The 72,089-nt window shown below is 44.7% G+C and overlaps 1 pseudogene across 1 annotated transcript; it reads right to left on the reverse strand.

Moving 5' to 3' along the window:
- Positions 1-283: 283 nt before the first annotated feature.
- LOC145805928 (putative U3 small nucleolar RNA-associated protein 7) lies at positions 284-42,286 on the reverse strand (annotated as a pseudogene). Its single transcript, XR_014348237.1, has 7 exons — positions 42,128-42,286; positions 41,957-42,046; positions 41,485-41,617; positions 40,912-41,030; positions 30,547-30,614; positions 6,826-6,874; positions 284-1,461 (listed from the first exon to the last, which is right to left on the reverse strand). The product of XR_014348237.1 is annotated as a putative U3 small nucleolar RNA-associated protein 7 (transcript).
- Between the last annotated feature and the right edge of the window lie 29,803 nt (positions 42,287-72,089).

The following is a 72,089-nucleotide window of genomic DNA, read 5'->3' on the forward strand; positions in this document are numbered from 1 at the left end:
AAAGAAAAAGGATAATAAATCCAGTCCAAATGACAGCCTGATCTATAGGTCACAAGACTATATAATAATTCCTACTCCTTTTAGAGGTTCATTTTGAGGGCAAGGAGATGAACTTTCCCTGCCTATAGCTGTTAAAAAATTTCTTGTATGAAGTTCTTAACCGTACTTAAACCGGAAAAGAAAAAAAAAAAATGTTGTTAAAAGAAAGTGAAAAAACAAAATTGACAACACCCTTTCGCAATGGCCGCCATCTTTGCTTTGTTTTCTTTTCTTTGTTTTTCTTCAGATCTCCGTGACGTGCAACGGGTTGCGGGGGAGGACTAGCAAAGAAGAAAAAGGCAGTTAAAAAAATCCTTCAACGGATTGAAGCATCTCAGACTAAGTTAGATAAGTCTCCTCTCCAAGACTTCTGTTCCATGATCTAACACAATCATGAAGTAGCTTTCTTGCGAGCAAACCGCTGCAAAGATTTTGGTAGTTCATTTTCCTCACCGATCTTCTGCTTTTTCTTTTTAGATGATTCTTCTTCCTCCATTTGTTGTTCCAAGAAAGGCTTCTTGGCTCTCTTGATTCCTTCCTGCCTCTTCTTTGCTTTCTTACTCGGTTTGTTCCTGCCTTTGGTTTTATTCTTCTGGGTAACGCTCTTGGCAGCTTCAATGGCCGCTTCCATCTCTGCTTCTCTCTCCTACTTGCTTGGTTTCTCTCTCTTCCTTGTTGGTTTCACTGTACCAATCTTTGTGGGGTCTAGCAAAATTGTCTCTGCCGGGAGCTTGTCAAGAAGAGAGCGCACTTCTTTCTCTCTCCGCTGTTTAGATGTTTCAAACGGATTCGCCACCCAAGAATCGAAGTTGGGCTCTCCAGATCCAGGAATAAGAATCGATGGCCAACCCATAGAGTGCCCTATGCCCAAAACATCTTCGTATGGTCTGAACAACACTTTATTTACTTGGTAACCTTTTGCCATGGAATGACCCATATAACGGCTATAATTTTGAGATCCAGAGAAATCTCCCAAAATCTGTACAAAAGAGCCGGTGGCAGTAGCAAGCAAACCTTTCTGACTGAAATCCAATGTCTTGGCATGGCCAGGTAAAGTTTGAAGAACCTCAAACTTCCTCAAATCCCAAAGCTTTATTTTCCTATCCATACCAGTCGTTGCCATGAGATGGCCGTTAGAGTGAAAGGCTAAAGCTGAAACAGGCCCGTGATTAGCCAGCATCTTGACAAGGGGAGTGGGACTTGTAGGCTTCCACATGGTTACTGTACCATTCAAATGGCCCAAAGCAACAACACTGTTGAAGGGATTCACCTGCATCACATCACAACGGCCTGACGAGTCCGGTAATTACCTACCATCTCACCAATAGTAACATCTTGATAGTGGAGCTGCCCAAATTTGTTTATGGAAGCCAAGAGGAAATGGTTCTTCAGAAATTCGAGTTTTAATACTGCACCATGCTCCTAAAGGACACAATGGTAAAGAAGAAAAAAAGTTGAGGTCCACTATGCATTTTCAAAAATCTCAATTAGGTACAAAGCATTCAGGAAAAAAAAGTAATCAGAGGCAGCCCAATTGCCCCAATCAGATTGACGCGTACATGAAACCAAATGCTTCCAATTAAATTTCTGTTAACTATACCATATTAACACAGGCATTCCACCTAGATTACGAGTATGGTTTGTCGTTGAGGTACTTGCGGCCTGTATATGCACTAACATGGACAGGTAATACAAAGGAGCACTATATGAGCCCATCAACTTAAAATGTTTTATTACCAGCGCAAAGATTGCAAAGTGGTCTGTGATAACCAATTTATTGTATGGTAAGATTAGACCTCAACTTCCCACTAAAGCTTATAGACCAAATGAACTATGTTAATTAAAGGTGTCAAAGCAGATTCAAATTGCTTCTGATTTGGATAGCCTTCAAGTTCAATAAAGAAAAGCAAACTGCTCTGAAGTATTACCAGCTTCTACCAAATACCTTACTCTGAACCATAACATAACTTTGACAGGTTATAGCAGTATCCTTACTATTTCATAGTGGAAAATGAGGGAAAACAAAACCACTTTAGCGGTGTAGACGTCCCCGAACGCCCCAGGAGGAACGAGTCCCGTTCTGTTCATTTGGGGTTCACTACAGTTTGGACTCTCAAATTGTCATGGTTCTAAATCTGAACCAAAGAGTCCAAATCCGGCAAATCGTTTTGAGAAAACAGATTTTGAAAGAAGTGCCAAACATGGACTGCTTTGCCAGATACAGAGTCGCCACCTAAATATTTTATTTTGGGGAAATTTAGGAAACCCTGACTCGTTTGCCTAAAGTCACGTGTCCGTCATCACCAAAGTTGCCTCGGCTCGGGAACTTGGGTAAGATTGGGGAATGTCACTTCGTGAGCACCCCCGCTCGCCCGATCAAAGATCGGCCTCTACTAACCATGATATCTATTTTTGAAAACATTATGCGTTCTTATTCCGGTTATTAGCCTAGATTTACTATGTGATGCGCACAACATACAAGTATAGACTGGATCGCCTGAATTGGAACAAAACATTTCATGTTTGTTTGTTTGAAAATGGTTTGATGGTGCTACCCGTAAGTAGGCTAAGACATGGATTTGCCACCCTCAGGTGGGCTTAGAAAACATGATTTTGCCACTATCTAGTGGGCTTAAAACACACATTTGATGAATTGTTCCAATTCAAATAACCCAACCTTCACCCACAGGCATTCAGACAGTTATATCACATAAGCAATTAGCCTCATGGTAAGCATGCTATCATGGCATTCACTCACACGCATGCAAGGATGCTAAAGCGTAAAACTTACCGAGTACTCCAAGCCAAAATAGAAGCTAGGTTAGAAATCCATGCATGATCCTAACTATACAGAAATGTCTAATGCAACACATGCAAAATGCAACTAAGATAGGCTCGGCTATTCTAAACATGGCATATGAAATGCTACAACTAACATGTATTCAACTTGAAATTGAAAATACAATGCAATTAGTATGATGCGTCGAGCCCGGTGCATGCAAAACAGATGAATGGATGCAAACATGCTATCATACTGTATGCTAATTGAAACATGCCCTAATCTAACCATCATAAGCGGGTAAATAAAAGGGAGAAAGACGTGGGGTTGGAAGATATACATCACAGGCACACACACTTATTACAACATTGCCCTCGCTCGGAGGGTCCGAATAAATAATATACAGTCCCGAATGAATATTACAGTCCAAATAATTACAAAACCTTAATTAATTAACAAATTAAATTAGGAAAGCAATAAATTGGCATGCAAGCCAGGGACTGCCTCAAATCTGCTCCGGATGATGAATGATGCATGCTCGGGTTGCCTTGTGCGGAGAATCCCTCGCGATGTCCCGGTTTGCCTCTGTTTGCAATTGTTCTTGGAATGCGTGCCAAGCTCTGGAAGGCTGTCGATTTCTGATTTGCTACAACAGAGAGCAACAAAGGGACATGGCAAAGTATTTTCACATATGTATGCATGACTACTCTTCAGGGAGTGTAGTTCTCGGTCCTCGTGCCACCAATCACGCATATCGATGCATGATGGCCGAGGAGTCGAATTGCACGACTCAATATGAAATGAATGCACATATAAACACAACAAAACCTAAACTCCATCATGGATAATCCGGAGTGTCGGTGACTGGGAATTGAGACACGTTCCGTCACTCGAAGTACTAAACGTCCCTCGTTTCCCGTGTTCGGGCTAACTCCTATCCCAAGCACAATGCAATATGCATGACATGCATGAATGCAACTAATATACAACCTAGCATACACAATGCTATGAGATGGCATACACAATGCACGATGTAACAAGGCATACACAATGCTCTAACATACAACCTAGCATACGCAATGCTATAAAATGAAATGGCATACTCAATGCACAATGGACTTACACCAACATGAGTGGACCTCAGCCACACTCACATTAGTAGCCATGAGATGAAAAATGAGACACTCGAAATGCGTGCACACATGCACGCAAACCGAGGACCGATCCTAAGGCACAAATGCCACTCTAACAAAGCATGGCAAGGTATGAAACATGATATGCAAACATGCAAATTTTAGTACCAAAATATGATGCAAAACAGCCCCGAAACATGGAAATATGGCACCCGATGCATGAAATGAGACCCGAAACTCGAAATTAGGCGCATGGAATGACTTATAGCTATACAAAGCATGCATTATTTGAATATGAAGCATAAAGACAGAATCAAGGCAGTCCCAAAACATGCATATTTCCAGTTTTAAGCAAGGCCAAAAAGTGAACACAAATAGGGCTAAGTTAACATGAAAAAATGGCCCCAAAAGAGAGATAAAGAAGCAAGTAGCAGCTTCTGGCCCCAAAAAATGAATAGCCCTTCAACAAAGTTGAAGAGGGGCTCAATTTACAGTTTATGGCCGAGCCCAAAACAGTGCACAAGTAAGCTTAAAATACTATGCAAGAAATAGGCCTAAAAGAAGGTTTAAACACAAAGTGTAAAAAGGGAGCCTCAAATAGTAAAAGACCCTTGATCAAACATGAAGAGGGGGTCAAAATATGACTATTTTCAGTTCGGGCCGGAGCCCAAAAATACAAGCACAAGGGGCTAACAAAACATGCAAAAATAAGGCCAAAAGAGGGATAAAGAGGCAAGTGACAAAAGGAAGTCTCAAACAGTGAAGAGCCTTTCAACAATGTTGAAGAAGGGCTCAAAATAAGCCACTTTTCAGTTTATAACCAAGCTCAAAACAATTTACAAATGAGCCTAAAATACTATGCAAAAAGAGGCATACAAGAGAGGTAAAGAAGCAAGTGTAAAAAGGAAGCCTCAAACAGGGAGAGGCCCTTAAAAAAACATGAAAATGAGCTCAAAAAAATGCTATTCTCAGTTAGGGTCAGAGCCCAAATATGCAAGCAAGAGGAGCTAATATATTGAGCAAAAATAGGGCCAAAGAGAGGAATAGAAGACTTACCCTTGAAGACCAATGCTTCAACAACTCTTGGACCAAGTTTGGGAGCCCTTGACCTCTGGAAATGGCCTTGAAGCTACTGGAATGGAGTGTGGATTGGTTGGCTTGGAGATGGTGTAGAAATGGTGTAGGACTTGAGGGGTTTTGATGGTTGGAATATAGAGAGAGAAAGATTGAATGCAAGAGGCTTAAACCAAACCTTCTAACCCCCCAAAACATAGCTAGGGGGCCTGGATATATAGGCAAAAGAGGGGAAAAAAAGGGGGGGAATGGATTTCAAATTTTCCCCCAAACGTGCACCCCCCGGGATTCACAATCTGGGGGGAAACAAAATACATATTTGTAATGTACCAGAGGAGGGGATCATGGCCGACCGGGTATTGAAGTTGTAGGTGGCCGGCCGGCCCTCCCCATGGTCGGTCGGCCAAGGGTCAAAAGGGTCAAGCAGTATTAGTGGTCGGCCACACCATATTGGTGGCCTCCCATGTGTGCACAACACAACCATGTGGTCAAAAACTGGAGAAAGTAAACCAGAAGAGAGAAAAGTCCACTTTTAGGAGGGGTTCAAAAGGGTCACACATAATTACTGGCCGGCCATATGATATTGGTGGCCTCCTACGTGTGTACAACACAAATATGTGGTTTGGGGCAAGAAAAAGTGGCCTTAGGGTGGTCAACATTGGTTTTCAAGTGAGAAAAATGGGCGACGGAGGGCGATGGAGGAATAAAACTGGTTGTCAGAACAATTGCTGGCCTCCCACCCTTCGACGACCTTCCTAACAATGAAACAGAGGTCCCTGCCAAAAATGAGCCCAAACCGATGCAAAATGAAGGTTCGGGGGCCGAAACGCGCGGCCCGAGGCCCCGAAAACTGACTGTTAGGCACCGGAAGTGGTGTTCGACCACGAAGTTGGTTTTTCGAGCCACAGTGTCCCTCAAAAGGGAGCAAATAAGATGCATGCCAAAAATCAGAGCAACCGGAGGTGGTTAAGCGGTCCCGAACTGAGGCACACGGCCAACGGCTTCGAAAAATCAGAAACCAGACTCCAAACGGGCAAAATGGCCTGCGACCACGAAACGTATCCTATGGCCACTGAGAGATGATCTACGAGACCTCTCCCTCCCTTTGGGAAGAGAAAATTTTGAAAACAGAGCCTGGTTCGCAAACCGAGGCAAAGCACGCAAGAGCCCCGAAGTCCGGAGGCAAGGCTCGCTGCCTAAACTTTGAAACCTCAGAACGAGCACAATATGCAACATCACCAAGCGCTCAATCGGTGACGTCTGAGTCTTAAGGTAGGTCAAAAATGGGGTGTCTACAAGCGGCTTGACATCTACTTCAAGGGTATAAATCCTATCTTTGCATTAACTTTGCTTGCTCTAAACGGGAAATTAACAAAAGCTCTAGAAACTTACAAAAATATTTAGAACCACGTCAGACACTAGAACAATATCACCATCTCCAGAAAGTGGGAAGCAACCAATGAAACCAGTTCATTCATGCTTGTGGAACCACATAGACTTCTTCTGAGTACGAAGTCCACAGCAAGTATGAGATATCTAACCATAGATTGATATTAAGATAAAACTTTTTTTAAGGACCTGCAATTGTATTTTAAAATGAAGGTTTTCCTAATTATCATCTAGACAGACTATACTATATGTTCCTCGCGAAGGCATAGTTCAGACTGCCATGAAATATGGAAAGAGAAACACAAGGTGAAAAATGCACTGCAGCTAGTTTCCAGCATGCCACAAGAATCATAAAAGCCATAGCATAGTCAACAATGGTACATACAAGTAACTTCAGCCCAGAATACTGACCTTCAGACAATGAAGTTCTGTGCCTTGCCGGTTATAAATGTACAGGTACCTGTCACAGGAAACAACATTCTTTATGGCAAAGCACTGTTGACCATGCAACATACATTGCTTTTAGAGCAAAATAATCCTTGCAAAAACTTGAGTAGATGTTTGCTTATTAACATAGCTGGATTTGGCTTCTAAAATGAAAAAAGAAAAGAAAAGAGAGAAACAGATAACCCTGGATGGCTTCCTTTAGAATGTGTTTAAAGGATGAAAAGTAAAGGGGAAAGGCAATGGATATTACTTTATTTTACCATCATACAAATACATATCAACACAACAATGTTATATAAGGGGTTGGCTGATAAAAAAAGTGTTACAAGGGGTTAGAAGGTCCCTTCTTCACTTCCTTCTATTCCATCCACCTTAGGGCAAAAAGAAAACCATAGGCCCTGAGTATACTTCTCCTGTAGTTTTTTTTCCCTTGCCATTTTCCTCATATGAATTACAAATGAAAGAGTTGAAAATTACATCAAATGCAACCACAAAGATGGATCAAGAAAAATAAATAAAAAAACTACGCCTAATTAGTACACATTAATATGTGTTTGGGAGGGGAAAGATTGGATACACACCTAACATTTGGCATAGTGCACAAAGTGGTTGCCCCTTGACTTGAACCTATAACCTCAAGGTCATTAGGCCAAGGTTTTACCATTGAACCAATGGTCATCCCTATCAAGAAAAATAAATAAGCATTTTAAATTCCAACTACTCTACATGGGAGTCCAAGATTGACATATTCATTAGTTCTTCGAATGGAAAATTATAAGCAATTTTGTTGAAGAAAAAGAGGTAGAAAGAAGATGTGTGGGTTGGGAAAGCATTAGATTGGAAGGGTTTTTGTTTTTTAATCCAAGAGTAACCTGTTTGAGGTTTCACTGCCAACATTAAGAAGGATTAGCAATATAATCAGCAGTTTCATAATCCTTGGAAATGTAACAATGATAACCTTTTTCTTTTGGATGATAGAACAATGATGACTTCTAGGTGTAAATACTTTGTTTACATACAAAGTGACATCCAGCAAATTAGCAGCACAAATAATGAGAAATTCATGCATCTATAGCTTGTCATACAAACACCTGTAAATTTTCAAAGAGTCATTTCTACAAATAACATTTTTATAATCACATAATGTTTTTTGTCAAAGAGATTGGGGCCTGTAGACACTCCATTTTTGACTGACCTTAAGACTCAGACGTCACCGATTGAGTGCTTGGTAATGTTGCATATTGTGCTCGTTCTGAGGTTTCAGAGTCTCGGCTGCGAGCCTTGCCTCCGGACTTCCGGACTCTTTCATGCTTTGCCTCGGTTTGCGAACCAGGCTCTGTTTTCTTTGTTTTCTCTTCCCGAAGGGAGGGAGAGGTCTCGTAGATCATCTCTCAGTGGCCGTAGGCTATGTTTCGTGGTCGTAGGCCATTTTGCCCGTTTGGAGTCCGGTTTCCGATTTTTTGGAGCCGTTGGCCGTGTGCCTCGGTTCGGGACCGCTTAACCACCTCCGTTTGCTCCAGTTTTTGGCATGCATCTTATTTGTTCCCTTTTGAGGGACACTGTGGATTGAGAGACCAACTTCGTGGTCGAACACCACTCCTGGTGCCAAACAGTCAGTTTTCGGGGCCTCGGGCTGCACGCTTCGGCCCCCGAACCTTCATTTTGCATTGGTTTGGGTTCATTTTTGGCAGGAACATCTGTTTCATTGTTAGGAAGGTCGTAGAAGGGTGGGAGGCCAATAATTGTTCTGACAACCAGTTTTATTCCTCCATCGCCCTCCGTCGCCCGTTTTTCCCACTTGAAAGCCAATGTTGACCACCCTAAGGCCACTTTTTCTTGCCCCAAACCACATATTTGTGTTGTACACACTTGGGAGGCCACCAATATCATATGGCCGGCCATTAATTGTGTTTGACCCTTTTGAACCCCTCCAAAAAGTGGGCTTTTCTCTCTCCTGGTTTACTTTCTCCAGTTTTTGACCACATGATTGTGTTGTGCACACATGGGAGGCCCTCTTTTTGGCATGGCCGGCCATCAATCATGATTGACCCTTTTGACCCTTGGCCGGCCGGCCATGGGGAAGGCCGGCCGGCCACCTAAACCATAGCAATCCAGCCGGCCTTGATCCTCTCTCCAGGTACATTACAAATATGCCCTCTGTTTCCCCCCAGATTTTGTATCCGGGGGGCTGCACTTTTGGGGGGAAACTTGAATTCTTTCCCCCCCCCATTTTTTCCCCCTTTTCTCCCCCTCTTTTGCCTATATAACAGCAGCTCCAGCTCCCATCTGAGGGTTACAAAAATTTGCTTTGAGGCTCCCACATTGTATCTCCCTCCCTCTCTACTCCAAGCACCAAAATCCTTCAAATCCTACACCATTTTACACTACACCTCATAGCACCACTCCTCCTCACTCCATACCAGCAGCTTGGAGGCCATTTCCAGGAGCAAAGAGCACCTTTCCTTGGTTCAAGAGTTGTCAAAGATATAGGCTACAAGGGTGAGTCCCATTTTCCCTCTTTTGTGCTTTATTTTGTTCTATATCTAAGATTTACTTGCTTACATTTTTGGGCTCCGACCATAACTGAAAATAGTCATGTTTTGAGGTCTTTTTCATGTTTGATTAAGGGTCCTTCCCTGTTTAAGGGCTCCAGCTACCACTTGCTTCTTTACCCCTCTCGTATGCCTCTTTCTTGCATAGTATTTTAGGCCTATTTGTAAACTGTTTTGAGGCATGTTGTAACCTGTAAATTGGCTTATTTTGAGCCCTTATTCAACATTGTTGAAGGTCTCTTCACTGTTTGAGGCCTCCATCTGTCACTTTCCTCTTTATCCCACTTTTGGCCTTATTTTTGCATGTTTTGTTAGCCCCTTGTGCTTATATTTTTGGGCTCTGGTCCGAACTGTAAATGGCCTCATTTTAACCCCCTCTTCATGTTTTATCAAGGGTCTTTTGCTGTTTGAGGTTCCCTTTTTGCTCTTTGTGTTTAAACCTCTTTTTAGGCCTTATTTTGCATAGTATTTTAGGCTTGCATGTGCACTGTTTTGGGTTTGGTCATTAACTGTGAAATACCATATTTCAAGCCCCTCTTCAACTTTGTTGAAGGGCCCTCCTCTGTTTGAGGCCAACAACCATCACTTGCTTCTTTGTCCCCCTTTTGGCCCATTTCTTGCACAATAGTTTAGCCATACTTGTGTTTATTTTTGTGGCTTATTGTAAACTGTAAAGTGCTTCATTTTGAGCTCCTCTTCAACTTTGTTGAAGGGCTCTTGGCCATTTAGGTCCAGAAGCTGCTACTTGCTTCATTATCTCTCTTTTGGGGCCATTCTTGCATGCTAGCTTAGTCCTATTTGTGTCCATTGTTTGGCCTTGCTTAAAACTGTAAATATTCTTGTTTTGGGGCTATCTTGATTCTGTCTTCACACTTCATGTTCAAATAATGCATGTTTTGTATAGCTATAGGTCATTGCGCATGCCTAATTTTGAGTTTCGGGGTTCGTCTAATGCATCGGGTGCCATGTTTCCATGTTTCGAAATCATTTTGCATCACATTCCAGTGCTGAAATTTGCATGCTAGTATGCCATATTCCATGCCTTTCCATGTCTTGTTAGAGTGGCATTCGGTGCCTTAGGATCGGTCCTCGGTTTGCGCGCATACGTGCACGTATCTCGAGTGTCTCATTTTCATCCAATGGATACTAATGTGAGTGTGGCTGAGGTCCACTTGTGTTGGTGTAAGTCCATTATGCATTGTGTATGCCATTTCATTTCATAGCATTGCGTATGCTAGGTTGTATGTTAGCGCATTGTGTATGCCATGTTACCTCGTGCATCGTGTATGCCATTTCATAGCATTGTGCATGCTAGGTTGTATATTAGTTGCATTCATGCATGTCATGCATATTGCATCGTGCTTGGGATAGGAGTTAGCCCGAGCACGGGAAACGAGGGACGTTTCGTACTCCGAGTGACGGAACGTATCTCAATTCCTGGTCGCCGACACTCCGGATTATCCATGATGGAGTCTGGGCCCTGTTGTGTTTACATGTGCATTCATTTCATATTGAGTCGTGCAATTCGACTCCTCAGCCATCACGCATCGAGATGTGTGATTGGTGGCACGAGGATCAAGGCATGCATACATTTGTGAAAATACATTGCCATGTCCTTTTCCTGCTCTCTGTTGCAGCAAATCAAGAATCAGTAGCCTTTCAAAAACCTTGCACATCATTCCGACATCAATCGCAAACAGAGGCTAATTGGGGCATCGCAGTGGATTTCCGTGCCAAGCAACCCGAGCATGCATCATTCATCATCCGGAGCGGAGTCGAGGCAGTCCCTAGCTTGCATGCCAGTTTACAGCTTTCTTAGTTAAATTTGTAATTTAATTAGGATTTTGTAATTATTTGGACTGTAATATTTATTCAGGACTGTATATTAATTATTCGGACCCTCTGCGCGAGGGCACAACTGTAATAAGTGTGCGTGTGTGTGATGTATGTCTTCCAACCCCACGTCTTTCTCCCTTTTATTTACCCTCTTATGATGGTTAGATTAGGGCATGTTTCAATTAGCATACAGTATGATAGCATGTTTGCATTCATTCATCTGTTTTGCATGCACCGGGCTCGGCGCATCATACTAACTGCATTATATTTTCAATTCCAAGTTGAATACATGTTAGTTGTAGCATTTCATATGCCATGTTTAGAATAGCCGAGCCTGCTATAGTTGCATTTTTGCATGTGTTGCATTAGGCATTTCTGTATAGTTAGGATCATGCATGGATTTCTAATTAGCTTCTGTTTTGGCTTGGAGTACTCGGTAAGTTTTATGCTTTAGCATCCTTGCATGCGTGTGAGTGACTGCCATGAATAGCATGCTTACCATGAGGTTAATTGCTTATGTGATATAACTGCCTGAATGCCTGTGGGTGAAGGTTGGGTTATTTAAATTGGAACAATTCATCAAATGCGTGTTTTAAGCCCACTAGATAGTGGCAAAATCATGTTTTCTAAGCCCACCCGAGGGTGGCAAACCCACGTCTTAGCCTACTTGCGAGTAGCACCATCAAACCATTTTCAAACAAACAAACATGAAATGTTTTGTTCAAATTCAGGCGATCCAGTCTATACTTGTATGCAGTGTGCATCACATAGTAAATCTAGGCTAATAACCGGAATAAGAACACATAATGTTCTCAAAAATAGATATCATGGTTAGTAGAGGCCGATCTTTGATTGGGCGAGCGGGGGTGCTCACGAAGTGACCTTCCCCAATCGTACCCAAGTTCCCGAGGCAACTTTGGTGATGACGGACACGTGGCCTTAGGCAAACGAGTCAAGGTTTCTTAAATTTCTCCAAAATAAAACATTTAGGTGGCGACTCTATATCTGGCAAAGCAGTCCATGTTTGGCACTTCTTTCAAAAATCTGTTTTCTCAAAACGATTTGCCGGATTTGGACTCTTTCGTTCAGATTTAGAACCGTGACAATTTTAGAGTCCTGAGCTGTAGTGAGCCCAATATCGAACGGAACGGGGGGGACTCGTTCCCACCCGGGGGCGTTCGGGGACGTCTACAGTTTCTGGTGACTCTGCTGGGGACTTAGAGAACTTAACTCGGACTCATGATATCTGTTTTTGACTAAACTTATGTGTTTCTTTGCATTGCATGTGCATTGGTGCGCCTAGGACACCGTGTTTGCCATCTGCTATTCTTGAACGGTTTGCCGGAGGCTTGTCTTGTCAAGGCATGACCATAAGGCTGACCGGTTGTGGGCTCTGCCAGTATGGGAACACAAACCCCGATTTTACCGGGGCACCCTTTTTGACCATTCGACCTAGTGCATATTCGGATCCATAGTGACCATCCCAAACTAGGACAGGTTGCTTACCCGTTTATAGGTTGTTTGAAACCGCTGCGTGCGTAGTGAAACCCTAGCTCCTGACAAAATAGGACAGGGAAAATCCTACCCCAACATAGGGGTGTTTTGGCTCTCACTTATCTGTTATGTGCTGTAAGAGTTCATCTCTACAAGGGGGAAATGCATGTATCAGTTTATGAGTTTGGGCACCAGGCCTGCGGGCATCAGTCAGTGTTTGAGAATCAGTTATCTGCGGGTATCAGAGATTCAGTTTTGAGGACAGCGATTCGGGGATAATGATCAGTGTTTAAGGACAGTGTGTATTCAGCTTATCGACCGTGTGTTGTTATGCCCAACCGTGTGTTGTGTATTTATTTTTAGCTGTTATGCTGTCCGTTTATCTGTTTATTTATTCCCTTATTGCTTTATTTATCTTTTTACTAGGGCAGTTTTAGCACAATTGCTTCCGACCCAGTAGATATTCCCCAAGCACTTTGGACAAGAGGTCGTCGGCTCAATCGATCTGAGGATCTAATTGACGGACAGCCAGTGTTCCATTCTTTACCCTCAGTTGTCAGAAGAAGGCCAAGAAGACGCAGTGTGTCTGAGCAGAGGTCACCAGAACAGTGGTCTACCCTAGCAGTGAACAGTCGGGCTGAGGTTTTAGTTTCTGCCATAGAAATACACATACCAGTCAGTCAGCAGGATCAATAGAGTGTAGCCGGAATGGAGGAAATGATGCGTCGGCTCCAAGAGAGCATGAAACAAATGCAGGAGGATGCTGTCCGCCAAGCGGAATTCTCTAAGCAGCAGGCCACGATCATGGCTCAGCAGGCCGAGCTAATCACTAGACTGCAACAGCAAAATGCAGCATCTGCCTCACATCAAGTTCCTCCTCCACCAGGGGTCTCGTTACCTGAGCAGGCACCTACCGTCCAGAATGCCCTGCCAAACACCCGGAACACCTTGCCAAATGTCCAAAATGTCCAGGAGGACACAGACCTTCCAACGGGGCCGGCTCCGCCCCCACTTCTGCCTCAACTGTCCAAGGCACCTACGCCTATCAACCAACCAGACTCTCCCTTCGAGTTCGAAATAGACCACACAGCTTTGAAACTGAGCAAGTTCGAGAAGCTTTTGAATAAATCACAAGGAGTGAAGGCTATTCCGGATATCGAGGACGGATATACCGATGTGGCCGTGACATTGCCAGATAGATTCAAGATGCCGCAGATTAATCGTTTCGACGGATCCGGGGATCCCATGGTCCACCTCCGGTTATTCTCAGATATATTGCGGCCAATGGGCCTAACCCGACCACAAAAGCTTTCGCTGTTCGGCCGAACCCTGTCGGGTGTGGCCGCTATCTGGTACGCGAAGTTGGAAGATGAGGTGAAAAGAAGTTGGGATAAAATGGCCGAGGCCTTTGTCGCACAGTACTCGTACAATACCCAGATCGAGATTACAACTCGTGATCTCGAAGTAACGAGGCAGGAGCCCAAAGAGACTTTCTCAGATTTCGTAACTCGGTGGAGGACGAAGGCATCGATGATGACTTTGAGGCCCACTGATAAGGACCAAATCAGGATGATTGTGCGCAATCTCCAACCAAAATTGATGCAGAAGATGATTGTACTCCCCTTCCCCACCTTTTCAGATCTACATGAGATGGGGGTACAAATTGAAGACGCGATGAAGCAAGGTCTGATTGACCAGGATAGGGAGCAACCGAGGAGGACTTTCAACCGTAACAACAATGCAGGCCTGAGTGGCGCTGCAACCGTAAGAGCTTCGGAGGTCAGCATGGTCGCCACCATTCCCCCTCCCCTTCCAAGGCCCATGGCAGCCACACCCTTCTCCGGTGCATCCAGAAGTAATACCCAAACCACTAAATACCAGCCCAGAGGCCAAAGAACCTTCACTCCACTATACATGCCTTTGTCTAAGGCTCTGGGGGTCTTAATTAGAAAGGGGCATCTAAAACCCCTGGAGCCGAGGCCATTACCAAATCCACTTCCACCCTCTCACAACCCAGCCAAGTATTGTGCATATCACCAGCAGCACGGTCATGATACTGACCAATGTTTCAGGCTGCATCACGAGATTCAAGACCTTGTTGACAAAAATGTGATTCTACCTCCAGAGAGACCTAACGTCACAACCAATCCACTCCCTACGCACAACTAAACTCCACCTCCCAAAAGAGTAAATCTTATCCAGACTGGGGTCGTGTCTTACGATCCTAGCATCTATATTACTCCTACCTATCTACCTAAGCCGGAGGTGCTCCTTCCCGACTGCACTGACTCTTTGTGCATGTTGGACATCTCCACAACCCAACCAGAGCCGACGGTGGTGACCATTGAAGATGGGGCAAGGCAGACTTCAGAAAAGAATGGAATTGTTGAGTCTGGGATTGAACAGAGTTTTGCTGGGAAAGTCTATGATCCGAGTGAGTACATCTTGTCAACAAGCCAGATTGGGCTGGGTTTAGAATTGCCAGAGAAGGAAGAGCTGTGTGTGATCCGGAAGGATGGATTTGAGCAAGAGGCAAATGATTTGACGGCTGTGGAGGAGGACTTTGCCAACCTACAGTTTTTTGATGACCAAGAATCAGGGGGCGCGGCAGTCAACTGGTTTGATTATGATGAATCAGCGGAGGCCATTGAGTGGCTAGATGATCAGCCAGATGTGGTGGAAGAGTCCCAACCAGAATAGGGCCCGACAGGGGCGAGAGTATCAACTGTGGCCGGAAGGGCCGAAAATCAGAGTGCATTGCCGGAGAGTGCCGATACAAAGAATTTCGCTCAGGACAGAAGCATTGTGAATGCAGGGAAAATTGAACAACAAGCTGCACTGACGCAGGTAGAACAACAGGGTTCTGAGAGAACCGGGAAAGCCAAAATCCATGAGGGGATCAGAAGTGCTGTGGGCACAAGAACAGAGGATGCTGTGAGCATGCAGGCCGAAAGTGCTGTGAGTACAAACATACCCGAGCCAGACAGGTGCCTTTTGAATGCCAACGGGATGTGGTGGGAAGACGATGACTTATGTCTTGCCCACACAGACGAAGACTGGGGAAGCAATCAACCAGATGACACCTGGTACCTCGATGAGGTTGATCACATGACAAGAAGCGGGCGGTACTTCAAGCCCCCACACCTAGACCAACTTGAGGCATCTGGGAAGGATAAAGAAGCTGAGAAGCAGAATGAGAAACAGCTTGAAGAGGAGGTTGTACTCAAACAGTTAAAGAAAATACAAGCAGACATCTCCATCTGGGGACTGCTTATGGCGTTGCGAGTACACAGACAGGCTGTCTTATCTGCTATGGACAAGGCCAAACTCTCTATAGATACTACACCAGAACAGCTGGTTGGGCTGGTTTTTCCGGGAGGAGGTTCCCCGACACTAACCTTTTCAGATAAAGAACTGCCGCCTGAGGGCACAAATCACAACAAGCCTCTCTACATCTCAGTGGAATGTAGAGGTAAGTGGGTGCCGGTGGTTCTCATCGACACGGGATCCGCCATTAACGTGTGCTCGTCAAGGACGGCATATGCAATCGGGTTGAAGCCCGCGGACTTCGTGCCGACTACTCAAGTGATCAGAGCCTATGATAACACCAGCAGGGAGGTGATGGGGACTGTCAAGATTCAGACCCAGGTTGGTCCAGGACAACACAACATTGAATTCCATGTCTTGGACGTTTCCGCAACCTTTAACCTACTTTTGGGGCGACCGTGGTTGCACTACGTCAAGGCAGTCTCTTCCACCTTGCATCAGATGTTGAAATACCCTCACGGGAAAGGGGTAGCTATTGTTTTTGGGAATTCATCAATCCATCCGCCGCCGGAAGTGTCCACACCAGTCTTGGAAATCGAGCATGGCACTGAGGATGTGTTCTTATTAGGGTTCACTTTGGCTGAGGCTCGAGTGGTGCAAAATATTATGGCTGTGAATGAGGGGGTGTACGTCAGTGCCCAATCTGTCTACCTCATGAACAAGTTACAACACATCCCCGGGATGAGATTAGGAAGGAGCGGCCGGAAGGGCGTCGCAGCATTGGCCGAAGTGCCACACAACCCTCATACATTTGGCTTGGGTTATTTGCCCACCAAAGAGGACTGGGTAAGGAAGGGTAAGGAAATGGCCAGAAGAGCCAGAGCAAAGCAGGCTGGGAAGCCTTTCGAATTAATGCATAGGCCCATTCAGGGTACTCTAAACGGACGCTTTGTTCGGGAGGGGGAGGACTTTCCGTTTTGCGGCTTCCCAGAGCCGTGGCTAAACGCGGAGAAGAAGCGCGTGCCAGGTTTCGAGATCTTCTTCGACCTGCAACTACCCGGGAATGACGTTGCCGAAGAGCAGACAGACCCATCAGCTGAGGTTGAACAGAGTAAGAAAGTGCAGTCTGAGGACACCGAACTTGAAATGGGGGTAGCACTGGCAAGTCTACTCTCAAATCCTCCGATCGACCATAAGTGCTTGGGGGGTAAATTCTCGGTATGCGTGATCAGGGATGAAACAACTGTGGGCCTACCAACAAATATTTTGGATGCATCTATCGCACCCTCTCTCACTTGGCAGTACGAGGAAGGATTTTTGTCCAGTAGCACCGGGTCAGGTAGTGAGCCAGAATCTGATTCCACCGAATCTTGTGAGTCAGAATCAGGTTCCAGCTCGACTGAGTCTGAGTCTGGTAATCCTGGAGATGATAACCCGGATGCCACAATTATGTCCAGGTCGTCTTTTTCTTTCTCGTTTGAGTCTGTTGTAACCGAGAATTCGGACGATTTGGATGTGCTTAATGAGAATCAAGTAACTGTGGTTTCTGAGTACTTTTCTGTGCCCTTAATTTATTGCATAAACTCAGACTTTCAAAATTTTGATGAAAACGACGAGGAAGAAATTCCTCCAGTTTTGCAATGTTTAATTGAGCAGGAGCAGGAGAGATTTGTCAAACCCTTAACGGACGAAATCATTACCGTGAATATTGGTACTGAGGAGGACCCGCGGCTGGTCCAGATTGGGTCCACGTTGTCTTCGGAGGAACGCGAGCGCTTAGTCGCCTTATTAAAAGATTTCAAAGATGTTTTCGCGTGGTCCTACGAAGACATGCCTGGGATCGATCCTGAGATTGTACAGCACCGGATCTCCCTTGACCCCGAGGCCCGACCTGTCAAACAGAATCTCAGAAGGATCCGCCCGGACTGGGCTCTCAAGATCAAAGAAGAGGTCACTAAGCAAATCGATGCAGGCTTCCTGCTGGTGTCCGAATACCTGACTTGGTTGGCCAACATCGTTCTAGTGCCGAAGAAGGATGGAAGGATCCGGGTGTGCGTAGATTTCAGGGATTTAAACAGAGCTAGTCCGAAGGACGACTTTCCTTTGCCGCATATTGATGAGTTGGTGGATTTCACAGCAGGGCATGCTTTGCTCTCATTCATGGATGGCTTCTCAGGGTACAATCATATAGTAATGGCACCTGAAGATCGGAAAAAGAATGCATTCACCACCCCGTGGGGGACATACTGCTACAGAGTAATGCCGTTTGGGTTGAAGAATGCCGGAGCTACTTATCAACCGGCCGTGACCTCAATATTGCACGACATGACCCACAAAGAGGTTGAGGTGTACGTGGACGACATGATTGTCAAGTCCAAAGAAAGAGAGGGCCACTACACCGCTTTGCAAAAGTTCTTTCAAAGGATCAGAGAATTTCGGTTGCGGCTAAATCCTCAGAAGTGTACGTTCGGTGTTACAGCGGGAAAAATGCTGGGATTTCTGATTACACAAAGGGGCATCGAGGTCGACCCTTCAAAAATCAAGGCCATCTTAGAAATGCCACCACCAAGGACTGAAAAGGAGGTGCGAGGCTTTCTGGGTAAAGTGCAATTCATAAGACGGTTTATCTCAAAATTAACCTTGACTTGTGAACCACTTTTTGGTCTCCTGAAGAAAGGCAAGAAATTCCAATGGGATGGCCAATGCCAAGCTGCTTTTGAACAGATCAAGAAATATTTACAGAACCCGCCCGTGTTGTCGCCACCAGAGCCGGGGAAACCGTTGATATTATACCTTTCAGTGACTGAGACTACAATGGGCTGCATGCTCGCACAAGAATCAGAGGATAAGGTGGAGAATGCCATCTACTATCTGAGCAATAAGATGTTGGATTACGAGACCCGCTACACTCCGCTGGAGAAGGCTTGCTTAGCTTTGGTATGGGCTACCAGGAAGCTGCGGCACTACTTGTTAGCTCACTCCGTAACGTTGGTTTCACGACTGGATCCCATCAAATACCTTTTCGAGAAACCGACACTTACGGGTAAGCTAGCTTGTTGGCTGCTGTTGCTCTCCGAATTCGATCTGAAATATGTAACACACAAGTCAGTCAAGGGAAGAGCAGTGGTAGAGTTCTTAGCCGATCATCCAGTCGAATGAGGTGAAACAGTTGAATACTTATTCCCAGATGAAGCCATTTTGCATATCGACGACGAATATTGGACTATGTACTTTGACGGAGTGTCAAATCAATACGGATATGGGATAGGAGTGTTGCTGATAGCACCTGACAAGTCCCGTATCCCTCTAGCCTTCAAACTCTGGTTCAAGGTCTCGAACAACGAAGCAGAATATGAGGCATGCATTGCCGGTCTAGAAGCAGCCCTGGAACTAGGGGCAAGACGGTTGGACGTCATCGGTGACTCGAACCTTGTTGTGTCTTAAGCAAAAGGAGACTGGAAAGTCAAAGAAGAAAAGATGATGATGTATCACCAGACCTTGGACTTGTTAATTCCTAGGTTCGAGAAGCTAAACTTTGCTCATCTTCCAAGAGAGAACAACAGGTTCGCGGATTCTTTAGCAACTCTATCTTCCATGATAGACATCCCGTTCGGAGTCCGGATGCGTCCAGTCATCATTGACCATAAATTTGCGCCAGCCTATGAGTCGATTGCTGCTATAGATGAGGTTCAGGATGAAAACCTCTGGTATTACGACATTTGGAACTTCTTGGAGAAGGAAACATACCCGCCAGGGGTAAATGCCAAGGATAAAAGGGCAATTAGAAGAATGGCCATTCAGTTCATCATCTGTAGGGGTAAGCTGTATAAGAGAGGTCATCTGGGAATGCATAAGCTGTGTGTTGATGTCGAAGAGTTGAAACATCTAATGGAAGCCATCCATGGAGGGGAATGCGGTGCACACATGAACGGAGTAATGTTAGCACGGAAGATCCTCAGGCAGGGTTACTATTGGTCCACCATGGAGGAGGATTGTATTAGTTTTGTTCGGCGATGCCACAAATGTCAGATCCATGCAAATCGCATGAATATCCCGCCGTCGAAACTGTACAACATGACTTCGCCATGGCCGTTTTCAGTTTGGGGAATTGACGTGATCGGGGCTGTCACTCCGAAGGGGTCGAATGGGCATGAGTTCATCCTGGTCACGATGGATTATTTCACAAAGTGGGTTGAGGCCCAGTCTTATGCGGTGTTGAAGACGTCGCACGTTGCGAAGTTTATCAGAAATAACATCATCTGTCGCTACGGGGTCCCAAACGAGGTCATTTCGGATAACGGTTCCCACTTCAAGAAGGAAGTGATTAACTTGTTGGAGAAATACAACGTGGCTTTTCATAAGTCATCCACATACCGGCCGCAAACCAACGGAGCAGTCGAGGCCGCCAACAAGAATATCAAACACATACTGCAGAAGATAGTGGAAACCTACCGGGATTGGCCAGATAAGCTGCCATTTGCTCTGTGGGGCTATCGGACGTCAATCAGAACTTCTACCGGAGCGACTCTATATTCATTGGTTTATGGGATGGAGGCCGTTCTACCTATCGAGATTGAGGTTCCGTCATTGCGAGTATTGGCTGAGTGTCAAATAGTCGAAGCAGATTGGCAGCAGAGCAGGTTTGAAGAACTCATGCTTTTTGATGAAAGGAGACTGAAAGCACTGTACCATGTTCAAGGTTATCAGCGTAGAATTGCCCGGGCTTTCAACAAGAAAGTTAAGTCCAGGAATCTAAAGGAAGGAGATTTGGTGCTCAAGGACAATCGAGCTCCCATCCACGACCCAAGGGGCAAGTTCAGACCCAATTGGACTGGTCCCTACATCATTAAAGCTATCTGGTCAGGTGGAGCTGTGGTTTTGATGGACCTAGATGGCCTGGAATTTTCCCAACTGATCAACATGGATAAATTGAAGAAATATTACCCCTGAGAGGCTCGCTAGGCCGAAAATCCGAAAGGGCGACCTAGGCAAAAGTTAGAGCACAAAAAATTGGAAAATATAAAAACTGAGTTCGCAAGGTTGAAAACCCGAAAGGGCGACCTTGGAAAAAGTTAGAGCGTAAAAGGAGAGTGAAAATACTCGAGTGAACCTAAGCCTGAACTACGTAAGGCTTGATTCCCATCTTTGGGATACGTAGGCAACTTCATCTTGAAGTTCAACCATAAACTTTTCCCCGATCAACTTTGTCCATTCTGACCATCTCAGTCATCTTTATCCATCAGCATTTATTGCAATCTCCGGTGCAGTGCTATTCAGACTAGGGGCAACTTTCTGTCGCCACACGCTGTCGCGGTACTATTCAGACTAGGGGTAACTTTTCGTTGCCACACGGTGTTCCGGTACTATTCAGACTAGGGGCAACTTTCCAGTTGCTAGGATCCGGGGTTGTGCATCTCAGTGACAGATCTTAGGCGTGTCCAGTTCTGATCCATATCGAAAATGATTTTGAAAAGTTTTAATAAAAGTTGACTTTGTTCAAATTAATCTCTTTGCAACTAAGACCATTTTTGGACCAAAGCGAAAAATTTTCAGTGCCACAACCTTCAATTTCATTGATTTCAAAACAGAGTTCTCCTACTCTTGCATACAATCGAAGTTGCTTTTTATTACATTCATAAAGAAAACTTGAAAGTACTAATAAAACAATAAATCTAGGGCATAGTCAAGTCAAGTATCCCTGCGCCCCCTCCCAGAGCTGGTCGAAGCCTCTGATGCCAAGCTAGGCCCAATCTGTGCCTCCTCATTGAGCCAATCCAAGCACTCATCAGACAAAGTGCAACTGAAAGTGGGAGCAGGGGCCAGGAGCTTTCTAGTCCTCCATGCTGTGGCATATCGGGCAAGCTGTACACCTCGGACAGGGAAAGCAGCTGGATACTCAATCCCCTCTGGCGGGCAAATCTGATCATGACCAAACTGGCGCAGGAACCGGAACGGAAAGTAGGACACACAGTGGGTCAGACCAATCAACTGGATCCCGATCAGCCGGGACATGCTATAACTCATTGCCGGGAGATTGAGCCAAGGACAACGCCAAGCAATGCGACCTGCAGACAAATTGCACATCCAGTCAAACCACCACCCTTCATCAAGGGCATCAACTAGGCGCTGTCGAAAGAAATAGTCTCAAGCTGAATAGGCTGGGCAAGAGTCCACAACCTGCAATTTGTCCATCAACCATACCTGGGGAGGGATGAAAAATGAGAGAATAAAGAATAGAGAGATGTACGGTGAGGGAAAAGTGAGAAAAGGGTTTTTGTGAGAAAAACCGAGCCTGAGGGCCGAGTGATGTGAGCAAATACATATGTAAGAATGGGTAGGAAACATTACCTGCAGCAGCAGTGGACTCCCAGCAAATCTAGTCGTCTCCTGGCAATAGATAGCATCCAAGCCCATCAGCGTCTCGGCCAAGGTCATGGCGATGCAGCTCCTTCCTTTTTTCAAGCCTTGAGCAACTTCCATCAGACGAATGCTAGATCCGCCAAAGCCCGGGGAAAGCAGAAAGTGAGATAGTAGGCACAAGCAAAGTGCGTGTTGTCGGAAACCTTGCCAATAATGGTTGCTGCGGTCACCAGTGTCAGAAAAGCGATGAATCAAACCGAGGATATCCAGTTCCCCATTACAGATCAGAGACCGAGTGTCATGCGCGGTAAGTCCCCACATCCGCCCTAAAGCTTGGGCGTGGCCAAAGCGGAACTGGGGCAAGATCTCTTCATGACATTCAGATTCCATCAAAATTTGAAAATCTTCAAAAGTTGGACATACCTCTTGCCCGCCAAAGCTAAAGACATGCGTCACCGGGTTCCAAAACCTCGCCGCGGCATGGAGGAAAGGAAGGTGCAGCAGAGTGCGACTCAGTGTGAACAGTGCATTCAAGCCGAAACCCCGGAAGTTCAACTTTTCCGAACCATCTAGAGAAGCGATCCAAGCTGTGAGATTTTCAACGAGAAATGCCTCCATTTTTGTGCAAGACTAAGATGAGTTGAATGAACCACGGAGCTAAGGCTTTTAAAGAGGAAAAGACATTATTCGGGGGACAAGTGTCAAAAATTTGACGGTTGCTGGACTGAGTGGCCAGCCGGCCACCTTTTCTGGCAGGCCGGTCATTTCCTTTTTCATAAACTGGCCGGTGGCCTCCCCTTTGCAATAAATCTGGCCGGCCGGCTCCAAAAAGTAGCCGGCCATGCTCCAATGTGTGTCTTTAGCATTTCCATGCAAACGGGTGTGTCGAAGACCTCTATTTCCCTCTGTTTCGAATACGTTTCGTTGCCCAGATCGTCCGAAGTACACTTTGTTTTGTTAAGTTTTGATTATCGAGTTGTTGTTTTGTTTATCGAGTTGTCGTTTTGCTTATCGAGTTGTTTGTCGGGCTGTCGCGTTTCGTGTTTTTGAGTTGTTACTCTTTGTTTAAGCAATTTTTGTTTGAGTCTTGTTTATTGAGTTGTCAACACTATTGTGTTTTTCTTATCGAGTTGTAAACTTGCTGAGGTTTTGTTATATCTTAGAAAGTTAAGTTGTTGCGTCGGTTCACTACCTGACTGGGCAAAATGCACAATGCACGTTTCCATTCAATCTCATTATGGTGCAAAATGATGCGATATGATGCTAGGAGTTCAAAATACAACACTTTTTTCAAAAGCTGTTTCATTCCATCATGCCTCGCTTGTTACAACATTTTACAGACTAAGGCACAAGTTTTACAAAAATAAAACTGCCCGATAGTGTACAATGTGCTACAACTACTAGCAAAAAGATAAATAAAACAGGAAACAGCCGCATCTATGCTCTTAAGAGCAGGAATAAGAGGCCCTCTTCGTCCTCTTCTGTGGAATAGACTCTCCGCCATCATCGCAATCATCGTCATCTGAATCAGAGTCGTCATCCTCGGGATCCCCCTCAGCCTCGCCTCCACTCCCGGAACCAAGACCGGAGCCATCCTCTCTGTCGGCAGATGTCTCCGACTGACGATCTGCAGCCTCCTCCTCCCCCTCATCCTCACCGGGCTCCTCCTCTACAATGTGTGCTCTGCGTCTACGAGACGACCCCCCCTCCAGCTCCTCAAAAAGGCCTGGATGGCCCAGCTCCTCGAAAAGGCCTAGATGACCCAACTCCTCGAAAAGGCCCGGATGGTCCACCTCCCCAAGAAGGCCCAGGTGGCCCGGCCTGCGGCTGAGCATATACCGGGGGCATCTGAAAATAAAGAGTTCAATTCAAATACATCAGTCCAAATATGTACATCAGACGCAGATACAAGAAAACTACATAAAGTGAGTACATGTAAACACAGTGTATGAGTGAGGTGTGTGTCAGATGTGCTCTACACAAATAGCCTATCAATGCAGCAGAAATCAGCATATCATCAGAAGTATGATAAATGCCAGAAAACTAAAGGGTACCTCGAAGCCCATGATAGACAACTGCGCCTCCCTCCGCAGAACCATCCCCTCAAGTGAGGCTACCATCTCGAGCACCTGATCCATGTACTCAACAGGGGGCTGCAGATGCAAAGGCAAGGGTATCAGTAAAGGAATGAACGTCCAAGTATCTGAGTAATAAATCAAAGCCGTGAAACATACCGGTGGTGAGTCGGGGTCTCTGACATATCGATGGCCGGGCATCGGAGGCTCTATCGGGATCGAAATCGGAGAGGTAGTCCCATACTGCCACCCCATCAACTCGATCGGCATGTCCGGCTATCCAGGATGAGGATAAGTCGAAGGAATCGGGGGAATCAATCCACCTCCACCTCTAGATGTGCCAGCCCTACTGGTGGAAGGGGCATCTGCAGCCCGAGCCCGGGCCTGGCTCGAAGATGGCATGCCAGTAGGCCTCATCGTCGGAGTACGAACTCCCGTCAATGGAGGCATCAGGTATATGTGATGATAAGTAGCGTAATCCCCCTCCTCAAGATGTAGCAAAGCATCAGTACCCAGCATAGCATTAACAACATCCCGGGAAGAGAGCCTATTAGCAATCCGCATATCGACTGGGGGTGCTGAGGGAGGGTCCTGAGAAGTGTACCCCCAAACCTGACGCAAGAAACGATCCCCCAAAAACCAGGCCCTACCAACCGGCCCTTCGAACAAGAGCCTGTACCGGGAGGCACCCCACCCCCCGGCAAACTGGAATCGGAGACCTTCACCTAAAGGCGCCCAGGGCTGCCATGTAATCTGCGGATAATAGACGCATAAACCAAGCAGAAATCAAAAATGTATAGGACAAATCAAAGATGAAAACAGAAAGAACTAAGAGTTCTGAAATACCTCCGTCGACCGCACCGTGTCAAAATACTGCCGCAGATAAAGGAGAGACTCCTGAGGTCTTGGCCGGTGCTGGCCTTCAAATACAAGTGAGTACGGGGTCACGAGAGGTCCCTCTACCACCAACTCCGGGGCCAATGTCGGGAAATACACGTAGACCCACAACTGTGGAAAACAAAGCAGAATACGAAGTGCTGAGGGCGAAATGCACGATACAGAGTATAAAGTGCGCCGTGTGTGCAATGTGCAAGTAATGAGGAGCAGAAATGTAAATCAAGAGGGCAGAAAGTACCTCCCAGGCTCTCCAATAGTCGCCAAGTAAGTCCCCCCGTCCGCGGGAAGTCGCGCTCATGTAGCAATAAAGGGTAGCCAAGCCGGCGCCACCCCAGTCATACCGTTTGACCTATGACAGGTCCACCAAAGCACTCAACAGATAAAGCCCAACAGTGTTCCCCCTGTCAGCAAACAAGGTGGTCCCGAAGAGGAACATCAGAAAGACGCAGACATACTGTGCTGCCTCATCAGGAGTCCCGGGCTCCATCTCCACCCGCCGGAAATGGGAAGAGAACCAGGTGTATCGGACTTTCCCTGAAGCTCAATCAACAGACGGGCGAACCCCCAGCAAATATATCCAAGCGGCCTCCCACTGGCCCATGTCCTCGTCGTAAGGGATAGGCCAACCTCCCACGTCAAGGCCAGTTAGTACGACGAAGTCAAACGGGGTCATAGTCAAGTCCCCCGTGGCAGAAAAATGGAAGGAGTTGGTGGTGTCCCACCATCTCTCCACCAAGGCAACCATCAACATCCTCCTGGCAGGGCAACGAGATAGCCTAGTACAGAAGGGCCCAGAGTATTGTGCGCTTGGTGACACCCCATTTTTGACCGACCTTAAGACTCAGACGTCACCGATTGAGCGCTTGGTGATGTTGCATATTGTGCTCGTTCTGAGGTTTCAGAGTCTTGGCTGCGAGCCTTGTCTCCGGACTTCCGGACTCTTTCATGCTTTGCCTCGGTTTGCGAACCAGGCTCTGTTTTCTTTGTTTTCTCTTCCCGAAGGGAGGGAGAGGTCTCGTAGATCATCTCTCAGTGGCCGTAGGCTATGTTTCGTGGTCGTAGGCCATTTTGCCCGTTTGGAGTCCGGTTTTCGATTTTTCAGAGCTGTTGGCCGTGTGCCTCGGTTCGGGACCGCTTAACCACCTCCGTTTGCTCCGGTTTTTGGCATGCATCTTATTTTTTCTCTTTTGAGGGACACTGTGACTTGAGAGACCAACTTCGTGGTCGAACATCACTCCCGGTGCCAAACAGTCAGTTTTCGGGGCCTCGGGCTGTGCGCTTCGGCCCCCGAACCTTCATTTTGCATCGGTTTGGGTTCATTTTTGGCAGGGATATCTGTTTCATTGTTAGGAAGGTCGTAGAAGGGTGGGAGGCCAGTAATTGTTCTGACAACCAGTTTTATTCCTCCATCGCCCTCCGTCGCCCGTTTTTTCCACTTGAAAGCCAATGTTGACCACCGGCCACTTTTTCTTGCCCCAAACCACATTTGTGTTGTACACACTTGGGAGGCCACCAATATCATATGGCCGGCCATTAATTGTGTTTGACCCTTTTGAACCCCTTCAAAAAGTGAGCTTTTCTCTCTCCTGGTTTACTTTCTCCAGTTTTTGACCACATGGTTGTGTTGTGCACACATGGGAGGCCCTCTTTTTGGCATGGCCGGCCATCAATCATGATTGACCCTTTTGACCCTTGGCCGGCCGGCCACCTAAACCCTAGCAAACCAGCCGGCCTTGATCCTCTCTCCAAGTACATTACAAATATGCCCTCTGTTTCCCCCCAGATTTTGTATCTGGGGGGCTGCACTTTTGGGGGAAAACTTGAATTCTTTCCCCCCCATTTTTCCTCCCTTTTCTCCCCCTCTTTTGCCTATATAACAGCAGCTCCAGCTCCCATCTGAGGGTTACAAAAATTTGCGTTGAGGCTCCCACATTGTATCTCCTTCCCTCTCTACTCAAGCACCAAAATCCTTCAAATCCTACATCATTTTACACTACACCTCATAGCACCACTCCTCCTCACTCCATACCAGCAGCTTGGAGGCCATTTCCAGGAGCAAAGAGCACCTTTCCTTGGTTCAAGAGTTGTCAAAGATATAGGCTACAAGGGTGAGTCCCATTTTCACTCTTTTGTGCTTTATTTTGCTCTATATCTAAGATTTACTTGCTTACATTTTTGGGCTCCGACCCTAACTGAAAATAGTCATGTTTTGAGGTCTTTTTCATGTTTTATTAAGGGTCCTTCCTTGTTTAAGGGCTCCAGCTACCACTTGCTTCTTTACCCCTCTTATATGCCTCTTTCTTGCATAGTATTTTAGGCCTATTTGTAAACTATTTTGAGGCATGTTGTAACCTGTAAATTGGCTTGTTTTGAGCCCTTATTCAACATTGTTGAAGGGCTCTTCACTATTTGAGGCCTCCATCTGTCACTTGCCTCTTTATCCCACTTTTGGCCTTATTTTTGCATGTTTTATTAGCCCCTTGTGCTTATATTTTTGGGCTCTGGTCCAAACTGTAAATGGCTTCATTTTGACCCCCTCGTCATGTTTTATCAAGGGTCTTTTGCTGTTTGAGGTTCCCTTTTTGCTCTTTGTTTTTAAACCTCTTTTTAGGCCTTATTTTGCATAGTATTTTAGGCTTGCATGTGCACTGTTTTGGGTTTGGTCATTAACTGTAAAATACTATATTTCAATCCCCTCTTCAACTTTGTTGAAGGGCCCTCCTCTGTTTGAGGCCAGCAACCATCACTTGCTTCTTTGTCCCCCTTTTGGCCCATTTCTTGCACAATAGTTTAGCCATACTTGTGTTTATTTTCGTGGCTTATTGTAAACTGTAAAGTGCATCATTTTGAGCCCTTGTTCAACTTTGTTGAAGGGCTCTTGGCCATTTAGGGCTAGAAGCTTCTACTTGCTTCATTATCTCTCTTTTGGGGCCATTCTTGCATGCTAGCTTAGTCCTATATGTGTCCATTGTTTGGCCTTACTTAAAACTGTAAATATTCTTGTTTTGGGGCTGTCTCGATTCTGTCTTCACACTTCATGTTCAAATAATGCATGTTTTGTATAGCTATAGGTCATTGCGCATGCCTAATTTTGAGTTTCGGGGTTCGTCTAATGCATCGGGTGCCATGTTTCCATGTTTCGGGATCATTTTGCATCACATTCCAGTGCTGAACTTTGCATGCTAGTATGCCATATTCCATGCCTTTCCATGTCTTGTTAGAGTGGCATTCGGTACCTTAGGATCGGTCCTCGGTTTACGTGCATGCATGCACGCATCTCGAGTGTCTCATTTTCATCCAATGGCTACTAATGTGAGTGTGGCTGAGGTCCACTTGTGTTGGTGTAAGTCCATTATGCATTGTGTATGCCATTTCATTTCATAGCATTGCGTATGCTAGGTTGTATGTTAGCGCATTGTGTATGCCATGTTACCTCGTGCATCGTGTATGCCATTTTATAGCATTGTGCATGCTAGGTTGTATATTAGTTGCATTCATGCATGTCATGCATATTGCATCATGCTTGGGATAGGAGTTAGCCTAAGCACGGGAAACGAGGGACGTTTCGTACTCCAAGTGACGGAACGTATCTCAATTCCTGGTCGTCGACACTCCGGATTATCCATGATGGAGTCTGGGCCCTGTTGTGTTTACATGTGCATTCATTTCATATTGAGTCGTACAATTCGACTCCTCGGCCATCATGTATCGAGATGCGTGATTGGTGGCACGAGGATCGAGACATGCATACATTTGTGAAAATACATTGCCATGCCCTTTTCTTGCTCTCTGTTGCAGCAAATCAAGAATCAGTAGCCTTTCAAAAGCCTTGCACAGCATTCCGGCATCAATCGCAAACAGAGGCTAATTGGGGCATCGTAGTGGATTTCCGTGCCAAGCAACCCAAGCATGCATCATTCATCATCCGGAGCGGAGTCGAGGCAGTCCCTAGCTTGCATGCCAGTTTACAGCTTTCTTAGTTAAATTTGTAATTTAATTAGGATTTTGTAATTATTTGGACTGTAATATTTATTCGGGACTGTATATTATTTATTCAGACCCTCTGCGCGAGGGCACAATTGTAATAAGTGTGCGTGTGTGTGATGTATGTCTTCCAACCCCACGTCTTTCTCCCTTTTATTTACCCGCGTATGATGGTTAGATTAGGGCATGTTTCAATTAGCATACAGTATGATAGCATGTTTGCATTCATTCATCTGTTTTGCATGCACCGGGCTCGGCGCATCATACTAACTGCATTGTATTTTCAATTCCAAGTTGAATACATGTTAGCTGTAGCATTTCATATGCCATGTTTAGAATAGTCGAGCCTGCTATAGTTGCATTTTTGCATGTGTTGCATTAGGCATTTCTGTATAGTTAGGATCATGCATGGATTTCTAATTAGCTTCTGTTTTGGCTTGGAGTACTTGGTAAGTTTTATTCTTTAGCATCCTTGCATGCGTGTGAGTGACTGCCATGAATAGCATGCTTGCCATGAGGCTAATTGCTTATGTGATATAACTGCCTGAATGCCTGTGGGTGAAGGTTGGGTTATTTAAATTAGAACAATTCATCAAATGCGTGTTTTAAGCCCACTAGATAGTGGCAAAATCATGTTTTCTAAGCCCATCCGAGGGTGGCAAATCCACGTTTTAGCCTACTTGCGAGTAGCACCATCAAACTATTTTCAAACAAACAAACATGAAATGTTTTGTTCCAATTCAGGCGGTCCAGTCTATACTTGTATGCAGTGTGCATCACATAGTAAATCTAGGCTAATAATCGGAATAAGAACACATAATGTTCTCAAAAATAGATATTATGGTTAGTAGAGGCTGATCTTTGATCGGGCGAGCGGGGGTGCTCACGAAGTGACCTTCCCCAATCGTACCCAAGTTCCCGAGCCGAGGCAACTTTGGTGATGACGGACACGTGGCCTTAGGCAAACGAGTCAGGGTTTCCTAAATTTTCCCAAAATAAAACATTTAGGTGGCGACTCTGTATTTGGCAAAGCAGTCCATGTTTGGCACTTCTTTCAAAAATCTGTTTTCTCAAAACGATTTGCCGGATTTGGACTCTTTGGTTCAGATTTAGAACCGTGACAATTTTAGAGTCCTGAGCTGTAGTGAGCCCAATATCGAACGGAACGGGGGGGACTCGTTCCCACCCGGGGGCGTTCGGGGACGTCTACAGGGCCTTACTTTTTTTGGGCAGCAGCAAAGAACAGTTCATTGTGCAAGAAGGCCATATCACGCACTGTTTCCCTAACCTAAAAGAACCAAGCATTAGAAACTCAAATTTGTATATATTGATACAGATAAGCACCTCAATGACTCGAAATCACAATCAATAGAATTGTATTCGATGCATTAAAAAAATAAAAAGCAATATTTACAGTATTATTAGAACTCTGAGATTCTATATCAGATCCAACCACTATAAAAAGATTTAGCTCAATTTTGAGGGTGGTGACTGTTACATATTTTGTGCAAGCCAGTTACAATTCAACGCGTGGCAAAGTAAGGATAATATGGAGAGACCATTCAAGTCTTCGATCCTGATCGTACACGTGGCAATTAATATTGGTTGTTACGAGATCTAAGCAGCAGTGAATCAACAAAGAGATGCAAGGTGACGTGGCTTCAACAGTTTCTCACATTCAAATTCAAATATAGGAGGGAAGCCTAACTATGGCGTAGTGGAACTACTTATAAGGTAGCATGATCAGCGACCACAGAGGAGCAGTTCGACGGTTTGAAGTGAAATTCGATGGTCATCTTTGAGGAGTATAAATAGCAAGGAAGACCCCAGAAAAAAGCCCCAGACTCAGATCCAAGAAACCAGTTTTACTTTACATATTTCGTTCCAGTTTTATATTTCCTGTTCTTTACATTCCTATATTTTATTCCTGCACTGCACTTCATTCATAGGAGTAGTTTCAAGTAGATTGTCGCTGTAAACCTCTACGAGGCTAAGTTTGGATCATTGTAAGTTTTTCATACTAATGAAATGCTTCAATTGCTCTTTATTTAACTGTTATCAACCTGGGATTCCTTTTCCCTAATTTCTTCAAGGAAGATTTCGGTAGTAAGTTCACCGCTGCCCCATTATCCACTAAGACTCGGTTTAACTGTATCCCATCGAAGAAAGCCTTAATATACAAAGGCTTAACATGCTGTGTCATAGAATTCGAGGGATATTCAAAAGGATACGAGAGGTTAATACTTACCACTTCTTCACTCTCATACTCAGTTTCCATTGGGGTGACCATTCCGAAATTATCTTGTACCATACTCGCTTGTGAGTCTTCACTAGAGATTGGAATTTGGTCAATTTCTTGCCCCTCTTAATCCTCATCTCCAGCTTGGAATTCATGTGGTAGTATGTGTACCATGTTTACTGATACTGGAGGAAACGAGCCAAACTGGATGACTGGCTGTACCTGTTTCCCTTCTTAGCTACCTTGGTCAGTTACCTCAGAAGCATCCTGCATGCTGCATTCTGGAACTTCATTGCTAACAAGTTCCTTTGAATGATTTTCCTCGACTGGTTTTTCAACCAAAAATGTTTGCTCGGCCATAAAGGCTTCGAATATTTCTTCCTCCACCATTTCTTTCTTTTGGCTCATACCAATTTCTTCTTCTGTCTCGCTACCACTCTCCATCAGAGCTTTCTCCAATCCTGCTAAGCTAGCCTTCTCTCTGACTCTTAGTTCAGAATGAACCTTAGCCAACTGTTCTCTGCTGTAACTCACCTTGCTTTGTAAAGTTGGCTTTGGAGTATGGTCTGACTTTGGATTCTTCTTTCCTTCGGCCTGGATCAATGAAGAACTTTCTCCACTTTCTTTCAGGTCTTGCTGGTACTGGGTGCACCTACGCTGAATTTTCCTCCTTTGTGATCTGGAATTTACGGGGGCCATATCTGGTTCCTTCGTTCTTGGGTGTTTCAGCAATATCCAATTGTTGGGGGCCACTAAAGGAGGCTTAACCATCCTACATTGATTTCTAACATTCCTTTGGGTAGGCACTTCCCTAGGTTTGTTCTACATTACAAACCAATCTGGAACTCCAGGTACCTACGAACTTACTGACCCAGATGTTGTGCTGCCCTTTTCTTCCTTCGAGGCCACCTTCAAAGCTGGCTGTGAAGGCAATTGCTTGGCCCTGACCTCAAGCTTTGAGCCTGATTCAGGCCTTCAATGAAGGTGATCATTTTCTATTCTCCGTGAGGCTGGTCTAGGGGGCTAATCTCTGGCTTTGATCCTAAAACCTGAACTCTTGTCCAGTCTTCTTTTAGAATGACTACTCTCCATTCTGTGATAGTTAGGGGTCCTAGACTCACATAAGGGCCTCTTGCCTTTAGCATACATTCTATCAACTGTAGGCTCAACCACTAATGGTTGCTGCCTAACCCTAGCCGGATACGGCCTTTTATTATAAGCATTGGTTGGTTTGGGACGCCTCTTTACATCCCTGTAATATTGCTTCCCATCGACTGGTGTAGACACCCCATTTTTGACCGACCTTAAGACTCAGATGTCACTAGTTGAGCACTCGGTGATGTTGCATGTTCTGCTCGTTCCGAGGTTTCAGAGTCTCGGCTGCGAGCCTTGCCTCCGGACTTCGGGGCTCTTTTGTGCTTTACCTCGGTTTGCGAACCAGGTCCTGTTTTCTCTGTTTTCTCTTTCCAAAGGAAGAGAGAGGTCTCGTAGACCATCTCTCAGTGGTCGTAGGCCATTTTTCCCGTTTGCAGCCCAATTTTCGATTTTCGGAGCCGTCGGCCGCGTGCCTCAGTTTGGGACAGCTTAACTACCTCCGTTTGCTCCAGTTTTTGGCACACACCTTATTTCCTCCCTTTAGAGGGACACTGTGGCCCGGGAGACCACCTTCGTGGTCATATGCCACTTCCGGTGCCTAACAGCCTGTTTTTGGGGCCCCGAACCGCGCGTTTTGGCCCCCGAACCTTAGTTTTGCATCCGTTTTGGTCCGTTTTTGGTAGAGACCCTATTTTCACTGTTAGAGAGGTGGTAGGATGGTGGCCGGACACCTCTTTCCCTGAAAATCCAATTTTCTCATTTTCTCTCTCCAAAAGCCGATTTTTCGGACAGAAAGCTGGTTTTTCTCACTTTTGAGCCACATTTTCTGGCTTTTCATACCACCATTGTGTTGTGCTCATCTGGGAGGCCACCAATATGGGTAGGCCGGCCAGAAATTTATCTTGACCCTTTCGAACCTTGCTTAAAAGCTAGCTTTTCTCTCTCCTGGGTCACATTTTCTGGTTTTTCTCTACAGGGCTGTGTTCTACCCATCTGGGAGGCCACCTTTCTGGGTAGGCCGACCAGCAATTTTGCTTGAACCTTTTGACCCCTGGTCGGCTGACAAGGGGGAGTGGCCGGCCGGCCACTTTAACTGGCCGGCCTGCTTCTTGCTTTTTGCCCTCTCTGTTTACTTTACAGCTGTGCCAGTTGGGGGGCATTTGGTGCATCCTCCATACACGTGTATGGAGGATCTTTGAAGCTTCCAAGAGAAGCTTTGGCCTCTCTTCTCTATTTCCCCTTACCCTCCTCTTCATATCAGAGGGTTGAACAAAATTCCTTAAGGCATATAACCTCCCTCCTCCATTGTCACTATTCCATTTTTTTTCTTCATTACTTAGCTTCACTTGCAAATATTTTTGGATTTTTTCATAAACTAGAAAGTGTCATATTTTGAGCTCCTCTTCAACTTTGTTTAAGGGCACTTTGCTGTTTGAGGTCATCTACTTCCCCTTACCCTCTATCTCTCCTTTAGGGCTATTTTTGTATCATACTTTAGCCTTACTTGTGAACATTTTCGAGAATTGTCATAAACTGAAAAAGTTCTTATTTTGAGCCCCTCTTCAAGTTTTCTTGAGGTCACTTTTCTGTTTGGAGTCATCCCCTTCCTTGCATGCTTCATTCCTTCATATTTAGGGCTATGCATTAGAGCATTTGCATTGGACTTGTTTTGGCCTCTTAGCCACTGAAATCCAGGGGATTTTTAGTGGCTTTGATGAGGTTTTGAGTTTTGAAATCATAGAGGGGTGACCCTCTCACCCCTTACTTTCTTTACTAGCATCATTGGCTTTCCAAAGGGGCTCTATTTTGCATGCATTGAAGTCACTTTTTGGGCTCAATTTTGTGGATTTTAAGGTCTACCTTAGGTCTATCCGAGGCCCTTTTGATCATATTTTATGTCTATAGTGCATGTGTAGAACAATTTCATTCAAGGCCTTTTGAGGGGGCCTTTTATCGTATGCTTCCTTGACTGATTTCAGGGCCAATTTTGTGAGTTTTAGGGCAGTCATAACTCATTTCTAGAGTTGGTTTGGTCATGCTAAGTGTCTATCTTATATGTGCTTAACAACCCCTTGAATGGCCTTCCAAAGAAGCCCCTCGTTTTTACATGCATTGGTTGCATTTCAGTGATTATTTGGGCATATTTTGGCATGTTTTATTCACTGTTTTTGGCTGGTTTGGTGAGTTCTCATTTGCTTCATATACATGCCATGTAAACCATGCTTGCTAGCCAATTTTGCATGCTATTTTAGTCTATCATGTTAGCATCTTTTGGCCATGCTCTAAACTAGAAATGTGCATGTTTTGGGACTGCCTTGGCTCTGTCTTTTGACTTCATGATCAAATAACGCTTGCTTTGTATACTTGTGGTTCAATGCATGTGCCTAGTATTGAGTTTCGGGGCTTATTCCATGCATCGGGTGCCATATTTCCATGTTTCGGGATCATTTAGCATCATGTTTCAGTGCTGAAATTTACATGTTTGAATGCCATCTTTCATCCCTTGCCATGCTTTGGTAGAGTGACATTTGATGCCTTAGGTTCGGTCCTCGGTATGCGTGCATGTGTGCACGTATTTCGGTTATCTCATTTTCATCTAATGGCCACTGATGTGAGTGTGGCTGAGGTCCACTCATGTCGGTGTAAGTCTATTATGCATTGTGTATGCCATTTCATAGCATTGCATATGCTAGGTTGTATGTTAGTCACATTGTGTATGCTAGGTTGTATGTTAGCCGCATTGTGTATGCCATCTCATTTGCATTGTGTTCGGGATAGGAGTTAGCCCAAGCACGGGAAACGAGGGACATTTCGTACTCCGAGTGACGGAATGTGTCTCAATTCCCCGTCGCCGACACTCTGGATTACCCATGATGGAGTTTAGGTCTTGTTGTGTTTTCATGTGCATTCATTTCATATTGAGTCGTGCAATTTGACTCCTCGGCCATCATGCATCGATATGCGTGATTGGTGGCACGAGGATCGAGGACTACACTCCCTGAAGAGTAGTCATGCATACATATGTGAAGTACTTTGCCATGCCCCTTTGTTGCTCTCTGTTGCAGTAAATCAGAAATCAGCAGCCTTCTGGAGCGTTGCGCAATATTTCGAAAATAATTGCAAACAGAGGCGAATCGGGGCATCACAATGGATTTTCGCGCCAGGCAATTCGAGCATGCATCATTCCAGCAGAAACAGAGCTGAGGCAGTCCATAGGCTTACATGCTAGTTTATCGTTTTCCTAGTTAATTTGTTAATTAATTAAGATTTTGTAATATTTAATTATTCATTCCGGACTGTAATTATTTATTCGGACTGTATTATTCTTTTGGACCCTCCGAGCGAGGGCAATGTTGTAATAAGTGTGTGTGTGTGTGATGTATGTCTTCCAACCCCACGTCTTTCTCCCTTTTATTTACCAGCTTATGATGGTTAGATTAGGGCATGTTTCAATTAGCATACAGTATGATAGCATGTTTGCATTCATTCATCTGTTGCATGCACCGGGCTCGGCGCATCATACTAACTGCATTTGTATTTCGATTCCAAGTTGAATACGTGTTAGCTGTAGCATTTCACATGCCATATTAAGAATAGCTGAGCCTATCTTAGTTGCATTTTGCATGTGTTGCATTAGGCATTTCTGTATAGTTAGGATCATGCATTTGATTTCTAACATATCTTTTGTTTTGGCACGGAGTACTCGGTAAGTGTTTATGCTTTAGCATCCTTGCATGCGTGTGAGTGACTGCCATGATAGCATGCTTACCATGAGGCTATGTGCTTATGTGATATACCTGCCTGAATGCCTGTGGGTGAAGGTTGGGTTATTTGAATTGGAACAATTCATTAATTGTGAGTTTTAAAGCCCACTAGATAGTGGCAAAATCATGTTTTTCTAAGCCCACCCGAGAGTGGCAAATCCACGTCTTAGCCTACTTGCGGGTAACACCATCAAACTATTTTCAAATAAACAAAAATGAAATGTTTTGTTCCAATTCAGGCGACCCAGTCTATACTTGTATGCTGTGCGCATCACGTAGTAAATCTAGGCTAATAACCGGAATAAGAACGCATAGTGTTTTCAAAACTAGATATCATGGTTAGTAGAGGCCGATCTTTGATCGGGCAAGTGGGGGTGCTCACGAAGTAACCTTTCCCAATCGTACCCAAGTTCCCGAGCTGAGGCAACTTTGGTGATGACGGACACGTGGCCTTAGGCAATGAGTCAGGGTTCCTAAATTTTCTAAAATAAAATATTTAGGTGGCGACTCTGTATCTGGCAAAGTAGTCCATGATTTGGCATTTCTTTCAAAAAAATCTGTTTTCAAAAATGATTTGCCGGATTTTGGACTCTCTGATGATTTCATCGGTCTTGCATTGCACTCTGCGAGATTAGATACAGGACCGTGACATTGAGTCCTGAACTGTAGTGAGCCCAATGAACAGAACGGGGGATTCATCCTCTCGGGACGTTCGGGGACATCTACAACTGGAAGGCCTTTCAACCACTTATAGCTCAGTCTGCACCTGGGACACATCCTCTGCATTACGGCTGCCTCTAGGGAGTCATCATCCAGTGCTTCTTCATCAGAGTCTTCCATCTGGTGTGAGAAATCTTGTCCAATAGCTGGTAGATTTCTAGTGTCTTTTTTGAATGTTGTCTGGTTGGCCACGTGCATCTGTACGTTGACTTCTTCTAATTCTTTCAAAGACAGGTTCTGAAAATCTGGCACAATGACATTGGCTGCCACCTCTCCAATTTCTGGAAATGGATCACTGTCGATCCCCATGGCTTTTTCAGCTTTGGCTGGGAATTTCAACTTCCTTTCCGAATTTGTTCTTGAATCCTGTCTCGAAAAACAACACAGTTTTTAGTCGAGTGAGACCAAGAATTATGCCATTTACAATATACTTTTCCTTTAAGTTCATCAAGAGATGGAATTTTAACCCCTTTTGGTAACTTAAGGAAGTTGGCCGCAAGCAGATGATCAAAAATGTCATCTGCCTTAGTTAAATCGAAAGAATACTTCCTATGGAGATCTTTCTTTTTAAACTGCTGGTCAATTATCGTATCCTTATGAATTAATGCTTCACAGATCATGGGCTCTTTCCCTACAATCTCTGCTGCATCAATCTCATAGTTAGGATCTTTGTAGTATGTCTTATATGATGCATTATTTCGATCTTGCTCCTCTTCTAGTAATGCTTCATATCGAGATACTTTGTAAGTCATTTCCACTAAGTCCCTGAACTCTATTGAGTCAAACTTCTTTCGAAGCCTGAACTCTAAGCCATTTTGGGCCAATCTTACGAATTCTGGCTCTGGCAAGATTATTCTACATTTATTTCGAGCCCTTTTAAATTTGGCAATAAACTGAGTAGCCTTCTCTTCAGGCCTTTGACTCAATCTTGCCAAGTCTGCCATGGAAACTTCTAGCTATGATTGGAAGAATTGGGCATGAAATGCCTCTTCCATTTGTTGCCAAGTCTGGATAAAGCCAGGTGGAAGGTTAATATACCATACAAATGCTCCCCCAGTTAGAGAGTTTGGGAATAGTCTTAACTTCGTATAGTCATGATTGGCAAATTCACCACATTGAGCAGTAAACCTAGCAATATGCTCTACTGTTGATTGGTTTCCGTTCCCATAAAAAAGGACAAAATCTGGTATCCTGAAACCCCTTGGGTATTCATGTACCCTATCGACCCATTCTGGGTATGGTTTTCTGTACACAGGAATCTAGACACCCCGAGCCATTGGTCCACACATCTCCCTAACTATATCAGCAATTTGGTCCCTAGAGACCATATTTTGTGCCTGCTGAACCACTACTGGGGGAACAAACACAGGATTTGGTGGACAAACTTGTGCTTGTGGTCCTCTTGGTCCATAAGGTGGTACATTCGGGACTGGTTGTCCCTGTGGTACAGGTTGCTGTTGGGGGTGTAGGTAACCTCTTTGAGCCTGTCCTGCGAAGGGACCTACGAAAGGTGCTGGAACAGGCGTTGTATCCCTTCCATTTGTGGGAAAACCTTCCAACCCCCCGGGTATAAATTCGAATAAGGGATTATTGTACCCCCTAGTGCCAGGTACGGCTTCGAACGTGGGATTTGGAACCATTCTTATGACATTTTCTTGTACTGGGCCATATACACCAACTTGCATGGCTTCACTGTTGAATATTGAGGCACTTTGGCCTGCTATAGGCCTCGAAATGGGTTCGTACCAAGACTGAGGTGGTGGTCTTTCATGACTCTGATTACTAGTTTGACCATTAGAATGTCCATTAACTTGCATAGGCTGTTTATCTCTAGCCAATCTTTGCTGAGGGACATTTACTTCCTCCATGTGTCTTGCATTTGTTGGTTGGTGGTTATTCATTCGATCCAAAAAGGATGTTGCCCACCTTTCCATTGTGTTTATTAATTGCTGTCCCATGGCATCTACTAAGCTACCCCATGGATTCACTGGCTGAGTAGATGGGACAGCGGATAGTCCAATTCCTTGGTCTCGTCCAATATTACGAAAAAATGGTATTTGTTCTGAAGTACTAGCTGTTCAACCATAGGTTCCGATAACATAGGAGTTTTCACAGGATGTGTTATCACATTATCCTTTAGATTATGTATCTCTACGGGGCTTTTTTCTGGGGTCTTCCCTGCTATTTATACTCCTCAAAGATGACCATCGAATTTCACTTCAAACCGTTGAACTGCTCCTCCGTGGTCGCTGATCATGCTACCTTATAAGTAGTTCCACCACGCCATCACTTGCAGTTAGGCTTCCCTCCTATATTTGAATTTGAATGTGAGTAACTGTTGAAGCCACGTCACCTTGCATCTCTTTGTTGATCCACTGCTACTCAAATCTCGTAACAACCAATATTAACTGCCACGTGTACGATTAGGATCGAAGACTTGAATGGTCTCCCCATATTATCCTTACTTTGCCACGCGTTGAATTGTAACTGGCTTGCACAAAATATGTAGCCAACATTACCCCCCGCACTAATATACCCAAGACTTGGTGATATTAGTGGATCAGGGTCTTTTCCCCACGTCTCAGAACGTGCATGGGTTTTTCATCTTCCCAAAAATGCAACTGTCACTCACCATCTGTATTAAACACTCATTTAATCCTTTGAATACTTCCACCGTCTTAGCATTCGAACAGACTGATACATTTCATGGCCGAATTACTTTTTTCTTCCAGCGATCGAGCACATGAAGAGTCATACGTCGATGCTGTTTCTCCTCGAAAGAATGTCCATGCATTTATTAGCCACTCTTACCCACCTTTCTATATTCAGGTCATGGATGCCTTTGCCAATTATCAATCCTTGGACTTCGAACATATTGCCCTTAATCCTTCGATCCAGAAACTCACAAATATGGACATGGGAGGCTCTTCTTCTGTATCACCCTTGGACTACGAACAAATTGCTCTCAATCCTTTAATTCAGAAAGTCACAAATATGGACATGGGAAATTCTTCATCACAATCCTCTGTATGAGGCAAAGCTGTAACTTCTCCCTCTTCTGGGCGTTCTGACTGGACAAGCTGATCAACACCTGAGACCTGTGATTTAAGGGAGCGAATCAACCATCATTTTGTTGAGTTCACTGACCCTTTAGAGTTCCCTTCCTATGCTCGAAGTTCAGTGGTTTACCCCTACGTGCCCATTGACCATCAACGTAGTCTGGAGGAGAATCTGCTTGTAGCGTGGTATACATCCTCCATGCCTACAAAGATAGTGCATGCTGCCCGACGCCTAGAAGAAGCACAAGGGTACAACCCATCATTCTTAGCCCAGAAGGCGAAGATTTGTTCTTCTGACTGGCTCGATTATATTAATGCCTTTGTTCCTTCTGCTCCCGTGCCATCTCCCATAATAAAAGCATCTACACTTTCTTCTCCATCTCCTGAAATTGAAGCATCCACATCTTCCCCTCTACTAACTCTTTGCTGGGCAGAGAGACTGAAGCTTGCTCTTTCCATGGACAACGTCTTTCCACCTTACAAACCTCTACCTTCCCCTACTTCAGCTGAACGGAAACAAGCCCAACTTCTGCTTGCAGCTTTCTCTCACTTGCCCTTCAATGTTTTTGAGGACGAAGTCCCTCTCAAAAACCTTCGATGGGCTTGTGATATTCTGACTAGGGGTCATGCCCTTAATCCCCTTGCCCAAGTAGAACTTCATATGTTCCTGGACCAACTTCCATTGCTCCTCTACTGGCATCGAAATACTTGAAATTCTTTAATAAGGCCCATATCTTTCATGTTAATGATAGCCAAATGGCCCTTACGTCCTCCAAGTGCCATATACCGACCACTTGAGGTAAAATCCAGAGTGTATAGACCAAGATCTGTGCAAACAAATTATTGATGTTAGATTTTTGTTATAAAATGAAATTTAAAAAAATAAAAAATAAAAAATTAGCAAATGTAATGTATAAAGATAACAATTCTATATGTCTGAGATAGTTTATGGACAACCATGAGAGAGAGAACCAAAACTTTTGCTCATCAGAGACTGGTCTCACAGAAGATAATGCATCGCTATAGTTAGAATGGAATGGTGAAAGAGGATCCATATAGCCAACCCAAATGGTTTTGGGACAAGGCTTTCTTGAATTCAGTTATGTCTATTTCTTGAATCAACTAAATGCGTAGAGGTTTACCAACATACACAGCCTTAATATTCTTTAAGGACACATGAAAGATTAATATGCAAAGGGTTTCTAACTAACAGGTTCATCAAAAAAATTCTGAATGATGCTTGAGAGAGTATTTTGAAGCAATTAGACTGAAGCTGTCAACCTGGTAAGACAATATCATATTGATTCTTCGAACTTAAGATATCTACTTCACGAGCAATTACCTCCTGTTTGATCCTCCATGTTTTCTCTATACCTTCAGCCTCTAAATAGCCCCCCTCACTTGGCATCAGCCACTACACAAAACAATCACACATCAATATATATTTGCACTACAAATATGGTACAATCTAACGTCTACTGAAACCCAATTATTCTTTTTCTTTGTGAGTTTGGTAATGATGATTAGAAAGACTGCAACACAATTGTATAGACGACCATCAAAACTTAGTACCGCGCAACATGGTTTTTATAAAAAAAGTTACCAAATGAAACAAGAAAACAAAGAGAAGGAAATAACACAGCAGATGCCATTATGAGCATTAGATGAACCTGGACCTACAAATTATGTAAGACTTAAAAGTAGAGAAAAGAACTTAATCAATTGATTGAACATCAAACCACATAAAATTCACCTTCTCAGCCTTGGCAACAGCCTTTGCAGATTTTCCATATAATTCTTCTCTAATAGCAAGCTGACCTTTCAATTTTTTATCTCGTAAACCCTGCAAATGTATATGATTTTCAGGGCAATAGAAGAAGAAAGAAATAAAAGTGCCTAATAATCTCAAACACAAGTGTCATACCTCCAAATTAGCACCTTCACCTCTAAGGTACTTTTTTACTTTCATATTTATCTCATCATTAATCTCCTGTAAACCAAAATTTGTTCATGCATTCTATAAATTTGGGCATTATCATGCTAAAAAAACGTACACATAGAAAAAATTACTGAGAGGTACATAGAGATCTTATGCTAGACTCTATTAGTCAATCAGAATGACTCATAAAATGTCCAAAGATAATCAACCCTAACACCCTAAAAGTTAAAGGAAGTGAAAACAACAGGCAGAAATAATAAATCTGCTGGACATCTTACAGGTACTTAAAAAGTGAAATCAAAGTGAAAGAAGAATAGGCTACAAAAGTATGTTAATATAAAGAAACCAATATCTATGAATATTTGTCCTGCAAAATTGGTTGTGGACTCACTCTTTGGAAGTACAAAAGATTATGAGTACGACAAAGATAATAATCAATTGATTTTCGTATAGTCATTACAACAGGCATTTTTATAGCTGCAAGTAGATATTAAAGCAATTACCTATTCTATAGGAGGCATAATCTTGGTAACAGTACTATCCTCTTCTTTCACTCCCATCTGAACTTGTTACAAGATGTTGAAGATATAAAATGCAAAAAGTTCAAACAGTTAATAATTGACATAATACAAACAGCACTTACCTAAAGCAAAATGCAAAACATAAATCAAACAATAAATATGTTATGACCCAACAATGTTTGGAAGCCCCAGTAAGATAAATTGTATCTAACGCTCCATTTGTTTGGGCGAAAATATTTTCTGGAAAATATTTTTCGTATTTTTTGATATTTGACACAATAAAAAACGAAAATTAACGAAAAACATTTTTCATGGGTCAACATAAAATAAAGCTATATAGGCAGAAAATGTTTTCCATTTTAAAAGGCAAAAAACATTTTCGGAACTAAAGGCTTACCAATATCACCACCACGACCACTGCCACTACACCATCGCTATCATCACTGCCGCCTCCCTACCACCAAATATACACATCCACCTTCGTTTCACCACCACCACCAAATATAGAAAAATATTTTTCCCAAAACATTTTTTGAAAAAAGTGTTCCATAGAAAATGTTTTCCATTTGATAATTTTTTCCGCCCAAACAAACACCGTGTAAAGGAGTAAGACATTTTAATTTTTAAGGCAAATTCATTCCTAATAAAAAAAAAATGAGAGTAATATCCTTAAAATTAAATTCCAAATCAAGAAAGTGTACCTACTACATCAGTTTTGCACACTAGCATAAGGAACAACTACTTGTACGACAATCCTCCAATTCTATAATGAAACACACAACTATCTATTATCAAAAGCTCGCACAGTTAAATCTTAATTTGAAGTTTAAAGTTTTGTAATCAACAACTTCAAGTTTTTCTGTTTAATTAGATATGTGTGTGATATACAGTGTGTGTGCTTGTGACACACACAGAGAGAGAGAGAGAGAGAGAGAGATGGTGGACTTATCGAGATGGAGGAAACGCCGTTGCGACAGTGTTCCAGAGGTGATTAGTGTGGCGGCGGTGTGTAGACGTCCCCGAACGCTCCCGGGAGGGTGAGCTCCCGTTCCGTTCATTTGGGGTCACTACAGCTCAGGACTCTCAAATTGTCACGGTTCTAAATCTGAACCAAAGAGTCCAAATCCGGCAAATCGTTTTGAGAAAACAGATTTTTGAAACAAGTGCCAAACATGGACTGCTTTGCCAGATACAGAGTCGCCACCTAAATATTTTATTTTGGGAAATTTAGGAAACCCTGACTCGTTGCCTAAGGCCACGTGTCCGTCATCACCAAAGTTGCCTCGGCTCGGGAACTTGGGTACGATTGGGGAAGGTCACTTCGTGAGCACCCCCGCTCGCCCGATCAAAGATCGGCCTCTACTAACCACGATATCTATTTTTGAAAACATTGTATGTTCTTATTCCGGTTATTAGCCTAGGTTACTATGTGATGCGCACAGCATACAAGTATAGACTGGGTCGCCTGAATTGGAACAAAACATTTCATGTTTGCTTTTGAAAGATGGTTTGCTACTCGCAAGTAGGCTTAAAATGCAGATTTTGCCACCCTCGGGTGGGCTTAGAAAAGATGGTTTTGCCACTATCTAGTGGGCTTAAAACAAACATTTGATGAATTGTCCCAATCCAACTAACCCAACCTTCACCCACAGGCATTCAGGTAGTTATATCACATAAGCATATAGCCTCATGGCAAGCATGCTATCATGGCAGTCACTCACACGCATGCAAGGATGCTAAAGCATAAAACTTACCGAGTACTCCAAGCCAAAACAGAAATTAATTTAGAAATCATGCATGATCCTAAGTATACAGAAATGCCTAATGCAACACATGCAAAAATGCAAACTATAGCAGGCTCGGCTATTCTAAACATGGCATATGAGATGCAACAGCTAACAAGTATTCAACTTTGAAATTGAAATACAATGCAGTTAATATGATGCGCCGAGCCCGGTGCATGCAATACAGATGAATGAATGCAAACATGCTGTCATACTATATGCTAATTGAAACATGCCCTAATCTAACCATCATAAGCAGGTAAATAAAAGGGAGAAAGACGTGGGGTTGGAAGACATACATCGCACACACGCACACTTATTACAGTTGTGCCCTCGCGCAGAGGGTCCGAATAAATATACAGTCCCGAATAAAAGAATAGTACAGTCCAAATAATGTACAAATTCCTAATTAATTTACAAATTAACTAAAAAAGCTGTAAAATTGGCGTGCAAGTCAGGGGTTGCCTTGCTTCTGATGAATGATGTATATTTAGGTTGCCTTGCGCGAAAATCCACCGGGATGCCCCAATTAGCCTCTGTTTACACCTGTTCTTGAAATACGTGCCAAGCCTCGGAAGAACGCTGATTCTTGATTTGCTGCAACAGAGAGCAGGAAAGGGGCATAGCAATGTATTTTCACAAATATATGCATGCCTCGATCCTCGTGCCACCAATCACGCATATCGAGGCATGATGGCCGAGGAGTCGAATTGCACAATTTAATATGAAATGAATGCACATGAAAACACAACAAGACCTAACTCTATCATGGATAATCCGGAGTGTCGGTGACTGGGGAATTGAGATATATTCCGTCACTCGGAGTACGAAATGCACCTCGTTTCCCATGCCCCGGCTAACTCCTATCCCGAATACGATGCAATATGCATGACATGCATGAAATGCAACTAAGATACAATCCTAACATACACAATGTTATGGAATGGCATACACGCTGCACGAGGTAATATACAACCGGGCACACACAATGCTATGAATGAAATGGCACATGCAATGAAATAATGGGCTTACAACAACATGAGAGAGCCTCAGCCACACTCACATAGGAGGCAATCAGATGAAAACCAGACAACTCGAAATGCGTGCACGCTTGCATGCAAACCGAGAACCGACCCTCAGGCATCGAAATGCCACTCTAATGAGACATGGCAAAGACATGGAATATGATATGCAAACATGCAAAAAACAGTAGCAAAATGAGGGGCAAAACAGCCCCAAAACAAGGCGAAATGACACCCAATGCATGGAATTTCTCCCGAAATGCAAAACTAGGTACATGAAATGGCTTACAGCTATACAAAGCATGCATAATTGGTATATGGAATGAAAATAAAGAAGCAAGGCAGCCCCAAAATAAGCATCTTTACAGTTCAAAGCATAGCCAAACAGCAAACACAAATAGGGCAAAACTAACATGCAAAAATGGCCCTAAATGCGAGATAAAGAAGCAACTCATAACTTATGTCCTCAAACAGATTAGGACTCATCAACAAAGTTGAAGAGGGGCCCAAAAAATGATCTTTTACAGTTTATGGCAAACCACAAAAACCAGCACAGATATGGCTAAACCCTCATGCAAGAAATGGGCCAAAAGATGGCCAAAGAAGCAAGTGGTGGTTGCTGGCCTTAAACACAAAGGGTCCATTCAACAACATTGAAGAGGGGCCAGAAATAATGCACTTTACAGTTGATGGACGGACCCAAAACAGTATGCATACAAGCAAAAATATCATGCAAAATATGGCCAAAAAAGAGAGATATAACACAAAGTATATAAAGGATGCCTCAAACAGTGAAATACCCTCAATGAAACATGAAGAGGAGGCCAAAATAAGACTATTTTCAGTTCTGAAAATCGCCCAAAAGTAGAAGCACAATAGGCTAATAAATCATGCAAAAATGGGGACCAAAGAGGGGTATAATGACAAGTGGCACATGGAGGTCCCAAACAGTGATGAGCCCTTCTTAAATGTTGAAGAGGGGCTCAAAATAAGCCTATCTAAAGTTTACATCATGCTCCAAAACAGATCACACACAAGCTAAAAATATCATGCAAGAAAATGGCAATCAAGGAGGATATTGAAGCAAGTGCAATATGGGGGGCTCAAATAGGGTTGAGCCCTTAATGAAACAAGAAAATGAGATCAAAAAAATGACCTTTTTAGTTTTGGTCGGAGCTCAAAACAGCAAGCAAAATGGCTAGAAAAATGATACAAGAAATGGACCAAAAAAGGGGAAATGGAACTTACCATTGAAGACAAGTCTTTGGTTGCTTCTTGGCTTGAGAAGTGATGCTTCCTAGCTGCTGGAAACCTCCCCAAGCTGCTGGAAATGGAGTAGTGGTGGTGATGCTAGGTGGTGATGAAGGAAAAGGGGTAGAACTTGGATGTTTTTGCTGAAAGAGAGAGATAGAGGGAGATTTGGATGCAAGCTTGAAGGGAAATTTTCTTAACCCTTGGACCAAAGCTGGAGGCTGGTTATATGGACCAAGGAGAGGGAGAGGTGGAGAGGAAAATGTGGGGGAAAAAGGACCATGTTTTCCCCCAAAAGCTGTCCCCCGGATATAGATATTTTTGGAGGAAAACAGCTATACAGCTGTAAAGTACACACTCTGAGGAGAGAGGTCGGCTAGCTTTTGGAGCTGCAGGTGGCCGGCCGGCCACCTCCCATGGCCGGCCGGCCAAGGGTCAAAAAGGTCAAGAAGATTTAGTGGCCGGCCACCACAGATAGGTGTCCTCCCAGATGCCCTCAACACAACCCTGTGGTTCAAAATTGGCAACAGTGAAACATGAGGGACAACAAGCCATTTTTAGGAAGGGGTCAAAAGGGTCAGGTGGAATTACTGGCCGGCCACCAACTTTTAGTGTCCTCCCATGTGTGTACTACACAAATATATGGTTAGAAGTTCAAGAAAATGGCCCAAGGTTGTTCAACATTGGCTTGGAAGTGAGAAAAACGGGCGTCGGAGGGCGCCGGAGGAATATAACTGGTTGCTGAAACAATTGCTGGCCTCCCACCCTTCTACGGCCTTCCTAGTGATGAAACAGAGGTACCTGCCAAAAATGAACGAAAATCGATGCAAAACGAATGCTCGGGGGCCAGAACGCGCAGTTCGGGGCCCCGAAAACTGCCTGTTAGGCACCGAAAGTGGCATTCGACCACGAAGTGGGTCTCTCAGACCTCAATGTCCCTCAAAAGGGAGTAAATAAGGAGTATGCCAAAAACCGGGGCAAATGGAGTTGGTTAGGCGGTCCCGAACCGAGGCACACGGCTAACGGTCCCGAAAAATCGGAAACCGGGCTCCGAAATGGGCAAAATGGCCTATGGCCACAAAATGTAGCCCACGGCCATTGAGAGATGGTCTACGGGACCTCTCCCTCCCCTCAGGAAAAGAAACAGAGAAAACTGAGTCTGGTTCGCAAACCGAGGCAAGGCACAGAAGAGGGTTCGGAAGTCCGGAGGCAGGGCTCACGGCCGCGACTCTGAAACTTCTGAACGAGCACGATATGCAACATCACCAAGTGCTCAATCGATGACGTCTGAGTCTTAAGGTCGGTCAAAAATGGGGTGTCTACAGTTGCCCCTCTTTGACAGAACTCGGAAGTCACAAGTGACGGGAGTGAATGTCAAACCCCAAGGACGACCTATTTTTGACAAGGCCGAAGACTTAGACAAACGTACAAGATAAACAGAGATGTGCCCGCAGGCATGCCCGCAGGCAAAGGGGGCAAAATGCAACTGACAATGCAAGAAGCCGAAGGTAACTCAATGATCGTGCAAATGCAGCAAGCTGTAATGAAGCAAGTATTCGCAAATAGATGCAACAGTTTTAAGCAAGAATGCAAAGCAACAACTACATTTCATACAGTTAAGAATGCGGAGGATTATTCAATCCTCGCCACGTCTCACACGGAGAAGATACGATACCTGCGCGATTCGTCTGGTCGCACCAGCCTCAAATGAACCGTACATATAATATCGTGCCTGCATAAGAGAGAAATTCAACAAGCACAATATGCTACCAACATATATTCGATGTGATTCCGAAATTTTGACACACGCAGTGCCGGCGAGTGAATGCATCGCGATGCGAGAAAGGAACGTGCGTGACAACGTATGCTCAAGCACAGAGGTATGGTAATATCAAGAAAAGTGCATAATAATGCAAGTATGCTCATGAGAATGCAAGTTATGTGCATGATAGTGCAAAACGAGCATAAACCAAGGTGCCCGTTTGTTACGAAATAACGAGCAAGGAAACGCGTGTTTCGGCGAAAGCGACTCAATCACGGCCTCCAACTCACTTCCTGGAAAGGCTACGACACATTCAAAAAGGATACGCTTTGATTTCGATGAATAATGATGAGACACATGTCAAAACTTGAAGCTGAAGTTCTGGCGGAGCAATTTCGCAACAGAAAGTGCACTTTCCTTGAACTTTTTCAGGTCTCGGGAACTCCGATCTTCCTCAAAATTTGCAGAGAGCTAGGTGAGCATGTGGGGGACATGGCCGGCCAGTTTTATGGAAAGGGGGAGGTGGCCGGCTAGTTTTCAAAAAAGAGAATGGCCGGCCAGCCAGAAAAGGTGGCCGGCCGGCCACCTGCCCAAATCCGTGGGCAATTCGGTCTTTTCACCTTCTTTTCTTTATGCTCTCTCACCCAAACACTTTGAGCCTATAAATTCAGCCACAAAATCTTCTCCTCTTGCTTCCCAAACCATTTTCTCCCTCAAATCTGGGCTCTATACGCGTTTTCCAATGCCCCACGCAAGTTGTTTTCGCGAAAACATTCAGTTTCAAGCACTTTGAACCGATTAAATTTTGGTTTCGGGACTTCTTTTCTCATTTTCGCCACTTGAGGTGAGTTTGTCTCAATATTTGGAAGATTTTCTCGGGAGTTGACTTTTGTTGACTTTTTCATTTCCCGAGAGTTGACTTTTGTTGACTTTTTCCAATTTTGGCTCATTTTCGCTCATTTTTGCTCTTTTTGTAGATTTTTTGGAAATGGCGGGTCAATTTCCCCATGGTGGAGGTTTTCCCGGTGCCGGGGACGATTTTGATGTCATGACTTTGCCCTCGAGGGTTCACCCCTTTATTCCCGGGAGGTATGCTCTGCCGGCACATGTCCTTCCCCGGGCCGTTTTTCGTCATTTTACTGATTTTGATGATCGAGCACCTGGGGATCTACTTCTGCGAGAGCCAGAGCATCACCTCTCCTATGAGGCACGAGAGGTATTTACTTCATTTTCTGCATTTTTCGTGCATTTCGTGCCTTTGCCATGCTTGAACACACAGTTTAGCTTATGACATAGTACTTTGTTTGCATCTTGGACATATAGCTTAAACACTTGAATTTCTGAACACTCGGCTCATTAATTGATTGCGAACGCACAATACACATTAGTTAAGAAGTGAACACACGGCTCAAACACTGATTTATCTAACACACAGCCCGATTTGAAGGTGAACACGCAGCACACACTGATTGAGAGTTGAACACGCAGCCCAAACTCCGATTTTCTGAACACGCAGCTCAAATTGAAGGTGAACACACAGCCCACACTGATTTTCTGAACACACAGCCCAAATTGAAGGTGAACATGCAACCTACACTGATTTTCTGAGCACACAGCCCAAATACTGATTTTCAGAGCACACAGCCCAAATTGAAGGTGAACACGCAGCCCACACTGATTTTCTGAAATCTGAACACGCAGCCCAAATTTGATTGTGAACACGCAGCCCACATTTAATTGAAAGTTGAACACGCAGCCCAAACTTTAATTTTCTGAAATCTGAACACGCAGCCCAAATTTGATTGTGAACACGCAGCCCACATTTGATTGAAAGTTGAACACGCAGCCCAAACTTTAATTTTCTGAAATCTGAACACGCAGCCCACATTGATTGAAAGTTGAACATGCAGCCCAAACTTTAATTTTCTGAAATCTGAACACGCAGCCCAAATTTGATTGTGAACATGCAGCCCACATTTGATTGAAAGTTGAACACGCAGCCCAAACTTTAATTTTCTGAAATCTGAACACGCAGCCCAAATTTGATTGTGAACACGCAGTCCACATTGATTGAAAGTTGAACACGCAGCCCAAACTTTAATTTTCTGAAATCTGAACACGCAGCCCAAATTTGATTGTGAACACGCAGCCCACATTGATTGAAAGTTGAACACGCAGCCCAAACTTTAATTTTCTGAAATCTGAACACGCAGCCCAAATTTGATTGTGAACACGCAGCCCACATTTGATTGAAAGTTGAACAAGCAGCCCAAACTTTAATTTTCTGAAATCTGAACACGCAGCCCAAATTTGATTGTGAACACGTAGCCCACATTGATTGAAAGTTGAACACGCAGCCCAAACTTTAATTTTCTGAAATCTGAACACGCAGCCCAAATTTGATTGTGAACACGCAGCCCACATTGATTGAAAGTTGAACACGCAGCCCAAACTTTAATTTTCTGAAATCTGAACACGCAACCCAAATTTGATTGTGAACACGCAGCCCACATTGATTGAAAGTTGAACACGCAGCCCAAACTTTAATTTTCTGAAATCTGAACACGCAGCCCAAATTTGATTGTGAACACGCAGCCCACATTTGATTGAAAGTTGAACACGCAGCCCAAATTCTGATTTCCTGAACACGCAGTCCACAGTTTTTAGAAGTCGAACGCGCAGCTCATTCATTTCATTTGCACGCAGCTTATACATCACACTTTGAACACACAGCTCACACATTTCACTTGTGAACACGTGGCCCACACATTTCTCTTCTGAACACGCAGCTCATTAATTTCATTTGCACGCAGTCTATCTACTTGCACACAGCTTATTCATTTCATTGGCACACAACTCATTCATTTTTATTGGCACACAGCTCATTCATTTCATTGGCACACAACTCATTCATTTTTATACTGACGCATGTATTCATTCTGAATGCAGGTTGGTTCTCGCGGTGTACGGGGATATGGCTCCACCGCTGCGAGGGATTGGTATGTTGAGCTCCCGGAGGCTATCCAGGATTTAGTAGATCTGGCAGGGTTCGGGGCCTTCTGCGTTGGGTTATCGCGTTGTCCCGCCAAGAGGACACTGATGGCAGCTTTGGTGGAGAGATGGTGGGACACCACCAACTCCTTTCATTTCTCTACCACTGGGGACATGACTATGACCCCTCTGGATTTTACTGTGTTGACCGGCCTGGACATAGGAGGTTGGTCCATTCCTTATGACGAGGACATGGGCGAATGGGAGGCCGTTTGGATACATCTGCTGGGGGCCCACCCGTCTATTGACAGAGCCTCCGGGAGAGTTCGATACACTTGGTTCTCTTCTCACTTCCGGCGGGCGGAGATGGAGCCCGGGACTCCTGAGGAGACAGAGCAGTATGCCCGTGGTTTTCTTATGTTCCTCTTCGGGACTACTCTGTTTGCCGATAGAGGGAACACGGTTGGGCTGTATCTGTTGAGCGCTATGGTTGACCTATCACAGGTCAGTCGATACGACTGGGGTGGCGCCGGCCTAGCTATCCTTTCCTGCTACATGAGTGCGACCTCCCGCGGGCAGAGAGATTTACTTGGCGGTTATTGGAGAGCCTGGGAGGTACTTTCTGTCCCCTTGATTTACATTTCTGCTCCTCATTACTTGTACATTGCACACACAGCGCACTTTACAGTCTGTATTTTGCCCTCAGCACTTTGTACTTACATTCTGCACTACTTTTCTCAGTTATGGGTCTACGTATATTTCCCGACGTTAGCCCCAGAGTTGGAGGTGGCAGGGCCCCTCATGACCCCGTATTCACTGGTATTCGAGGGCCAGCACCGGCCGAGACCCCGAGAGACTCTCTTTTATCTACGGCAGTATTTTGACACTGTGCGACCATCAGAGGTATTTCAAAACTCTCGGTCCCTTCTGTTTTCATCTTTGATTAGCCCCGCATATTCCCGATTTCTGATTGGTTTATGCACTTGTTATCCGCAGATTACATGGCAGCCCTGGGCACCCTTGGACGATGGTCTCCGATTTCAGTATGCCGGAGGATCGGGCACCTGCCAGTATAGGGTCCTGCTCGAAGGACCGGTTGGTAGAGCATGGTTTCTGGGGGAACGATTTCTGCGTCAGGTATGGGGGTACACTTCTCAGGACCCTCCCGCAGCACCCCCAGTCAGTATGCGGACTGCTGATAGGCTCTCTTCCCAAGATGTAGTCGGTGCTATGCTGGGTAGTGATGCTTTCCTGCATCTCGAGGAGGGGGATTACGCCACTTACCGTCATACATATCTGATGCCTCCATTGACGGGAGTTCGCACCCCGATGACGAGGTCTGCTGGTACGCCATCCTCGAGCCAGGCCCGGGCTCGGGCTGCAGACGCCCCTTCCACCAGCAGGGCTGGTACATCTGGAGGTGGGGGTAAATCGGTTCCCCCGATTCCTCCGACATATCCTCATCCTGGATGGCCGGATATGCCGACTGAGCTGATGGGGTGACAGTATGGGACTACTTCTCCGACTCCGATCCCGCTAGAGCCTCTGATGCCCGGTGATCGATACGCCATTGATCCCGACTCACCACTGGTATGCCCCATTGTTTTTCATCTATCATTCAAACATTTAGACATTCATTTATTCACTAATGATTATGAGCTCGTATTTGCAGCCACCCCGAGAGTACGTGGAGGAGGTGGTCGGATTGGTGGCCTCACTTGAGGGGATGGTCCTGTGGAGGGAGGCACAGTTGTCTATCATGGGCTTCCAGGTACCCTTTAGTTTTCTGGTATTTATCATACTTCTGATGACATACTGATTTCTACTGCATTGATAGGCTACTTGTGTAGAGCACATCTGACACACACCCCACTTGTACACTGTGTTTACATGCACTCATTTCATGTAGTTTTTGCTTGTATCTGAATCTGATGTACATATTTGGACTGATGTATTTGAATTGAACTCTTTGTTTTCAGATGCCTCTGGTGTATGCTCAGCCACAGGCCAGGCCACCTGGGCCTTCTCGGGGAGCTGGGCCATCTGGGCCCTTTCATGGAGCTGGGCCATCCCGGCCTTTTCAGGGAGCTGGGTCATCCAGGCCTTTTCAGGGAGCTGGGCCATCCAGGCCTTTTCAGGGAGCTCGAGGAGGGTCCTCTCGCAGACGCAGGGCACATGTCATAGAGGCGGAGCCCGATGAGGAGGAGGAGGAGGAGGAGGTTACAGACCGTCAGTCAGAGACATTTGCTGAGGAGGGGGACTCCGGTCTTGGTTCCGAGAGTGGAGGCGAGGCTGAAGGGGATCCTGAGGACGACAGCTCCGACCCAGATGATGATGGTGATGCAGAGGTTGTCCCGCAGAAAAGGACGAGGAGGGCCTCTTATTCCCGCTCCTGAGAGCACAGACACAGCTGTTTCCTGTTTTATTTATCTTTTTGCTAGTAGTTGTAGCACATTTGTACATTATCAGGCAGTTTATTTTCTGTAAAACTTGTGCCTTAGTTTGTAAAATGTTGTAACAAACGAGGCATGATGGAATGAAACAGCTTTTGACAAAAGTATTGTATTTTAAACACTTAGCATCATATCGCATCATTTTGCACCAAAATGAGATTGAATGGAAACATGCATTGTGCATTTTGCCCAGTCAGGTAGTGAACCGACGCAACAACTTAACTTTCTAAGATATAACAAAAATCTTAGCAAGTTTACAACTCAATAAGCAAAATACAATAGCGTTGACAACGCAAATAAGCAAGACTTAAATAAAGATTGCTTAAACAGAGAGCAATGACTCAAAAACACGAAACACGACAGCTCGACAAACAACTCGATAAGAAAAACGACAACTCGATAATCAAAACAACAACTCGATAAACAAAACTCAACAACACAAAGTGTACTCCGGACGATCTGGGCGACGGAATGCATCCAAAACAAAGGGAAATGAAGGCCTTTGACTCTTCCGTTGCATGGAAATGCTTGAAACTTTCTCTCGGAGGGTAAAACACGGCCAAGGAGATGCATTGGAGCATGGCCGGCCACCTTTGGGAGCCGGCCGGCCAGTTTTATGGAGAGGGAGAGGTGGCTGGCTAGTTTTGAAAAAGGAGATGGCCGGCCTGCCAGAAAAGGTGGCTGGCCGGCCACCTATCCCTGCAGCCGCCCAATTTTTGACACGTGTCCTCCTGAATAGTGTTTCTCACTCTTTAAAAGCCCCAGCTCCATGGTTCATTCAATTCACCTCAGTTTTGCATCAGAAATGGAGGCGTTTCTTGTTGAAAATCTCACAGCTTGGATCACTTCCCTAGATGGCTCAGAAAAGTTAAACTTTCGGGGTTTCGGCTTGAATGCACTATTCACGCTGAGCTGCACTCCGTTACACCTTCCTTTCCTCCATGCCGCGGTGAGGAACCCGGTGACGCATGTCTTCAGCTTTGGCGGGCAAGAGGTATGTCCGACTCTTGAAGATTTTCAAGTTTTGATGGAATCTGAAAGCCAAGAAGAGATCTTGCCCCAGTTTCGCTTCGGTCACACCCAGGTCTTGGGGTGGATGTGCGGACTCACCGCTCATGATGCTCGATCTCTGACCTGTAATGGGGAACTAGATATCCTTGGTTTGATCCATCGCTTTTCTGACGCCGGTGACCGCAGCAACCATTATTGGCAAGGTTTCCGGCAACACGCCCTCTGCTTGTGCTTGTTGTTTCACTTTCTGCTTTCCTCGGGCTTCGGCGGAGCTAGCATTCGCCTGGTCGAAGTTACCCAAGGCTTGAGGGAAAGGAAGAGTTGCATTGCCATGACCCTGGCCGAGACGCTGATGGGCTTGGATGCTTTTCATCGCCAGGAGACGACTAGATTTGCTGGGAGTCCACTGCTGCTGCAGGTAATGTTTCCCACCCAATCTTACATGTGTATTTGCTCACATCACTCGGCCCTCAGGCTCTATTTTTTTCTCACAAAACCCTTGTCTTACTTTTCTCTCATCGTACATCTCTCTGTTCTTTATTCTCTCATTTTTCATCCCTCCCCAGGTATGGTTAATGGACAAATTACAGGTCGTGGACTCTTGCCCGACCTACTCAGCTAGAGGCTATTTCTTTCGACAGCACCTAGTCAATGCCCTTGATGAAAGGTGGTGGTTTGACTGGATGTGCAATTTGTCTGCAGATCGCATTGCTTGGCGTTGTCCTTGGCTCAATCTCCCGGCAATGAGCTATAGCATGTCCCGATTGATCGGGATCCAGTTGGTTGGTCTGACCCACTGTGTATTCTATTTTCCGTTCCGGTTCTTGCGCCAGTTCGGTCATGATCAGATTTGCCCACCAGAGGCGATTGAGTACCCGGCTGCTTTCCCGATCCGAGGTGCACAGCTTGCTCGATATGCCACAGCATGGAGGACTAGAGAGCTCCTGGCCCCTGCTCCATCTTTCAGTTGCACATTGTCTGACGAGTGCTTGGATTGGCTCAACGAGGAGGCACAGGTTGGGCCTAGCTTGGCGTCAGAGACTTCGACCAACTCTGGAAGGGGGCGCAGGGATACTTGACTTGACTATGCCCCAGATTTATTGCTTTATTAGTACTTTCAAGTTTTCTTCATGAATGTAATAAAAAAAGCAACCTCGATTGTATGCAAGAGCAGGAGAACTCTGTTTTGAAATCAATGAAATTGAAGGTTGTGGTACTGAAAATTTTCCGCTTTGGTCCAAAAATGGTCTAAGTTGTAAAAAGATTAATTTGAACAAAATCAACTTTTACTAAAACTTTTCAAAACCATTTTCGATATGGATCAGAACCGGACACGCCTAAGATCTGTCACTGAGATGCACAACCCCAGATCCCTGCAACTGGAAAGTTGCCCCTAGTTTGAAGAGTACCGCGGCACTGCATGGCAACGGAAAGTTGCCCCTAGTCCGAATAACGCTGCACCATCATAGCAACGGAAAGTTGCCCCTAGTCTGAATAGCACTGTACCGGAGATCGCGATAAATGCTGATGGATAAAGATGACTGAGATGGTCAAAATGGACAAAGTTGATCGGGGAAAATTTTATGGCTGAACTTCAGGGTGAAGTTGCCTACATATCCCAAAGATGGGAATCAAGCCTTACGTAGTTCAGGCTTAGGTTCGCTCGGGTATTTTCACTCTCCTTTTACGCTTTAACTTTTGCCAAGGTCGCCCTTTGCGGGTTTTCAATCTTGCGAGCTCAGTTTTTATATTTTCTAATTTTTTGTGCTCTAACTTTTGCCTAGGTCGCCCTTTCGGGTTTTCAGCCTAGCGAGCCTCTCAAGGGTAATATTTCTTCAACTTGTCCATATTGATCGGTTGTGAGAACTCCAAGCCATCTAGATCCATCAGAACCACAGCTTCACCTGACCAGATAGCTTTGATGATGTAGGGACCAGTCTAATTGGGTTTGAACTTGCCCCTTGGGTCGTGGATGGGAGCTCGGTTGTCCTTGAGCACCAAATCTCCTTCCTTTAGATTCCTGGACTTAACTTTCTTGTTGAAAGCCCGGGCAATTCTGCGTTGATAGCTTTGAACATGGTACAGTGCTTTCAGTCTTCTTTCATCAAAGAGCATGAGTTCCTCAAATCTGCTCTGCTGCCATTCTACTTCGGCTATTTGACACTCAGCCAATACTCGCAATGATGGAACCTCAATCTCAATAGGTAGAACGGCCTCCATCCCATAAACCAATGAATACGGAGTCGCCCCGGTAGAAGTTCTGATTGAAGTCCTGTAGCCCCACAGAGCAAATAGCAGCTTATCTGGCCAATCCTGGTAGGTTTCCACTATCTTCTGTAGTATGTGTTTGATATTCTTGTTGGCGGCCTCGACCGCTCCGTTGGTTTGCGGCCGGTATGTAGATGACTTATGAAATGCCACGTTGTATTTCTCCAACAAGTCTATCACTTCCTTCTTGAAGTGGGAACCGTTATCTGAAATTATCTCGTTTGGGACCCCATAACGACAAATGATGTTGTTTCTGATAAACTTTGCGACGTGTGACGCCTTCAACACCGCATATGATTGGGCCTCGACCCACTTCGTGAAATAATCTATCGCAACCAGGATGAACTCATGCCCATTTGACCCCTTCGGAGTGACAGCCCCGATCACATCGATTCCCCAAACTAAAAATGGCCATGGCGAAGTCATGTTGTACAGCTTCGACGGCGGGATGTTCATGCGGTTTGCATGAATCTGACACTTGTGGCATCGCCGAACGAAACTAATACAATCCTCCTCCATGGTGGACCAGTAGTAACCCTGTCTGAGGATTTTCCGTGCCAGCATTACCCCGTTCATGTGTGCACCGCATTCTCCTCCATGGATGGCCTCCATTAGGCGCTTCGATTCCTCAGCTTCTACACACAGCTTGTGCATTCCCAGATGACCTCTCTTATACAGTTTACCCCCACAGATGATGAACTGGACGGCCATTCTTCTGATTGCCCTTTTATCCTTGGCATTTACCCCTGGCGGGTATACTTCCTTTTCCAAGAAATTCCAAATGTCATAATACCAGGGGTTTTCGTCCTGAACCTCATCTATAACGGCGATCGACTCATAGGGTGGCGCAAATTTCTGGTCAATGACGACTGGACACATCCGAATTCCAAACGGGATGTCTATCATGGAAGATAGAGTTACTAAGGAATCTGCGAACCTGTTGTTCTCTCTTGGAAGATGAGCGAAGTTTAGCTTCTCAAACCGAGGGATTAGCAAATCCAAGGTCTGGTGGTACATCATCATCTTTTCTTCCTTGACTTTCCAGTCTCCGTTTGCTTGAGATACAACCAGGTTTGAATCCCCGATGACATCCAACCGTCTTGCCCCTAGTTCCAGGGCTGCCTCTAGACCGGCAATACATGCCTCATATTCAGCTTCGTTGTTCGAGACTTTGAATCAGAGTTTGAAGGCTAGAGGGATACGGGAATTGTCGGGTGCTATCAGCAACACTCCTATCCCATACCCGTATTGATTTGACGCTCCGTCAAAGTACATCGTCCAATACTCGTCGTCGATGTGCAAAATGGCTTCATCTGGGAATAAGTACTCAACTGCTTCACCTCCTTCCACTGGATGGTCGGCCAAGAATTCTGCCACTGCTCTTCCCTTCACTGACTTGCGTGTCACATATTTCAGATCAAATTCGGAAAGCAACAGTAGCCAACGAGCTAGCCTACCCGTAAGTGCCGGTTTTTCGAAAAGATATTTGATGGGATCCAGTCATAAAACCAACATTACAGAGTGAGCTAACAGGTAGTGCCGCAGCTTCCTGGTAGCCCATACCAAAGCTAAGCAAGCCTTCTCAAGCGGAGTGTAGCGGGTCTCATAATCTAGCATTTTCTTGCTCAGATAGTAGTTTGCCCTCTCCACCTTATCTTCTGATTCTTGTGCGAGCATGCAGCCCATTGTGGTCTCAGTCACTGAGAGGTACAATATCAACGGTTTCCCCGGCTCTGGCGGCGACAACACGGGCGGATTCTGCAAGTATTCTTTGATCTGTTCAAAAGCAGCTTGGCATCAGCCGTCCCATTAGAATTTCTTGCCTTTCTTCAGGAGACCAAAAAGTGGTTCACAAGTCAAGGTTAATTTTGAGATAAACAGTCTTATGAATTGCACTTTACCCAGAAAGCCTCGCACCTCCTTTTCAGTCCTTGGTGGTGGCATTTCTAAGATGGCCTTAATCTTTGAAGGGTCGACCTCGATGCCCCTCTGTGTAATCAGAAATCCCAGCATTTTTCCCGCTGTGACACCAAAAGTACATTTCTGAGGATTTAGCCGCAACCGAAATTCTCTGATCCTTTGAAAAAACTTTTACAAGGCGGTGTAGTGGCCCTCTCTTTCCTTGGACTTGACAATCATGTCGTCCACGTACACCTCAACCTCTTTGTGGATCATATTGTGCAATATTGTGGTCGCGGCCCGTTGATAGTAGCTCCGACGTTCTTCAACCCAAATGGCATTACTCTGTAGCAGTATGTCCCCCACGGGGTGGTGAATGCAGTCTTTTCTCTGTCTTCTGGTGCCATCACTATCTGATTGTACCCTGAGAAGCCATCCATGAATGAAAGTAAAGCATGCCCTGCCGTAAAATCCACCAACTCATCGATATGCGGTAAGGGAAAGTCGTCCTTCGGACTAGCCCTGTTCAAATCCCTGAAATCCACGCATACCCGGATCCTGCCATCCTTCTTCGGCACTGGAACGATGTTGGCCAACCAAGTCGGGTATTCGGATACCTGCAGGAAGCCTGCGTTGATCTGCTTGGTGACCTCTTCCTTAATCTTGAGAGCCCAGTCAGGGCGGATCCTTCTGAGTTTTTGCTTAACAGGTCGGGCTTCGGGGTCAAGGGAGATCCGGTGCTGTACAATCTCAGGATCGATCCCAGGCATGTCTTCGTAGGACCACGCGAAAACATCTTTGAAATCTTTTAATAAAGCGACTAAGCGCTCGCGTTCCTCCGAAGACAGAGTGGACCCGATCTGGACCAGCCGCGGGTCCTCCTCAGTACCAATGTCTACGGTAATGATTTCATCAGTTAAGGGTTTGACAAATCTCTCCTGCTCCTGCTCAATTAAACGTTGCAAAACCGGAGGAATTTCGTCCTCGTTTTTATCAAAATTTTGAAAGTCTGAATTTATGCAATAAATTAAGGGCACAGAGAAGTACTCAGAAACCACAGTCACTTGATTCTCATTAATCTCATCCAAATCGTCCGAAATTTCGGTTACATCAGACTCAAATGAAAAAGAGAAAGACAACCTGGACATAACTGTGGTATCCGGGTTATCAGCCCCAGGATTACCAGACTCAGACTCAGTCGAGCTGGAACCTGATTCCGACTCACAGGACTCGGTGGAATCAGATTCCGGCTCACTACTTGACCCGGTGCTGTTGGACAAGAATCCCTCTTCGTACTGCCAAGTGAGAGAGGGTGCGATAGATGCATCCAAAATAGTCGCTGGAAAGCCCGCAGCCGTTTCATCCTCAATCATGGAAACCGAGGAGTTATCCCCCAAGCACATTTGGTCGATCGAAGGATCTGAGAGTAGACTTGCCAGCGCTACCCCCATTTCAGGTTCAACATCCTCAGACTGCAAATTCTTGCTCTGTTCGACCTCAGCTGACGGGTCTGTCTGCTCTTTGGCAACATCATCCCCGGGTAGTTGCAGATCGAAGAAAATCTCGAAACCAGGCACGCGCTTCCTCTCCGCGTTCAGCCATGGTTCTGGGAAGCTGCAAAATGGAAAGTCTTCCCCCTCCCGGACGAAGCGTCCGTTCAAGGTACCCCAGATGGGCCTATGCATCAATTCGAAAGGCTTCCCAGCCTGCTTAGCTCTGGCTCTTCCGGCCATTTCCTTTCCCTTCCTCACTCAGTCCTCTTTGGTGGGCAGATAACCCAGTCCAAAGGTGTGAAGGTTGTGTGGCACTTCGGCCAACACTGAGACGCCCTTCCGGCCACTCCTTCCCAATCCCATTCCGGAGATGTGTTGTAGCTTGTTCATGAGGTAGACGGATTAAGCACTGACGTACATCCCCTCATTCACAGCCATAATATTCTGTACCACTCGAGCCTCAGCCAAAGTGAACCCAGATAAGAACACATCCTCAGTGCCGTGCTCCATTTCTAATACTGGCGTGGACACTTCCGGTGGTGGATGGATTGATGAATTCCCAAAAACAATTGCTACCCCCTTCCCGTGAGGGTACTTCAGCATCTGATGCAAAGTGGAAGAGACTGCCTTGACCTGGTGCAACCACGGTCGCCCCAAGAGTAGGTTAAAGGTTGCGGGAACGTCCAAGACATGGAATTCGATGTTGTGTTGTCCTGGACCAACCTGGGTCTGGATCTTGACAGTCTCCATCACTTCCCTGCTAGTGTTGTCGTATGCTCTGATTACCTGCGTAGTTGGCACAAAGTCCGCGGGTTTCAACCCGATTGTATATGCTGTTCTGGCTGGGCAGACATTAATGGCGGACCCGGTATCAACAAGTACCACCGGTATCCACTTGTCTCTACATTTCACGAAAATGTAGAGGGGTTTGTTGTGATTTATGCCCTCAGGCGGTAGTTCCTTGTCTGAAAAGGTCAATGCCGGGGAACCTCCTCCCGGGAAAACTAGCCCAACCAGCTGCTCTGGTGTAGTATCGATGGAGAGTTTGGACTTGTCCATAGCAGATAGGACAACTTGCCTATGTACTCGCGATGCCATAAGCAGTCCCCAGATGGAGATGTCTGCTTGTATCTTCTTTAGCTGTCTCAGCACAGCTTCCTCTTCAATCTGTTTCTCTTTCTGCTTCTCCGCTTCTCTATCCTTCCCGGATGCCTTGGGTTAGTCTAGGTGCGGGGGCTTGAAGTACCGCCCGCTTCTCGTTATGTGATCCACCTCATCGAGGTACCAAGTGTCATCCGGTTGATTACTTCCCCAGTCTTCGTCCGTATGGGCAAGACATAAGTCATCGTCTTCCCACCACATTCCGTCGGCAGCCAACAGACACCTGTCTGGCTCCGGTTCAGTTGCACTCGCAGTACTCTCCGTCCACATGCTCGCAGCATTCTCTATCTTCGTGCACACGGCACTCTCAGTCCCCTCAGGGCCCTTAGCTTTCCTAATTCTCTCGGCATCCTCAAACCTTTCTCATTCCAGCTGCGTCAGTACAGCTGGTTGTTCAACAATTCCCGTATCCATAATGCCCATGTCTCGAGCGGAATTCTTAGCACCGGCGCTCTCCGGCGATATAACTTGACTTCCGGCCCTTCCGGCCACAGCTGATACTCTTGCCCCTGCCGGGCCCTGTTCTGGTTGGGATTCCCCCACTACATCTGGTTGATCCTCGAGCCATCCAGTGGCCTCCGCCGATTCCTCATAGTCAAACCAGTTGATTGCCGCATCCCCTGGTTCCTGGTCATCGAAAAATTGCAGGTTGGCAAAGTCCTCCTCTATAGCTGTCAGATCATCTGCCCCTTGCTTAAATCCATCTCCCTGGATTACACACAGCTTCCCCGTCTCTGGCAATTCTATACCCAGCCCAATCTGGCTTGTCGATAAGATGTACTCGCTCGGATCATAGCCTCCCCCAGCAAGACTCTGTTCAATCTTGGCCTCAACAATCCCATCCTTTCCTGAAGTCTGCCCTGCCCCATCTTTGACGGTCACCACCGTTGGCTCTGGTTGGGTTGTGGAGATGTCCAACATGCACAAGAAGTCAGTGCAGTCGGGGAGGAACACCTCCGGCTTGGGTAGGTGGGATGGGGTGATGTAGATACTAGGATTGTAAGATGCGACCCCAGTTTGGATAAAGTTGATTCTATTGGGAGGGGGAGCTTGGTTATGCGGTGGGAGAGGATTGGTTATGACATTGGGTTTGTCGGGAGGCGCAATCACCTGCTTGTCAATAAGATCCTGGATCTCGTGACGCAATCTGTAACAACGGTCGGTGTCGTGACCGTGTTGTTGATGATATGCGCAGTATTTTGCTGGGTCATGAGAGGGAGGGAGTGGATTCGGTAGTGGCTTCGGCTCCAGGGGTTTCAAATGCTTTTTCCTGATCAATACCCCTAGAGCTTTGGACAGGGGCATGTATAAGGGTGTGAAGGTTCTTTGGCCTTGAGGTTGGAATCTGGTGGTTTGTGTGTTGCTTCCGGACGCGCCAGAGAAAGGTGTGGCCGCCATGGGCCTTGGAAGGGGAGGGGGAATGGTGGTGACCATGCTCACCTCTGAAGCTCTTGTAGTTGCAGCGCCACTCGGGCCTGCATTGTTGTTACGATTGAATGTTCTCCGAGGTTGCTCCCGGTCTTGGTCAATCAGACCTTGTTTCATGGCATCCTCAATTTGCACCCGCATCTCGTGTAAATCTGAGAAGGTGGGGAAGGGGAGTACAATCATTCTCTGCATCAACTTTGGTTGGAGATTGCAAACAATCATCTGGATTTGATCTTTATCGGTGGGCCTCAAGGTCATCATCGACGCCTTTGCCCTCCACCGGGTTACAAAATCTGAAAAAGTTTCCTTGGGCTCCTGCCTTGTCGTCTCGAGATCACAAGTTGTGACCTCGATTTGCGTGTTATAGGAGTACTGCGCAACAAAGGCCTCGGCCATCTCATCCCAGTTCCGTTTGACATCATCCTCCAATTTTGCATACCAGATGGCGGCTACGTCCGACAGGGTCCGGCCAAATAGTGAAAGCTTCTGGGGTGTAGTTAGGCCCATTGGTCGCAGGATGTCTGAGAATAGCCGAAGATGGACCATGGGGTCCCCGGACCCGTCAAAGCGGTCAATTTGCGGCATCTTGAACCTATCGGGCAATGTCACGGCTACATCGATATATCCGTCATCGATGTCCGGAATAGCCTTCACCCCTTGCGATTTCTTGAAAAGCTTCTCAAGCTTGCTCAATTTCAGAGCTGTATGGTCAATCTCAAACTCAAAGGGAGAGTCCGGGTGATTGGGTGTATGGGTCTTGGACAATTGTGGCGGAAGCGGGGGCGGAGCTGGCCCCGTTGGGAGGTTCGTGTCCTCTTGCAGGTTCTGGATATTTGGCACGGTATTCTGGGTGTTTGGCGGAGCGTTCTGAATAGTAGGTGTCTGCTCAGGTAATGGAGCCCCTGGCGGAGGAGGGACTTGATGCGAAGTAGATGCCGCATTCTGCTGTTGCAGTCTGGTAATTAGCTCAGCCTGCTGGGCCATGATCTCGGCCTGTTGCTTGGCGAACTCATCTCGGCGAGTGGCATCCTACTGCATGGCCCACATGGTCTCTTGCATTTGGCGTATCATCTCATCAACTCCTGTTGGTGTCGCCATACTGTTTTGATCTATCTGAACTACTGGCAGATCTATCTCTATAGCAACAATGGGGATCTCAATCCGACTGTCCACTGATGGGGGAAACCACTGTTCCGGTGATCTCTGTTCAGATACACTGCGCTTTCTCTGCCTTCTTCTGACAATTGGTGGTAGAGAATGGAACACTGGCTGTCCGTCAATTAGATCCTCAGATCGATTGAGTCGACGACCTCATGTCCAAAGTGCTTGGGGGGTATCTGCTGGGTTTGAAGCAATTGTGCTAGAACCTGCCCTAGTAAAAAGATAAATAAAGCAATAAGGAAATAAACAAACAGATAAACGGACAGCATAACAGCTTAAAATAAATGCATGACACACAGCCGGGCATAACAACACACAGTCGATAAGCTGAATGCACACTGTCCTCAAACACTGATTTTTATCCCTGTATCACTGTCCCCAAACTGAATCTCTGATACCCGCAGATAACTGATTCTCAAATACTGACTGATGCCCGCAGGCCTGATACCCACAATACTGAACTGACGCCCGCAGGTCTGATGCCCAAACTCATATACTGATACATGCATTCCTGTAGAGACGCACTCTAAAGCACATAACAGATAAGTGAGAGCCAAAACACCCTTATGTTGGGGTAGGGTTTCCCTGTCCTATTTTGTCAGGAGCTAGGGTTTCACTACGCATGCAGCGGTTTCAAACAACCTATAAACGGGTAAGCAACCTGTCCTAGTTTGGAATGGTCATTATGGATCCGAATATGCACTAGGTCGAATGGTCAAAAAGGGTGCCCCGGTAAAACCGGGGTTTGTGTTCCCATACTGGCAGAGCCCACAACCGGTCAGCCTTATGGTCATGCCTTGACAAGACAAGCCTCCGGCAAACCGTTCAGGAATAGCAGATGGCAAACACGGTGTCCTAGGCGCACCAATGCAAATGCAATGCAAAGAAACACACAAGTGTAGTCAAAAACAGATATCATGAGTTCGAGTCAAGTTCTCTAAATCCCCAACAGAGTCGCCAGAAACTGTAGACGTCCCCGAATGCTCCCGAGAGGGTGAGCTCTCGTTCCGTTCATTTGGGGTCACTACAGCTCAGGACTCTCAAATTGTCACGGTTCTAAATCTGAACCAAAGAGTCCAAATCCGGCAAATCGTTTTGAGAAAACAGATTTTTGAAAGAAGTGCCAAACATGGACTGCTTTTCCAGATACAGAGTCGCCACCTAAATATTTTATTTTGGGAAATTTAGGAAACCCTGACTCGTTGCCTAAGGCCACGTGTCCGTCATCACCAAAGTTGCCTTGGCTCGGGAACTTGGGTACGATTGGGGAAGGTCACTTCGTGAGCACCCCCGCTCGCCCGATCAAAGATCGGCCTCTACTAACCATGATATCTATTTTTGAAAACATTGTATGTTCTTATTCCGGTTATTAGCCTAGGTTACTATGTGATGCGCACAGCATACAAGTATAGACTGGGTCGCCTGAATTGGAATAAAACATTTCATGTTTGCTTTTGAAAGATGATTTGTTACTCGCAAGTAGGCTTAAAATGCAGATTTTTCCACCCTCGGGTGGGCTTAGAAAAGATGGTTTTGCCACTATCTAGTGGGCTTAAAACAAACATTTGATGAATTGTCCCAATCCAACTAACCCAACCTTCACCCACAGGCATTCAAGTAGTTATATCACATAAGCATATAGTCTCATGGCAAGCATGCTATCATGGCAGTCACTCACACGCATGCAAGGATGCTAAAGCATAAAACTTACCGAGTACTCCAAGCCAAAACAGAAATTAATTTAGAAATCATGCATGATCCTAAGTATACAGAAATGCCTAATGCAACACATGCAAAAATGCGAACTATAGCAGGCTCGGCTATTCTAAACATGGCATATGAGATGCAACAGCTAACAAGTATTCAACTTTGAAATTGAAATACAATGCAGTTAGTATGATACGCCGAGCCCGGTGCATGCAATACAGATGAATAAATGCAAACATGCTGTCATACTGTATGCTAATTGAAACATGCCCTAATCTAACCATCATAAGCAGGTAAATAAAAGGGAGAAAGACGTGGGGTTGGAAGACATACATCGCACACACGCACACTTATTACAGTTGTGCCCTCGCGCAGAGGGTCCGAATAAATATACAGTCCCGAATAAAAGAATAGTACAGTCCAAATAAATACAGTCCAAATAATGTACAAATTCCTAATTAATCTACAAATTAACTAAGAAAGCTGTAAAATTGGCGTGCAAGCCAGGAGCTGCCTTGCTTCTGATGAATGATGTATATTTAGGCTACCTTGCGCGGAAATCCACCGGGATGCCCCAATTAGCCTCTGTTTACACCTGTTCTTGAAATACGTGCCAAGCCTCGGAAGACCGCTGATTCTTGATTTGCTGCAATAGAGAGCAGGAAAGGGGCATAGCAATGTATTTTCACAAATATATGCATGCCTCGATCCTCGTGCCACCAATCACGCATATCGAGGCATGATGGCCGAGGAGTCGAATTGCACAATTTAATATGAAATGAATGCACATGAAAACACAACAAGACCTAACTCCATCATGGATAATCCGGAGTGTCGGTGACTGGGGAATTGAGATATATTTCGTCACTCGGAGTACGAAATGCACCTCGTTTCCTATGCCCGGGCTAACTCCTATCCTGAACACGATGCAATATGCATGACATGCATGAAATGCAACTAAGATACAACCCTAACATACACAATGTTATGGAATGGCATACACGCTACACGAGGTAATATACAACCGGGCACACACAATGCTATGAATGAAATGGCACATGCAATGCAATAATGGGCTTACATCAACATGAGAGAGCCTCAGCCACACTCACATAGGAGGCCATCAGATGAAAACCAGACAACTCGAAATGCGTGCACGCTTGCACACAAACCGAAAACCGACCCTCAAGCATCGAAATGCCACTCTAATGAGACATGGCAAAGACATGAAATATGATATGAAAACATGCAAAAAACATTAGCAAAACGAGGGGCAAAACAGCCCCGAAACAAGGCGAAATGACACCCGATGCATGGAATTTCTCCCGAAATGCAAAACTAGGTACATGAAATGGCTTACAGCTATACAAAGCATGCATAATTGGTACATGGAATGAAAATAAAGAAGCAAGGCAGCCCCAAAATAAGCATCTTTACAGTTCAAAGCATGGCCAAATAGCAAACACAAATAGGGCAAAACTAGCATGCAAAAATGGCCCTAAATGCGAGATAAAGAAGCAACTCATAACTTATGTCCTCAAACAGATTAGGACCCATCAACAAAGTTGAAGAGGGGCCCAAAAAATGATCTTTTACAGTTTATGGCAAACCACAAAAACCAGCACAGATATGGCTAAACCCTCATGCAAGAAATGGGCCAAAAGATGGCCAAAGAAGCAAGTGGTGGTTGCTGGCCTTAAACACAAAGGGTCCCTTCAACAACATTGAAGAGGGGCCAGAAATAATGCACTTTACAGTTGATGGACGGACCCAAAACAGTATGCATACAAGCAAAAATATCATGCAAAATATGGCCATAAAAGAGAGATATATCACAAAGTATATAAAGGATGCCTCAAACAGTGAAATACCCCCAATGAAACATGAAGAGGAGGCCAAAATAAGACTGTTTTCAGTTCTGAAAATCGCCCAAAAGTAGAAGCACAATAGGCTAATAAATCATGCAAAAATGGGGACCAAAGAGGGGTATAATGACAAGTGGCACATGGAGGTCCCAAACAGTGATGAGCCCTTCTTCAATGTTGAAGAGGGGCTCAAAATAAGCCTATCTACAGTTTACATCATGCTCCAAAACAGATCACACACAAGCTAAAAATATCATGCAAGAAAATGGCATTCAATGAGGATATTGAAGCAAGTGCAATATGGGGGGCTCAAACAAGGTTGATCCCTTAATGAAACAAGAAAATGAGCTCAAAAAAATGACCTTTTTAGTTTTGGTCGGAGCTCAAAACAGCAAGAAAAATGGCTAGAAAAATGATACAAGAAATGGACCAAAAAAGGGGGAAATGGAACTTGCCCTTGAAGACAAGTCTTTGGTTGCTTCTTGGCTTGAGAAGTGATGCTTCCTAGCTGCTGGAAAGCTCCCCAAGTTGCTGGAAATGGAGTAGTGGTGGTGATGCTAGGTGGTGATGAAGGAAAAGGGGTAGAACTTGGATGTTTTTGCTTGAAAGAGAGAGATAGAGGGAGATTTGGATGCAAGCTTGAAGGGAAACTTTCTCAACCCTTGGACCAAAGCTGGAGGCTGGTTATATGGACCAAGGAGAGGGAGAGGTGGAGAGGAAAAGGTGGGGGAAAAAGGACCATGTTTTCCCCCAAAAGCTGTCCCCCGGATACAGATATTTTTGGGGGAAAACAGCTATACAGCTGTAAAGTACACACTCTGAGGAGAGAGGCCGGCTAGCTTTTGGAGCTGCAGGTGGCCGGCCGGCCACCTCCCATGGCCGGCCGGCCAAGGGTCAAAAAGGTCAAGAAGATTTAGTGGCCGGCCACCACAGATAGGTGTCCTTCCAGATACCCTAAACACAACCCTGTGGTTCAAAATTGGCAACAGTGAAACAAGAGGGACAACAAGCCATTTTTAGGAAGGGGTCAAAAGGATCAGGTGGAATTACTGGCCGCCACCAACTTTTAGTGTCCTCCCATGTGTGTATAACACAAATATGTGGTTAGAAGTTCAAGAAAATGGCCCAAGGTTGTTCAACATTGGCTTGGAAGTAAGAAAAACGGGCGTCGGAGGGCGCCGGAGGAATATAACTGGTTGCTGAAACAATTGCTGGCCTCCCACCCTTCTACGGCCTTCCTGGTGATGAAACAGAGGTACCTGCCAAAAATGAACGAAAACCGATGCAAAACGAATGCTCGAGGGCCAGAACGCGCAGTTCGGGGCCCCGAAAACTGCCTGTTAGGCACCGAAAGTGGCATTCGACCACGAAGTGGGTCTCTCAGACCTCAGTGTCCCTCAAAAGGGAGTAAATAAGGAGTATGCCAAAAACCGGGGCAAATGGAGATGGTTAGGCGGTCCCGAACCGAGGCACACGGCCAACGGTCCCGAAAAACCGGAAACCGGGCTCTGAAATGGGCAAAATGGCCTATGGCCACAAAATGTAGCCCACGGCCATTGAGAGATGGTCTACGGGACCTCTCCCTCCCCTCAGAAAAAGAAACAGAGAAAATCGACTCTGGTTCGCAAACCGAGGCAAGGCACAGAAGAGGGTTCGGAAGTCCGGAGGCAGGGCTCACGGCCGCGACTCTGAAACTTCTGAACGAGCACGATATGCAACATCACCAAGCGCTCAATCGGTGACGTCTGAGTCTTAAGGTCGATCAAAAATAAGGTGTCTACACGGTGGCGCTGAGATGTTGAAGGAGGAGAGAGAATGAGCGAGAGAGAGAGAGAGAGAGAGAGAGATAGGGCACAATCGCTGATACACAATTCCAAAGCCTAGAAAACAAAAACGACGCTGTTTTGAATTATAGATTAATTTGATAAAATAAAATACTAAAAAATAAAAATTATTTTCGCTTTCAAAAAAATAATATAAAAATTAAAGTTTTTTTTTTTTTTTCTCTTCATTTTTTACCAAACTAGTTTTTGAAACAAGCGTTTTTTTATTTTTTCAAACTCAACCAAATGCCTACTCACTTAACACATAATTTATCATTTTATCTTTTTCATATAATTGTAAGGGTAATTACATTTTTATCCTTCATTTTTTTTTGAATTTAACTTTGTTCTCTCACTTTGAATAAAGATTGAGAGCTCTAATTTCAGAACTTAAAAAGAACTCTAGTGATATGGCAAGAAGTAGATCCCACATGTAATGTGATGTGTGTGCCTATTTTTTTTTGTTTTTTTGTTAAATCACTAGAGCTCTCTTTAGAACTCTAAAATTAAAATTCTCTATTATTGTTGCTCACTTTGTAATTGCAATGATTAAGACGACTACATTAAAATTGAATTAAAAACTCGGTGGTATTATATACATCAATTAGTATATTAATTAGTGTACCAACATTAGTTATAACATTATTATTGACCTTACTCATTATACAAATTACAAATATCAAAAACTTTTTAAATTATGTCACATCATCAATTGATATACTAATTAATGCATATAGTATTATTCTTAAAAACTTGAGGCATCATGAGGAATTACTTATGATGATACATTAAATATTTTCACATAATTCAATATCCACTTTGATCTAGTGCATCTCCTATAGATTGACAACTATTAAATTCACCTTACAATACTTAATTTTCAAATTAGGTATATTAAATTCACTCTACAATACTTTTTTTTTTTTTTTTATCAGCAAAGAAAAATTTCATTTAACAGCATGAAATTAGAAGTACAGGAAGATGACATGCAATACTTAATTTTCAAATTAGATTGAATTGGAGGTAGTTTCTTACCCTCAAACAACACAATTTAGAGAATCTATTTCCGATTAAATTTTGTTCAATTATCCACTAAAGTAAGGGTGAGGATAGTTCAATTTGTTTTGGTTTAAAACTAAACCAAAGACTCATTGCCTAAAGTATTGAAAAATTTGAAACCAAATTAATAAAATGCAATTTAGTTCAATTTAAAATTATGATTTTTATAAGCCTTGTTATTACTCACGATATATTCACAAAGTATTACTCATAAAGCAATAATATGCCATCATCTTACATACACAAATGGTTTAAATGCTTGTTTAAAAATAATTCTAACACTATACAATAAAACACTTTCAAGAGTAGAGGAGGGGGTGAATGAGATACTAATTAGATTAGGTTCAATTTAGAATTACGATTTTTTTAAGCCTTGTTATTGTTCAGAATATATTCACAAAGTATTACTCATAAAGCAAAAATATACCATCATCTTACATACACAAATGGTTTAGTGCTTGTTTAAAAATAATTCCAATACTATACAATAAAACACCTTCAAGCGTAAATGATTAATGAGATACTAATTAGATTAGGTACTTAAGTATAGGACTGTAAATCAAAAGAGTCATTCATAAATAGGCTCAAATTCGGCTCTATAAAAGCACATCCGAACTTAGTTCGTTAATTTTTATTTTTTTGTTGCATTTGAGCTCAAGCTCAAACTCGTTAAAATTTTAATAAATAAATTTAAACATATTAAAGCTCAGCTTGTTAGTAGCCTCGTTTAACATTTATTATTTATATATTAAATAATATAAAAATATATATAAAAAAAAGAAGATAAATATGTTATTTATATATTTAGAAAATGTAAATGTAAATAATAGTTAACTATTGATAATATATTTATATAGTAGTGATTAGGGGTGGGCACGGATCGGTTGTGGCCACGAAACTTCCAATCCGCCATCCGTCTGCCAAATTGGCGAATTGGAGAAAATCAATCTGTATCCGTTCGCTAATCCAGCGGATTGGCGGATGGATATGAATCGATTTTACGGTTTAAAAGTTTACAAAATTTCAACATAAAATTGCACACTTTCTCAAAAACACAACCTGAACATAATTCAATTGTGCATTGCACTTCCTAAAATATTGTCAAAACATAGGTAAGCAAAAGATAATGCAAGTGGGCAATGATATACTGCCAGACCAATTCACTACATATTTATATATATTGTATACATAATTGTAAAATCAAAATTTTAATTATAATTTTAGTTTCATATGCAATTATAAATTTATAATTTTTGTATCTCATTAAGGCCTGTGAACATGTTCAAAC

Source organism: Camellia sinensis, chromosome 13 (genome assembly GCF_055761805.1).
Source record: "Camellia sinensis isolate YWXY chromosome 13, ASM5576180v1, whole genome shotgun sequence".
Taxonomy (NCBI): Eukaryota; Viridiplantae; Streptophyta; class Magnoliopsida; order Ericales; family Theaceae; genus Camellia; species Camellia sinensis.